This window comes from Pinus tabuliformis, chromosome 8, assembly GCF_031772625.1.
Source record: "Pinus tabuliformis cultivar Carrire ecotype Pingquan chromosome 8, CPIR1, whole genome shotgun sequence".
Classification (NCBI taxonomy): Eukaryota; Viridiplantae; Streptophyta; class Pinopsida; order Pinales; family Pinaceae; genus Pinus; species Pinus tabuliformis.
Genome location: NC_142294.1, coordinates 1,376,724,547 through 1,376,796,635, shown reverse-complemented (window position 1 = coordinate 1,376,796,635; position 72,089 = coordinate 1,376,724,547). Strand labels below are relative to the sequence as shown.

Here is a 72,089-nt window from a genome sequence, read left to right as displayed (position 1 = left end):
CACTTTCAGATAGTATCTTGGATTTGTCAAGAAGGCTAGAAGTGGTCGAGGATGATGATGATGATGATGAGGCATATGTGAGGCCGAATGTCCAGGAGGAGGATTGGGTCACTTATCTACAAAGGATGGAGATAGAAGATCCTGACAGATGGATTGAGTTGATTAGTGAGGGTGAGCCTTCAGGCTCTACTCCCTCCACATCTTCTTAGATGACAAGAAGATGGGGCTCATTGTTAGTTGCTCATTGCAATGAGTCCTTAAAGCAGGTTGAGCAGGTATGACAGATGGTGCAGGGATGGCTTGGCATCAAGCATCATGACATGTTGCAGATGGGATGGATTTTCCATGGACCTAAGCATGGGCGAGATTCTTGGTGAGTCCAAGATGTGGTAGAATCCGAGATAGACTGGTGAAGGCATAAGGATGTTCACTCTCATGGCTTGAGCATGACAGTTGGATTAGCTACCCAACTAGTTTAGACATGGGGTCCAGAAGTGCACAGAGAGATGTTGGCATTAGGTAGAAAAGGAGGACAATTCACAGGATGAGGACGACACATGGTGGAGATGGAGTTCTACATATGTTGCAGGGATGTTTGCAATATGTGGCGGAGTTGACATCATGGACCAAGGATGAGACAGACATTGATGATGATCTTGGTGGATGGTTACCAGGATGGTATGTTGTCGAGGACGACAACGACTTCAGGTGGAGGAGGATGTAACGACCTGCAGTTCCTGGGCGCGCGGGTGGACAGTGCGTGCGCACGGGTAGGCTTGAACGTGCGGTTCGGTTGAGCTGAACGACTACGGTTATGTGATGGGAGAGCTCTCTCTTGGATGTGCGATGTATTATATGCATGATAGAAGGGGAGGGTGAGCATATATATGCGTGGTGGCATGGTGACAAACGTTATGGAGGCCGACCAACAGTTGTGTGGAGCCGACGATGTGTTTGGGTGGCTTTGCGATGGCGTGTGGAGAGTTGGTCGAGTCGGTTGAGCAGCCAGACTTCGCCCCACGGTTGATATAAGTTGAAAATGCATGGATGGAATTTGGAACATCATCCATCGCTCAAACATCTTCGCTCTATGAGGTAAAGGCGTAGTTATAAGGAGGAGGTGCAGGTTTAGTAATCCGCCCATTCTTGGGTAGGGTTGCACGGTGATAGCGCGGTTGTGGGTGAAGGTGCGGGCAGGAGTGCCCAGTGGTTGGGTGAGGGCGTGCACGGGTGTGTGGCGCCCAACGGACAGTTTAGGCGTGCACGGGTGTGTGCGCCCGGTTTTGTGCGACGACTTGGCGTGGGCGTCTTGGTGACTCGGGTGAGTGCCTGCCCGGCGTGCAAGTGTGCACGGTGACTCGGTGAGATTGTGAACGGAGGTGTGTCTCGGGTAGAGGCGTCTGTGTGTGGCGACTTGGAGGTGCGCCCGAGTTGGGCAAACAACACGATCGTGCGACAAGGTGAACGAAGCGTTGGTGAGTCATGCAGCGACCGTGCAGAGGTGCTGACGAGCTAGGCAACTGAGTTTTGCCTTGGATTGTAAATTTGGCTAAGTATGAAACTTGGGGTTTCCAAGTATACTTGTAAAGCTTTGTAAACTGTTGTATAATATATTGATTCGGGCAGACTCATTGTTCAGGGAGTTGCCCCTCCCTTTATACTATGCAATTGTGTTCTTCATTTATAATTGTTGATGATAATGAATGTGTATGGGTGTTCATTGGTATAAAGGATAACATAGTAATACTTGGTTGCGAAAGACAAACTAAGTAGGAGTAAGTGGTTAGACGTAGTCCACGAACATAAGTATTGGTAAAAAGAAAGTGTTCGGTGGTGCCGCACTTCGCTAAGAGCGGTTGAAAGACTACCGCCGGCTTGGGGGCATGACACACCCTATTTCTTTGGCCTTGGCCTAAGTATCTATTATGCAAAGGTTGAAAATAGATTGGAACTACTCTAGCTTAAGGGTTGCATTGATTTAAGGCATAGCCCTCTGAAACTCAACATTTTTTATCACACAACTATGTTGCAAAGAAAGGAATCTAATGTAACAATGTCAATAATATGGAATCAAACCAGGGTGCGGAAGTGAATGAGTACATTACAAGTTGTTTTTCAACTTCAACCAATAAAAACCAAGCAAGACCAATACTAGGAACATTAGCTTATTGGATCCTTGAAAACTACATGGAACCTATACCACTAACCATGTAACCAAATCCAAACACTACCAAAGAGGACTCAATTGTAGATCATCTTAGCCTCTTTAGAGAAGGATAAAAAAAATATAATGACATAATTTCCCTCCTCAAATGGAATATTATGCTTTCTTGTGAGTAGTAAGCAATAGCAAAATTTGGGAGTGGTAATATCTTTAATTTTTTGCCACCTTACAAATCTTCAATGCATTTTCACTATCAATGCAGACCCTCTATACTCCTCCTAAGAGAAACCTCATGTGTCTACTGGAGGCAGATGGGAGCTATGATTGTTTGGACATGGATTAGATGGAAATTTCATCGCAATTCTTCATGGTGTAGTTCCATATCTAGATCCAATTATAGATAGAGATGAAAATCCATAGGTTAGAATAGAGGCCACAAATGTCAAGATGGTTTAAGGTATGGTTTTTTCCCATGCTTATGTTGTTTTCAAGTTGTATTTAATGAGAAACTCTAACAATGTATGTTTGAGTTATAATTATATGCAATTTTACTCAAAGGAGTACGATGACGTGATGGTAGAGAAAATTGCACATTGCATAGGTGGATTTATGCATGCATTGTGTAATTATGAAACATATTACCACACGAATTTTAGACCGCATAGGATTTCCATGGTTGTAGATCCTATGCTTAGTCTTGCTAATATAATTAAGATGTGTTATCGTCTTTAACTACAACTATGTTTCCCTCATTATTATTTAACATGAGGTGCACCATGCATGTTAATTATTTGATTAAATGGTAGTATATGTCTTATATGAACCTTACATATGTTCAATCTCCTTTGTGCATAGTTGATTGTGTGCTTGAAATTGGATTACATTATGAACTAATGGTTAGTACTTATTATAAGTGTTGACATGCTATACCTTAGGATTTATATTTTATGGGAAGGAAAGATTCATTGAACATGGATTTTGTATCTAAAGCTATAATATTATCTTTCAAGTGACCTTTAACCAAATCTTAATGGGAGAAGCAATGATCAGAAATTCAACATTCCCAATTACAATCATTTTACACCTTAATAGTGCAAGAGGAGAAAAATAATGATAGGTAAGTTATGCTACTCATATTTTGTATATCATTTAAATTTACTTGGTCCCCTTTAGTGTTGAATCTTTATGAAAAAATCTTTTGAATTTTTAAACAAATTTGTTTTTATTTGGAGTTCTAGCTAGGAAAATAAGGCTAATTTCAACAAACTAAGGTACAATATCAAGTAAGAAGGCTTCAATTGGTTGTTGAATAGCACAACAATGGTCATCATAATGTCATCATGCATGTCATACGTGTGGCTTTTGCTAAGGCCCCTAGTGTATTTATCAATGTAGGGTAATGCTAAGCTCTATGCATAACAGATGAAAGATGAGAGACAAATCAGATCATGTAAGATGGAAGATGAATGAAATATGAAAGATAGATCACATATCATAAGATAGAAGATATATAGGTAGTGTATTGGTTGAACTTTTAATTTTAGACTATGATTATGATTGATATACTAGTCTATCCATATAATTTTAACGGTTAATGAACGTTGATAGGCTTATGAAATTGATGCAAGCAAGAAAGAAATATATGGAAATAGGGTTCACAAGACTTCAATTTGTATTCACATTTATGTTGAGAGGGGGGAGTGAATCTATATAATGATAATTTTACTTCTGTAAACATTTGACCATCATAAAACATCAATATCATAAATTTAACAACATAAGATATACGTGGAAAATCTTATGGGAGAAAACCAAAAAAATCCTTTATATGAATGATATTGTAGGAACGAAACCACTATTACATCAATTTCTAAAAACTAGCCTACAAGAGACACTAGTATCCTCTGCTATTTTGTACTCACGAACCTACAAGAGACATCAATACTCTCTATTTATTTGTAGGCACCAACCTATAGGAGACACCAATCCCTTATGTTGATTTGCATGCCCCTGCATACATGATACACAAATCCCCTCTACTGTTTAGTAGGAACCAACCTGAATCCCCTCTCACTCAATTGTTATTTTAGAAGAACAATTTTGATTTATTTTTAATAAACAAATCTACAATGCAATTGGGACTACTTAAGAAGGGTTACATTTATAAAATTGAGAAAATAGACTGTAGTGGTTCTAAGAATTGTTCTTGAAAAAATGTTTGACAATTAAACTGGGTGTTTCTAAGATTTGTTATTCTGCAAATAAGATTAAAACATCAACTGGTTAACTAGATTATGTGTTGTTTTGAGTCAAATAAATTTGTAGTTCTAATAAATGGCTTTACATCAAGTGTTTTTAGGGAATCTAGAGAGCTCAGAAATGTATGTCCTTTGTCTCCTTTCTTGTTTAGTTTTGTGGCATAGGGTCTTAGCAAGTTAATAAAGGAATCTAGGTAAGTTGGATTCATCAAAGTCATCAAATTCATAAGAACCATAATGGTCACACATATGTCATTTGTTGATAATGTTTTACTTTTATGGAGAGGCAATTTCAGGGAGATGGCTTACCTTAAATATTTACTAGAATAGTTTTGCAAAGCTTTGAGAATGGAAATAATATTGCATACGTCATGCCTATTGGTTAATGGAATGACTGATCTGATGAAAATAGGACTTGAACAAGATTTTTGCATGCATATTGAACCCTTGGACAGGGAATTTAAGCATCTAGGTTTTTACTTAAAGCCTAGTGACTTTATATTTGTAGATTGGATGAGGCTTTCTAAAAAGGTTGAATATAGAATCACCTATTGGTGTCATAGATTATTGTCATGGGGAGGAAGGCTGGTGATGGTAAAAATCAGTTTTAGAAGGAATTCATGGATATTGGATTTCTATTACACAAATTTGAAAAGGTATTTTAGAGAATATTAGAATAAAATGTTTCAATTTTCTATGGTATATAAGAAGAGTGGACAAAGGGGTATCACTTTTAAAGTGGACCAATTTGCCATAGCTAAGTAACTTTGATGTTCGGTGCTAAATAATGTGTCTTTGTTTAGGCATGCTTTAGTAGGAAGGAGCCTTTAGGGCTATTGTTTAGTAAAGGTATGTGAGGGGAAGTGATGAAATCCAACTACCATGTGAAAACAATAAGAAGAATGAATTAGAGAAGAGAGAAATATTACTAAATTGGATTCAAATGCATGAAAAGGATTGGTAAAATTCTTTGACATATTAGAAAACTAGATGGCTTATAAGATAAGGACACATAATAATTTGGCAATTCGTAAGGACCCCTAGATTGCTTGTAATGGAAATCATAGGATTTCATAACCTCTTCTTCTATCACATCATGTGAAAGGATCATCCATATTAGAATATTCTTTTGCATAGGTGGTTTGTACAAATAGGATACAAGGATTAAGACCTATGTATGAGTATAAAATGGACCCAATACATTAATTTATTAAAACAAAATCGTATTTGATTATAAGACCATATTGATCAATTAAATTGGTCAAGGAAGAAAGCTATAGGGGTTCTTATTGCAAAGCTAGGTTATGCTTCTAAATTTAGTGAAGAGTGAGGTTAAGTGAGACTATAATGGTGGAAAGTAATTTTCCCTACAAAAACTAGAGTTTTTCTTTGGCTTGCACGAGAAAAGAAGGTGCTAACATGGGACAATAGTCATAAAAGGAATTAGGACCTAATGGTATTACCTATGAAAGAATGAAGTGAAATTTTGGACCAATTATATGTACATGTTGTCCATTTTCTAAGGTTATTTGGATGGAGGCACTTTAATGCTATAATTTGCAAGTTCAATGGGACAAATCTTATATGTTGTAATTTTTGTAATCATGGTTGTTAGATATAACTATTTCATATGTCAAAACTATAAGTTATTATATTTTGAGGGGAATTTCATGGGAATTTCACTCACTACAATCAAGTTAATATTAGAAGGAAAAAAAGCACGTGTAGAAGGTTATCACATCAAATAAGCCTTTAGTTCGAAAAAGAAAAGAAACCTCCCAAAAAACTATTCCAAGAATATAATTTACAAAACCCTAACATTGGTTACACCATGCCCCAAGGATTCTTAGATGGAGCTTTTCAAGGCATGCCAAGGGTTTGTGGGAAAGGGCTTTACTCATTTTGGATAGTGCTTGTAATTTCTCACTAAAGCATGTTATGAATTTTTTGGTAATAATATCAAAGAGCCCTGGATCCTACTCAAAGTAAAAAAATAAATAAATCAGTGAGAGGACTATGGCCTTAGGATACTCCAACTTTCTAGCCGAATAGGAAAATGGAAAAAAGAACAAATTCAAAGTTGGATTTTGGAGCGCCTTGTGGGAGAGATTGTGGATTAAATGTCCCTTTTGGGGATGAGATGCTTTTTGAGGATCACATTTTCTATTTTTGAATATATAAATGATAAGAAGATTTTTCTCAATGGAGATGTCAACATTGATTTGTCTGAGGCCTTGAGGCCTTTGTCTGATGAAGCATGAGATAAATGGACTAGAAAATGGGAAAAACAAATTCAAAACTTGATTTTGGAGCCAATTGTTGGTGGGATTGTGGATTAAATGTTCCTTTTTTAAAGTAAGATGTGTTTCGAGCATCATAATTTCTAATTTTGAATATATAAATGACAAGGCACTTTTTGTTAACAGAGTTAACAACATTGATAAAACATGAGATAAATGTCATGGATATTAGCAAATGCATATAAGTAGAGTAGTTGTAAAATCTTCACTTATTGATATAGTGTAGCTGTAGAATCCTCACTTATTGATATAGTGGGAGCAACGGAAAGTTTCACTTTTATTATTGGAGAAAAAGGCTTGTGAGCTTAAAGCATATAACACTTCAGTGACGTATTGAAAAATGGAACTTTGAAAAACATTTTATATGGGAAAACAGTTATGTTTTTTAAATAATTTTAAAACATATAAATATCAAAAAAATATGAAATATATATATATGAAATTAATTTAAATATATTAAATAAAAGTTATATTATATTTCCGCATATGTATAAATTAAATAATATTAAAGAGGACGAATAACTAATATTATTAAATTGGAAGAATAAATAATATTAGAGAGGAAGAATTTTTAAGAATTATATTATATTTTAACATACGTATAAAATAAATAATATTAAAGAGCAAGAATAAATAATATCAGAGAGAAGGAAGTTTTAAGAATAGTTTAAAATTTTGATAAATTTTATTGATGGTTTAGGGATATAAATTAAATAAAGGTTATATTATATTTTAACAATACGTATACCTAATGTTAAAGTGGAAGAATTTTTAAGATAATTTTTAAATTTTGATCAATTTAATGAATGGTGTAGGGATATTAATTTTGAAGTAATAAGATGGTGTGAAGATATTAATTTTTTAAGGTAAAATTATTAAAAAAAAATTTAGATATTTTATTAAATATTTTTATTTTTAAATTTAAAAAAGATTGTAATTGTGTTGATAGTTTAATATGGGGTAGATGTCAAGGGTTATGTTAATGCTGGTTTAGTATAGGGTTGTGAATTCACTATAGGGGTATAGGGGTAGATGTGTAGGTGTAAATGTTTAACATTTAACATAAGTATTTAACATTTATATATTCTCAATTAAAAATATATATATTAAAATTATTAAACAAAAAGTTAAAAGTAATATAAAGTAGTAATGTCTATAAACATTTAAATGTTGGCTCAATTAATAATAAAAATTTAAAGTTAAAGTCAACTGGTTATATTTTGATTTTGTTATTAACTTGTAAATAGACTTTGTTACAATACCATGGACCAACACTATCGCTTATCAATATCACATGCCCAAAAACCATAACTTATTTTACAATCAAAATATTTTATAACAATATGACATGATTCTTAACCATTGATATTCACCCCTACTTTACCGTGGATATTATTAACATGTAAATAGGCTTTGTTACTATCATGGGTCAATACCATGGCTCATCAATACCACATGCCCGAAAACATAAGTTATTTCACTATCAAAATATTTTATAAATATGTTATTTTAATTTTATTTCATAACATTTTTTTTAATCAAATCTAGAAAGAAGAAAGAACAAATGCAAAGTTGGATTTTGGAGCGCCTTGTGGGAGAGATTGTGGATTAAATGTCCCCTTTTGGGGATGAGATGCTTTTTGAGGATCACATTTTCTATTTTTGAATATATAAATGATAAGAAGACTTTTCTCAATGGAGATGTCAACATTGATTTGTTTGAGGCCTCGAGGCCTTTGTCTGATGAAGCATGAGATAAGTGAGCTAGAAAATGGGAAAAACAAATTTAAAACTTGATTTTGGAGCCAATTGTTGGTGGGATTGTGGATTAAATGTTCTTTTTTAGAATAAGATGTGTTTCAAAGATCATAATTTCTAATTTTGAATATATAAATTACAAGGCACTTTTTGTTAACAGAGTTAACAACATTGATGAAACATGAGATAAATGTCATAGATATTAACAAATGCATATAAGTAGAGTAGTTGTAGAATCCTCACTTATTGATATAGTGTAATTGTAGAATCTTCACTTATTAATATAGTGAGACCAATTGAAAGTTTCACTTTTATTATTGGAGAAGAAAGCTGGTGAGCTCAAAGCATATAACATTTCAGTGAATTATTGAAAAATGGAACTTTGAAAAACATTTTATATGGAAAACAGCTATGATTTTAAAACATATAAATATGAAAAATATGACATATATATGAGGGAAAAATTATTTTAAATATATTAAATAAAAGTTATATTATATTTGCGCATAGGTATAAAATAAATAATATTAAAGAGGACGAATAAATAATATTATTAAATTGAAATAATAAATAATATTAGAGAGGAAGAATTTTTAAGAATTATATTATATTTTAACATATTTATAAAATAAATAATATTAAAGAGCAAGAGTAAATAATATCAGAGAGAAGGACGTTTTAAGAATAGTTTAAGATTTTGATAAATTTTATTGATGGTTTAGGGATATAAATTATATAAAGGTTATATTATATTTTAACATACGTATACGTAATGTTAAAGAGGAAGAATTTTTAAGATAATTTTTAAATTTTGATAAATTTAATGAATGGTGTAGGGATATTAATTTTGAAGTAATAAGATGGTGTAAAGATATTAACTTTTTAAAGTAAAATTATTAAAATTTGTTTAGATATTTTATTAAATATTTTTATTTTTAAATTTAAAAAAAATTGTAATTGTTGATAGTTTAATATGGGGTAGATGTCAAGGGTAATGTTAATGCTCGTTTAGTATAGGGTTGTGAGTCTACTATAGAGGTAGATGTGTAGGTGTAAATGTTTAACATTTAACATAAGTATTTAACTTTTATATATTTCAATTACAAAATATTAAAATTAATAAACAAAAAGTTAAAAGTAATATAAAGCGTAATGTCTATAAACATTTAAATGTTGGCTCAATTAATAATAAAAATTTAAAGTTAAAGTCAATTGGTTATATTTTGATTTTGTTATTAACTTGTAAATAGACTTTGTTACAATACCATGGACCAACACTATCACTTATCAATATCACATGCCCAAAAACCGTAACTTATTTTACAATTAGAGTATTTTATAACAATATGACATGATTCTTAACCATTGATATTCACCCCTACTTTATGATAGATATTATTAACATGTAAATAGGCTTTGTTACTATCATAGGTCAATACGAGGGCTCATCAATACTACATGCCCGAAAACATAAGTTATTTCACTATCAAAATATTTTATAAATATGTTATTTTAATTTTATTTTATAACATTTTTTTAATCAAATCTAGCAGGAAAAAATTTATAATTACTTTTGAGACATATCTAAACCCTTTACCCTCACAACTTAAAAATATTCTCATAGAAATTAAATCAAGGTTATAATAAAATTAAAAAATGAGAATATTTTTATATATAAAGATGTGAAATTTATATAATAATGTAAAATTTACATAATATAAATAATATTATTAAGAACTAACAAGATCCATCTTAACTAAGGATCCAAGGGATGAAAGCAAGCAAATTGACTAACAATAATAAATGAAAGATAGTGCATGATTTTTTTAAGTTTTTCATTATTGTATTTTCTTTGACATGATTGATCCAAAATATCAATTTAATATTTTAGAACCAACTCGGTTTTTATAATTTAGATACTTTCTTAGATACAAAGAGAGAGAGAGAGAGAAAGAGAGAGAGAGTGATGGGGGGAGAGAAAGAGGGAGGTGGGAGAGAGAGGGAGAGAGAGGAAGGAAGAGAGAGAGGGGAGAGAGGGAAAGAGAGAGAAATTGAGTTGGAGGGGGAGAGAGAGGGAGGAAAGAAAAAAGACATAGAGAGATATAGGTGGAGAGAGAGGGAGTGACAAGGGAGAGATGGGGAGAGAGGAGAGGAGGCAAGAGAGAGAAGAGGAGAGGAGAGAGATGGGGAGAGAAGGGGAGATGAGAGAGAGACACACAGAGAGATGGAGGGGAGAGAGAAAATGAGAAAGGGGGGGAGATAGTGATAGAGTTAGAGGGAAGAGAGACGGCGTGATGGGGGGGAGAGACAGAGGGAGGTGGGAGAGAGGAAGGAAGAGAGAGAATACTCGAGAGAGAGAAGGAAAGAGGGAGAGAGAGAGAGATGGAGTTGGAGGGGAGAGAGGGAGGCAAGAAGAAAGACATAGAGGGAGAAAGGTGGAGAGAGAGAGGGAGTGACAAGGGAGAGATGGAGAGAGAGTGAGGGAGAGGGGAGAGTGGGAGGGGAGAAAGTGAGGAGAGAGAGGGAGGGGAGAGAAGGGCAAGAGAGAGAGAGGGAGAAGGGGAAGAGAGAGAGAGAGAGGACGATGGAGGGAGAGAGAGACATAGATATGGAGAAAGAGTATGCTTGTTTGCTGGGGTGAGATAGAGAGAAAGAATAAGAAAAAAAATGCATAGATACAAATATAGATATTATATAGTATTGTATAACCATTCTAGATCAATCTTAACCCTAGATCTATCAAGTGTTGAGAGGGATCAAATCCCTAGAGGTACAAATCTTTCTTACAGTTTTACACCCTAAAAAAAGATTTGTGCTTTAAGAGATTTGATCCCTCTTAGCCCTTGATAGGTAAGAGATTAAGATAAATCTAGACTAATATAATGAAATGCTTATTTATTTATGTAAAATAAAAATAATCTATACGCCTCTTATAAGTAAACCTTAAAAAAAAAAATTACCCCGGAAATTTGATTAATCTCACCTTTGGAAATAAAAAAGAATGTAATCTTATAACATATAAATGTACTTTAATTAAAATGCAAATTGGCAGACCCGTGTTCATGACGCTTCCTTAAAAAGAGTACACATTCATATATATTCATTTGTGAGAGCGCTTGTATACTGTTCAACGCAAACAAATCTTTTGTAGTTAGAAATAGGTCTGCGGCCTGTGCACAAACATCAGATCGAATTCAGTACTTTGTTGGACGCAAGAAATTTATTTTATTTTTATTAGCAATACATACTCAGGGAGACTTAGAAGAGAGTGAAAGGAAACCATGTCTGACACTTCACTAGTATCTCGAAAGAGGTCACATTGTTATGAAGAAGATGCAGAAGTTTCGACCTCCAAGAGGCTACGCCATTGTAATTCGACACTCCATTTTTCTCCCACAACGAGTCCCACTGATCCAAATCCAGATCCACATGCAGCAGCAGCCATTCCAGTTAATGGTTGTGAGTGGGTGGAGTTTCTTTTGCGAGAGATGCAGAGTTCATCAAACATGGATGATGCAAGATCACGTGTCTCAAAATCAATGGAGGCACTTGAAAAGGCCATAGTTAATAGCACAGAAAGAGATTTTATTCATGCTGAAAACCTGCAAAAGGAAAATGTGGTGCTGAAGCAGCAAGTAGAAAGCCTTTCTCGTGATAATGTTATTCTGAAGCGAGCAGTAGCCATACAACACCAACGTCACAAGGAGCATGAAGAAAGAGATCATGAATTGCAGTGTGTGAAACAACTTTTATCACAAAGTGAAGAGCAGCTAAGGACTTTACAGATAAATAATTATGCTCTCTCATTGCAACTTCGTCGGGCGGAGGAAGGTACCCCCATTCCTGGGCGCTTTCACCCAGATGTGTTCTGAAACCTCTGTCTACTTCGGTTCATGGTTATGGGAGTTACAGCGCATTTCAATAATCCAAAGCTGTCGTTGTCCTCACGTATGAAAAGCTGCCCCATAGAGTCTTAAAATTTGTCATAACAATAGCATGATATGTAGGTCAACTTTGATTAACCTAGGGCGAACCATAATTCATATGTAGGTCAACTTTGAGTAGTCAAACAAGGTAGGCTGATCACTCAGAATTACTATGTAAAAGTCGCTATCTATGTCCAGTAAAAGTCTCTATCTATATCCATATAATATACGGAAACAAATATTCGTCCTTTGAGCTAGTCCAACAAAACTGTAATCCGGTCACTGACAACATCACCCGGTTCGATATTCCTCTCTTAGAAAGTTGTTTATACCGCTAGTCTCCAAACTCCAGAAACAGAATTATAACCACGGAATACATTAGCATGAGATCCTTTCAAATGCTACCACTTTGATACAAAGTTTAATTTCTCCATTTTATTTCGTGGCACTCAAACAATTAGCAGCCTAGATAGAGTGCCTGACAAGGATGATTAACTTGGCATCACAAAGCTCTTTGAGGGGAAAGGATGTAGTAAGGGGTTCAACTACCTCTATTGCTTTATATATAAATAAAGCTTTTGTAGCAACATTAAGATGAATTGATGTTGAGATATGGGTGCTCATAACTCTTTAATACCCACTTCCTCTTTCTATTAACCACCAAATCACAAGTAATGATCTTACCATTAACGCTTAGTCAACAAAATTCCTGGGGCAATCTTACATTACTTAGTAGGCTCCTTAATTTAACAAGACATTACTTTCCATCAATACAATATCAAGTTTCAGAAACTTACTAGGCAAATCTTTCACAATTTCTTTTCTTTATATAGCTCAAAGAACTTTCTTGCCAATATGTCTCATTCTTTAATACCATGTCTTGATGTCATATGTCTGATCCTTTAATTCCATATCTTGGTGTCATATGTCCCATCCTTTAATGTCATATATTAGTGTCATCAACTAGATATTGTCTATATTACTACATCAACTTGTGTTGAATTTCTGTGATAGCCCCTAGAATGTCCCAATCCAAATATCTCTCACCAACACCTTTGCACAATGACCCATCTTATGTGAATCTTTCTCAAATATGATATGCATGTCTATATCACACATTTTGTTTATAGATCTAACATTTCTAGTCAAACCTAGAATGTGTGGCACATTTTTTAATGTTTTATTCCAATTTCCTATACCTCTATTAACCAATTGACCTCTCACCTAGAATTTGTTGCACACTTGTTAATATTTTACTCTACTTACCTTTACCTTTGTTAACCAATTGACCTATCACATATAACACATCCTCAATTGATCTTTCCATTTTAATTTTCCTCATCTTGTCTAACAATAGAGATGTCACCACATCATCAAACATCAATGTGATTGTATTACTCCCATTAAGTATAACAAGACTATTAGGTTTGTTTGGCAAAGTAATCTCATCTCCCCTAGACTAATGTTGTTGCACATCTTTATGCAATTAACATTCATCACGTTGAATTTGGAATATCTAAATGGATGTTGATCTAATTGAACTCTACATTACAAATTCTATTGGGTCATAATATCTCATCCTCCTTTCAATAGTTAACCAATTTGCAATTTCCTTATAATCAAACCAAGTATCAACAATTTTCTAATAAGATGTGTAACACCACAATTTCTTGTTTCATTCAGTTTCTTTCATCTATATTTATATACTTGTTTCTTTTTAATTACGTATTTCATCATAGCTTGTTGCACATTAGCAAAGGCAGGGACATACACTACACATCTTTGGCTAGTTTCAGTAAGAGTAGTTTAAGTTTTAAAACAACACACATATATGCTATTATGACCTACAATATTTAATATTCAGCGACGTGGAGAAGAAATATTTATTGATGCATATCGATATGCGCAACTGGGATTTGTACCATCATCTTTCAGAGGGAGTAAAGCTCTCATCTCATACTCAAGAATGTAATGTTTGTTTTGGTCCTAAAGAAAAATCTCATCTCTGTTGCAGTTTTGGAAGATCGTGGTTATGATGTGATCTTCAACGAAGGAAAATAATTCCTTAGACACATAGCCACTAGATAAGTGAAGCAAATTGGGGTTCATGTGAATAACATGTATAAGTTATAAGTGGAATATTGTGTTACATTAAGAAATAAGGTAGAGAATGTGTAGGGCCACGCTGTCGATGGAATTTGGCATGGAATACTTGGCCATTTGCATCATGGTGCCTTGAATATTATGCAGAAAATAACCATGCACATTCCGAAAGGAGGACTTGAGCAACAGGATGTTTTCAAAGGATGTACTTTAGGGAAGTACACAAAACTCACATTCCATGATCAGGTTAGCAAAGCACATGCAGTCCCGGAAATGATCCACTCTGATGTCTGTGGGCATTTCTCGATAGCCTCCACTGCCATGAACAAATATTTTGTTATATTTGTAGATGATTTCTCACAGAACTGTTGGACCTTCTTCATGAAGAAGAAATATTAGACATTATCCAAGACTGTAGAATTCAAGGCATTGGTTAAGAAAGAAACCAATAGTGCGCATTTCATGCTGGGCTAAGGCACAAGACTACGCAGTGTTCAGATTCAGTGGGACAGGATGCAGGGATGGGCACTGGGAGAGCTCACTATGCAATTCTAGGAGTCAAGGAAGGCTAGGATACTACGGAGTTATGCAGTTCAAGGAATCAGGGGATGAGCTTGAGGCTTGAGGTTGAGAAGTGCGCAGTTTAAGCAGTGTTGGGGACATGATTGTGCAATTCTAGAGGTGAAGGTCGGGGCTTGGGCACAAAAATTGCATACTGTAGTAGTCTTGTGAGGTAAGAATTGTGCATTATGCAATGCCAAGAAGCAAGGTCATAGCTAGAGGACCAATACTACGTAATGCGTAGCATAGGGGAGGCTCAGTGAAGCTAAGTTATTTGGTCGGGAAGTTTTTCCGAAAATGGATAAGTGTGGGATCGGTGAGATCAATGTGAATGTTGATGAACTTTGACTATGATCACACACATAATATTTTTGAAGACACAACAACATAAATCATGTGAACACATGAACAAATTATTTCCCTCCATGTGATAGCCTTATGACAAGTTATGATAATTGCGACACCAACGATGTACTTTGCAACAACTATGATGACAAAAAGCTAAATCAATAAATGTACTATTTATTTATAATATATGTGCAAATTGTTTTAAAAAACATACTAATTTTAATTTTCCTTAAAAGTGAATACTAAATCATTATTTATATTTTTAAGTTTACAAAATAAAAATATTTCATTAAAGAAAAATTAAATTGAAAATTTTTTTATCACAACACTAAAAAATAAAAATCAATTTTTCAAGATAATGAAAAAAGAAATTAATCAGTTTTAATGAAGAGTTTTGAAAATTTCACATTATATTTAATGACAAAAAAAACGAAAATTCATGGAAATAATCATCTACATATAAAAAGTTGACATTACAACTAATTTTTTAAAGCCAAATTTACATACCTGCTCTTTCTACACATCTATGTTTATGTATAAATATAAATACAAGGAAAAATAAATTGGTTTTTTAAAAACTATATTATTACAATTCAACCTTGTGATTCACAAGGACTCTCTTATACAAAGGTTTTGGTAATGGTTGGCCAACCCTGGGTAGTCAAAGGTTGGACTCTGTGTTCATTTGAAAACATTAAGGATGGAGACTAAACCCGACCCCGACTATTGGTGGACCCTGTAAGCATTCTCACAAATACTCGCATCTTAATTACTTATGATTTTCAAATACTATTCATTGTTATTAATGCTTCTTCTAAAATGTAATAGGAAAGTATGGAGGCTAGGCACATAAATGTGATTAATTATTTTTTTAATAATCATAAAATTGAAATTTATTTAAAATTTTAAATAATAAATAACATTTTTAGTTTTGATGATCATTACTATCTTTATTTTATCTTCAATTTTCACGACAAAAACAATTGATATGAAAATTATGAAGCTTTAAAATGATAGGATTAATATATATTTTTGATGGCATTTTTAGCTTTGATGATAATTTCCATCTTTATTTAATCAATTTTAATGAAAAGTTTTGAAAATTTCACATTATTATCACTGAGAACAAAACAAAAATTAAAGGACATTATCATCTGCATATAAAAAGTTGACATCACAACTAATTTTTATTAGAGCCAATTTCACACACCTGCCCTTTTTACGCATCTATATTTATGTATAAATATAAATACAAGGAAAAATAATTTGGTTTTTTCAAACTTATATTTTTACAATTCAACATTTTGATTCACAAGAACTCTTTTACACAAAGGTTTTGGTAATGGTCGGCCAACTCTGACTAGTCAGAGGTCAGACCCTACATTCATTTGACAACATTAAGAGTGAAGACTAAACTCGACCCCGACTGTTGGTGGATCCTGCAAGTATTCTCACGAATACTCTCATCTTAATTAACTATGATGTACATATACAACTCGCCGTTATTAATGCTTCTTCTAACGGAATTTGAAATCATTGATTACGACGAAATGTAACGTTGTTTGGGAATCGACACATGTGGACATACCTAAATAAAATATATTCAATAATAAAATCAAATCGATAGGCACCTAAACATGGATAGATAATGTACTTTGGTGATTCTAGAATATTTTATAAATATGGTGATAAGTGGAAAGTGAATATTTAGGAAATTTGACAATCTCAGTGAAAGGGTTAAACTTAAAATTTATCCGACATCTTTATAAAATGTTCTCAAATCTGCCATCAAAATAAAAATGGCCACGTACTTTCATGTTATAATTTGTTACACAACTTTGGAACGACTAGACAATTCTATACACAGGGTCGTAAATCGTTAACCTAGCGGAGACAAATTTAATCCACCAATGTTATTAACCAAACCCAAAATTCCATTTGTAGTGAGTGGAGATAGTCACTATATGGTAGAAAAAACCATTTGGAATGAGGAGACAATAAAATAAACTAAATCATATATGTTATGAAATGGTAGATTTCAGGATAAAAATTAGTACTAACTAGGCATGCCTATTCCTAACCAAATAAAAGAAGCTTCTTCGACTCGAGTCTGTTGCATACTTTATAATATATACAAATTTTCCAACTATATTTGAAACCTAATTTGAATTTATGCCTTAAAATTTATACATATTTATAATTCATATTTCATTGACATAAATTTATTTTAAGTTAACATTTAAAATTTAAATCTAATTACAAATAATATTATTTTTTATTCATTTAAAAATTAAATTTAAGTATAAATAATATTATTTTTTATTTAATAATTCTTTTATTAATTCATCTATTTTGAAATTTAAATATATTTATAAACAGTTTACTACACTAAATTAGAGTCACGTCAGCTTGCCGACTTTGTCTTTTTCCTAGGCCCACACTAGGTCGAAATTTAGAACTAGTTGGGGTCGGCTCTCTTTTAGCGCACATGTTTAACCATAATCCTGAAGGCCCAACTCCCGACTTGCACACTTGACTTGCATTTAATATTGTTAGTAGGGAAATCTAGTGTTGATGCAAACCTATGTCATTGATGTATGTGTCACAAAATCCTAAACCAATGCCGATCACCTATGCAAGTTGTAACTCGTTGCAAATTTTAAGAAATGTGCTCCCCTGATCTATTGAACTATAGTTTATTCTTTGACTAGATCTAGGGAGTGTTATATTTTCAACAGGTTCGACACAACTGATTGGAAATGAATTTGTTACAACTAAGAAAAAAATGCTCCTAAACCTTAATTAGCCTTCCTGCAGTTCTTGCGGATTTGTCCGCTAGGACTAGTGAAAGGAGAAATATTCCCCATCTTCACCATGGCGGATACAAAGTTTGTAAAGAAGGTGTTTTGATTAGAGTTGTAGGTATCGAATTGAGAATTTGTAGACCCTCTAAAAAATTGTTGATCGGAGTGAAGAAGTCCCTTTTGGCTTCTCTTTCACTAACCCTGACTAGTCGAAGGTCGGACCCTACGTTCATAACAACATTAAGAGTGGAGACTAAACCCGACCTCGACTATTGGTGGACCCTACAAGCGCTCTCATGCATACTCTCATTTTAAGTAATTAGCATTAACGAGATATATACCATTGGCATCATTGTACATTATTTTCAATTGATGATCCATTAAGTATTAACTGGTGAAAGAAATGGTATGCAATCGAAGAATTAAACCATGGTCCCATCTATTCATTAATTTGCATCCAGCATCAAATATGTCTAGCATGTATATCAATCTACAGTACACTGAAGCCATAGATTATGGTATCGAATCAAATCTGTATTAAATATAGCATTTACCAAGGGATGATGTCTAACCTCGAAACATGTAGCTGGGGATGTGGCAGTGGGATGACGTCACACAAGAACTTAAAGTAAAAACATAATGTTAACTATATAAAATAACAAAATTTTCTATAGTATCGATGGAATAATACAACTTGACCAATCATAGATGTCATTGCACAAGCAGTGACATAATAAAAGTGAAGTTAAAGTGAGCATATTATAGGGAAAGAAAAATAAAAGGGATTTCTATAAGACGACATAGCATGCCTTTAATTTAAAATAGAAGAAATACAAATTACATAGGGGTTTTTCTTAACCTATATAGTTCAAAATAATCATTATGGAAATTCATAAACCATACAATCATTAAGGAAATTTACAAACCATGATTAAAATCCAAGTTACTAACAATATGACCAAAGTAATTAAAAACATAATTAAATTTTCGTGATAAATCGTAGTGTTGTTTTTAAAAAAAATGACATTGCAGTAAGAGGGATGTTACACTTCAATTCTCTAGCTTACTTAACCATTACAATCAACACTCATCCATGACACCCCTAGTTTATTGTTGTACCTCCTCCTAACAAGTGTTGAGGGAAATGCTTTTCTAAGGGAGGTCAAATGTTGGGACACTCCTTAAGCTTGTAATGGGGGCACAAACGGCCCATGGTAGAGTATTCAACATAAGGTGTTTCACGTCCATTATGCTTGATATTATTAAATAAGACCCAATATATAAGTTGGTATTAAATTAGTGTAATGGGGCTTCATTAAAGAAGCTCCATTGGGTAGTTTGGAGGTTATAATGATTTAGGTCTCTTGATTATTAATAAACAAGGATGAATTCCTCCTTATGCGATTTGTGAAAGGTATTGTATTTGGAGCTTAGATCATAAGGAGATAACCCCCCACAAAGAGACAGTGAATAAAAGTTTTATTTTTTCCATAAAAGGATCAATTGTAAAGTGATTCCCTACCTTCAGGGTATTTTGTTATAATAAGTTAAAGGAGAATATCTAGATTATTGTTGGATATCTTGTGTGTTGTATGATCTAGGTGGATATTGGTGGCCACCTACCTATTCCACTTGGACACCCACAATTGTTTCTTTCAATTTTTTAGTTTGCTTAATTGTAGCACAATTTATTATTTTTGGCAATTTTTGGGTCCTGAACTTCCGAAGCCGTTTTGAGGACATAAATAATGTTTTTTGGGAAAATCACCAGTGGTGAATATGGGTTTTCAATTCAATATTCACTATTGGTATTTGTAGTCCTCAGATAGATCTTTCTAACGAGGTATCATATGCGTCAAACAGAGATCGTATGCTATAGTTACAACCCCAGGAAGTTGATGTACTAATTTACCCCAACAGGGCCCATAGTTTGACGTTTGATCTCCTAGGGTTAGGTTTTTGGATGTTTGGGGTTTCCATTGCTTCTCATTAATAAATATTCCCTCGAACCTCATTGTAACACAGTTCAGAATCATGTAGCCACCACATCTCTTCTCAGAAATAATCTACCATCCCCCGAGCTAGTCTTATTTCCATTCTATTTGTAAGCATATTTAAGTATTTAATATTAATGAAATGAAGTGTTATTTTTGTTACATATTTGTATTTATGGTTATATTTGTAATTCGTTATGTTCCTATTTAAATTCAAATCAGTTGTATCAGAGAGGTCTTCTCTTTTTCTGTTTTTCTTTGCATGTCCCTAACGAGATCGGGATATAAGGAGTTAGGGCTTGAACTGGTCGAACCTTTGCAAGACCAGCCTCACAAATCCCGACGACATCCGATGGGGAAAGAACAGAAAGATGAGAGAGTATGAGATCCTATCAAAATATTTCTCAATGATCCACGTGGATCTGTAAAAAGTACCAATGTCATGGTAAAAAGGCTCAAAACTAAAAGTGGAATAAACTCGATAAACTTACCATCAGATTGATGTGCTCTTCATATTGATTCCAACGATCTGAATGACACTTGAATTTGAGCTCATACGAAGAAGTTAGAGCAATTCAAAGTTCAGGTTTGACTTCGATAGGAGGCAGGAGAAGATGATGTGGCAAAACTCTCAGTGAATGGTTAAGCACCAAGTGGCAGGCCGCCATTAGCCCCGCATTTCATTATCGCAAAAAAGGAAGAGGTTTGCGGTTATGGAATCGGCCCCGACAGGATCAGGTTGAGATTGTGATATCGTAAATCACAGATCGGAAGCAAGTCAGTGGTTTTACAATTCGACCCCAAGCAAGGAAGGGTGCGATGCAATGATCGCAGTCGCACATCGCAAAGGGAAGTGCTTTACATAATCAACCCCGATAGTTAGGGTTGCAATTGCAATATCGCAATCGCATATCGCACAGTGCAGTGTTCACAAATAGTAATACCTATTGGTTCCACTGATTGTGATTTATCGATACTCCCGGATGCGATAATAATATAGAGCATGGTTTGTAAAACCTATCAGGTCCGCCGGTTCGCACATCGTATATCGCACCATGCAGTGTTTGTTATGGAGGATTACCCTGGTTTTGACTGATTGCAATTTTCAATCGGTATCGGTTTCGATAGACTATGACCGCCAATGGTAAAGCCGTCAGGTTCAGGAATACGCTGATTTATCCATTGTTTAAAGTTTAATGTGAAAATGGTATGTGGATTTTGTCGAGGGTGGGTTTTCCATGTTTAATGGATCCTATTCCAAGTCTGAAATTCTCTGTGTAAAACCACCCGCCTACTAAACTTGTCATCTGTTTGGAACTGCACAGGATTGAGGTGTCGACCGATCAAAGGTATATATTGGACTGTTTGCACTAGGAAAAGGGAGAGATTGGCATAAAAGTTCAGAAACTATTGTGTACAATAGTAACCCAACCTGGCAGGAGGCCGGAACCTTGCCTTGAGCAATAGGGAGGTTCCGAGAGTGTGTAGAAGCTTCATTTCTCTGAATTGGGTGTTCGTATAGACGATTCTACACGGTTTTTCACTAGGATTTCAATGGTACTGTCTATTTCTGAAGCTAGGCTCTCCATTCTTCATCCATCTTCCATCTTGGAGGTATAAGGATTGTAAATGAATGTTTCTTGTAATTTTATCTCTTTTTAGGCCACTTAATGAATGAAGGCCTCCCCATTATTGAGCAGGGCCCGAGACGTAGTCCAAATTGGATGAACTCCATAATAAAATCTTTGTGTCATGGTTTCATGCTTATCTTGTTATTTTTGCATTGTTTTATGTGCTTTTAAGTTCCATGGTTAATAAGCTCTATTACATGTAATTCTGATGCATTTATAAGTAAAAGATCTTGGATCCAGTTTGATATCAAAGAAGGTCTTTGTCAATGCGAATTACATGATTATATGCTAACCCGAAACAAGTTGTGAAAAGGCGAAGGAAAGCTTAATTCCTTTGATCCCGAAGCAGGACATGCACAATGAAGAAGAAACATGGCAGATGAAGAAGCTCATTGGGAAGAAGAGAGTAATTACCACAAATTATTCTACAATATGGCAGAGAAAGTGGACAAGTTGTTTTCAGAGTATGCGAAGGCAATTATGCATGAGAAGAAATATGTCAATGACAATATATCTGTAAATCTTGAAGGTGGTGGAGAATAGCATCCTCCCTCTCCTTCTTCAATTGTTAGTTGTCATCACTATAATCGATATTCCAAACATACATCTAAGAAATCATTCTTTAAGCTAGATGTAAAGTTTGATCTACCCATGTATACTGGAGAGTGTAGTGCAGAAAAACTTAATAATTAGATAAGACAGATAGAGGTTTACTGCTGGATTCAGTAGATTGAAGAAGATGAGGCAAAGGTCCAGTTAGCATCTCTTCGGCTGAGTGGCACCACTCTCGTTTGGTGGGAGAGAAAGTTGCAGAAGGGCAGCAAAAAGTTGGGTAACCTTCTTTCCTCTTGGTCCAATTTTATTTCTACATTGAAAGACCAATTTTACCCTTTGGGTTATAAACAAAAGGCACTAATGGAATGGAAATATCTAAGGAAAGGGAAAGGCAAAAATGTGCAAAGCTTCACTGAAGAATTTCAGAAACAAGCATTAAATTTGGGTATCTCATTAGATTCGCCTAAGACTGTAACTAAGTATGTTGGTGTGTTACATAGTTACATAATACACTCACTCTTATTGCTCAAGCCTACTACAATTGATGCGACCAGCGTAAAGGCCATTCATCTTGAAAGTCGAGGAAAGAATGACAGAGATGATCAAGCCAAGAAAACATTGTTCAAACCTCAGCATGGAAAATTCCAGAGGAAAGGCAGGGGGAAGGATAAGAAGACTGTCACAGCCAAGAAAGGGGACGGAGAAATTCCATATTGCACGCATTGCAAGAGTGAAGGTCATGATGAGGACCACCTTTGGAAGATACATCCAGAGATGAGACCAAAGAGATTTAGCGGAAAAGGCAAGATAGTGGCAACAATGCAGTAGGACCTTGGATCTGATTCCCGTGATGACACATTGATCATAGCCGTGGGCGCAAGACGTACTCTTTCTATTGATAATACTTATGATTCGATTGCAAGTGCTAGTTCTTTGAATGAGCCTATAAGTAATGAACAAAAGAGAATCGAATTATTCCACATCATGGTTATTATAAAACACACAAAGGTGGAAACTCTATTTGATTCAGGTTCTCAGGAAAATTTAATCTCAGTGTCCTTAGTTAAAAATTTAGGCCTCGAAACTAAGCCTCATCCAAGTCCATACTCGCTTGGTTGGGTAAGCAATAAAGAAAAATTACAAGTAACCAAGCAGTGTAGGGACAGGTTTTTTATTGCTTCCAAATTAGTTGATGAGGTAGAGTTAGATGTAGTACCTTTGGATATATGTGGAATCATCTTGGGAAGTTCATATCTATATGACAGAAAAGCAGTTTTCTTTCAACATGAAAATAAATACCACCTCACGAAGGATGGGGTAGAATATATAGTCAGAGCTCATCATACAAAAGTCAGTGCTAGCCTTGTAAGTGTAGGACAGATTAAACGATTGGTTAATTCCAGCAAAGGGTGAATGCTCATGGTGGTGAGAGAAAAAGAGGACAAGACGACTTATGCTTTCAAAGGTTGTGATCTTGATCATAAGAAAGAATAGTTAGAAATTATTTCTGACTATGATGGATGTTTTCAGGAACCGAGAGGATTCCCCCAAAATGGGAAATCCAACATGAGATTCCCTTTATTGTGATACTCTTATTGCAAGTCGCCATGATTTCCATCTTAGAGAATCTATCGATGACCACGAAAATGTAGTCGTTTTCATGCTTAGTAGAAGGAAGGCATGACATGTAATCCATGGAGATAGATTCCCAAGGTCGACTAGGAGTAGGAAGAGTAGTATATAGGCCTTTCTTCTTTATGGTTTGTTTGGAAATTACATAGATGGTGTATGATCTAATGTACTTCCCAACATCCTAATGAAGTTTTGGCAAATAAAAATACTTCTGCAATACTGCCACTATTTTCTCTACTCTGAAATGTCTAGCAACCCAATTGTAGAGCACCTCCCAAATCATCTTGGCACACTCTCTTAAAGGAACACAGATGTGTCCCCAGGTAGCATAACAATTCATTCTGAAGGTGAAATTTTGGAACTTGCTTCCCTTCCAAGAGTTTCTGGTAAGTGTTTTCGAATTATGGATCGCTCTGGTAAAGATGCAGCCACCCCGAAGTCTCGTGTCCACAAGAGTTGGGCACACTGATCAGCACCATGACTGGTGGTCGGCTGAGGCATTCTACATCATTAATGGTGTTTCCCTTCTTATAATTAATGCTCAAATGGAACTCTTGAAGGTAAGTGGACCATTTCTGATGGCAATCATTCTGCAACTTCCCTTGTGTTTGTATGAAATGTAAGGGTCAGTGGTCTGTGTGGATGATCATTTCATTCCCCATAATGTAATGCTTCCATTGACGACAAACCTACACAATGGAATACATTTCTTTTTCGCAAGTGGGATACTTTCAGATTGTATCTGAAAGTGTCTCACTATGGTAAGCCATTGGATTCTCCTATTGATTAAGAACTCCACCAATAGGATAGTTAGAGGCATCAATCTCAATCTCAAATGGTTGTTGCATGTCTGAGTAATGTGAGCACTGGTGTTGAGCAGAGGTGATGCTTCAGCTAATAAAATGCCTTATGTTTGGTTTCAGACCAAAAATAAATAAAAAATTCTCTGCCCTTGGTCACTTGACTTAAAGGATAAGTGATATGAGAGAACGCCAACACAAACATGTAGTAGAAATAAGCAAGACCCAGAAATTTGTGAGCTTTGTTAGAGTGGTTGGGGTTGGCCAATCCTGAATGACTTGTATCTTGAATGGGTCCACATCCACACCCTTCTCATCAATGATGTACCCCAAATATTGAACCTGGGTCATGCCAAAAGTGCATTGCTCCAAATTTTCACACATCTTGTGTTGTCACAAGGTTTGAAGGACCTGTCAAATATGGTGGAGGTGCTCTTCTCTGGCTGAATATCAAGATGTCATCTAAATACACCACCATGAGTGCATTGGTGAAGGGTCACAAGATGTCATCCATCAATCTTATGAAGGTTGCTGGGGAATTCATCAACCTGAAAGGCATGACCAACCATTCAAAAAGTCCCTCCTTGGATTTGAAGGTAGTATTCCACACATCAGAGGGTTCGATAGGCACCTGGTGATAACCAGAAATCAAGTCAATCTTGCAAAAATAGTTGGCTCCCTTGAGTTGGTCCAGAAGGTCATCAATCTATTGGATTGGATACCTATTCCAAACAATGATCTTGTTCAGTGATTGATAGTCAATACAAAGTCTCTAGGTCTGGTCCTTCTTCTGTACCAATACGATCAGGCTTGTACAGGGTGATGAGCTTGGCTTTATGTGCCCTTTCTATAGAAACTCCGAAATCTGCCTCTTGATCTCATCGGTCTCCAGAACAAAGCATCTATAGATCAGCCCATTAGGAATTGGCACACCCAGGGCCATAGCAATGGAGTTCTTAACCTGACAGTTCAAAGGTACCCCTATAGGTAAGACAAAAATTCCCCTTTACTCCTCCACAACCTTTCCCATCTGTTGATGTTGTGTGGAGGATCCCTCTCTGAAAGTCGTGGCCATAACCTTCTTCTTTCCTTAAGGGCGAATCATAAGGACAACAAATTTCCTAGTCCGGGAAATGATCTTACTACATTTCTTTGTAGTGATCAAAGAGATGGTAGTAGGTGGGGATACCACCGGTATCCTATACAACTTATTTCCCAAAGAAATAATCAAAGAGCAAGGTCTAGAATCATGTACAACATGTCTCCTCCACAAGTATGGTTGTCCTAATAATACATCACGAACTTCAAGAGGAGAAACATCACATAGTACCTCATCCGTGAAAGGATTGACGTTGTAGGGAAGGGGACACTGCTAGCTACCATGGAGATCTCACCCTTGATGAAGCCACCCGATGGTGTACAGGTGTGGATGTGTTGTCATCGGTAGGCCCAGCCACTTCATGACCTATGCTGAAATGAGGTTATTTTGTCCCCTGCTACCGAAAATGAACTATAATGGAGAAACCTTCACCCACATATGTGAGTGGAAGAGGTGTTCACCCTCCTCTGGATCTTTAGGCTTATTCTTTTGGATCTTGGTGGTGGCCATGGTGCTAGTGGGCTCTGTGTCAATGATCTGCATCCCTTTGTCTTTCCCCTTTTTGGGTTCTGACTCAGAGTTAGAACATGCATCTGAATTGGAAGCCTTCAACTCGGCCACCAGTGACTACTTGGCCCGACACTCACTTGTGTTGTGAGTGGAGCTCTTATGGAACTCACACCATTTTCCGTGTTCTTCTTTATCTTCATGGTGTTTCTCTTTTCTTGTGGCTTCATCAGGTTGTCTTGGGTTGGCCCACCTTGGCTTTGGCCTTTGCTCTATGGTTTGGGGATGCCTTTTCCTTTCTTCAGATTCACATATCCAAAGTATTGCTTCTTCAGTTTAAACTTTTGCTCAACCTTAACACCGTATTGGTATGTTGTGCTGAGTAAGGAGATGTCCAGGAACTCCATAATGTCCTGGATGTACTTGTCTTGACATGATCCAAACTTAAACATGAACACAAAAAATCACAGATATAACCATAAATATAAAGATACAATAGAAATAACATGTCATTTGATTAATATCAAATATTGAAATATGCTTAGAAACATAAATGGAAGTAGACTAGCTTGGGAGATGATAGCTTATCTCTGAGAGAGAATGTGGAAGATACATGCCTCTCAACTATGTTACAATGAGGCTCGATGGCCTATTTATTATTGAACAACAAGGGAAAGCCCTAAGCAACCAGAAACGTAACCCCAAGAGATGGAACGCCAAGAGTTTGTGGGCCCCGTTGGGGTTAGTTGCGCAGCCAACTTCCTGGGGTCGTAACTTGGTCATATTATCTCTGTTTTGTGAGTACGATACCTTGCTGGAAATATCTCTCTCAGTAATATAGGATTTATGGAAATCCCCTACCTATGGCCACAAGCATGTTGTAGACCTCAAAAAAACTCCGCTTAGGGGTTCAAAATTGCTCTCGAATTTCAGGACTCGAAAAACTACTAAAAATAGTAAATGTTGCAATAAACAAGGAAATGGATGAAACCAACTAGAGTTCTAGGTGGAATAGGTGCATAGCCACTAATATCCACCTGGATCATTCCTCCCATTTTAGAAATAAATTATCCCCATTGCATGTAGAGCCTCCATGAGGTGAGGAAATTTTTGTTGAACCTGGTCCCTGGTGAACCACTTGCCTTGGTGAAGGAGTTGACCTGCTTTGACAACTTGATATAGCTGAACCCTCTATTGGTGAGTTTTCTTGATCTATTATCCATGATCTGATCAGTTTTGGCCTGTTCCAGGTAGTCTGAGTTGAGCTTTGTTGGTGTGAGTTGTTCTGCAATGTTGGATGTGTCCAGAAAGGGTGGAAAGTATGGCTAAAGGTGGTCAACATTGAACATTGGGTGCAGACCGAGGAATGGTTGAATGATGACCTCAAAGGAATTGTCCACTACAACCTTCATGATGGTGTATGACCCATATCAGAGTGGATGAAGCTTGTGGTGGGATCCAATGAAGCGCTCCTTTTGCAAATGCAACCAAACTTTTTCACCCACAGAGAACTTGTGCGAAACCCGATCTTGACCATGGCGCTACTTGTACTTGGAATTTGACTTCTCCAAGATGTCGTGAACCTACTGGAAGATGTGTTGAATGCACTCAATGAAGTTGTAGCCCTGTCGGCTTTAGACTGGACATGAGCTGAATCTACTTGAGTAGTTGGAAATGGTATGGCTGCATCAATGGGGCATAATGGCTTAAATCCCAACCCTACCTAAAAGGGGTTATGGCCCTTTGAGCTATGGAGAGATTTGTTGTGGTTGTGCTGGACATAGGGTAGGATTTCATCCCATGTGTGTGGATGCTTCGAGTCGTACATCCGCAGAATCTGTACAATCAACCTCTTTTTGGACATCAATTTGGGGATGCAAACTCGTGGAATTAGTAATTTTTGTTTCTAGCATCGATCGAAGACTTGACCAAAATGCACTTAGGAATCTATTGTCCCGATCTAAGACAATGGACTATGGGGTCCCAAAGTGTATCCATACTCGCTCAAAGAAGATCTTAGCAGTGGCCTTTATTGTAATACTCTTCTTGGAGGCCTCCATAATTCCCATCTTAGAGAAACTATCGATGACCACAAAAACGAAGTCATTATCGTGCTTGGAAGAAGGAAGGCCCGATGTGTAGTCCATGGAGATGGATTCCCAAGGTTGACTAGGAGTAGGAAGAGGAGTATATAGGCCTTACTTCTTGATGGTTGGTTTGGAAATGTCACAAGAAGTGTAGGATTTAATGTACCTCCATATGGTTCAGCCAATAAAAATACTTTTGCAATAATGTCGGTGTTTTCTCTACACTGAAATGTCAAGTGACCCAACTGTAGTGCGCCTCCCAAATCATCTTGGCATGCTCACTTGAAGGAACACAAATGTTTCCCAAATGGCATAACAGTGCATCCTGGAGGTGAAATTTTGGAACTTTCTTACCTTCCAGGAGTGTCTAGTATGTGTTTTCAAATTCTAGATCGCTTTGGTAAAGATGCAACCACCCCGAAGTCTCATGCCCACAGGAGTCAAGCACAGTGATCAATGCCATGACTGGTGGTCGGCTGAGGCAGTATCCAAAATTATTGGTGCTACCTTTCTTATACTTAATGTTCAAATGTAATTCTTGCATTTATGTGGACCATTTATGATGGTGATCATTCTGCAACTTACCTTGTGTCCGTATGAACTACAGGGGTCAGTGGTCTGTGTGGATGACCATTTCTTTCCACATAATGTAATGCTTCCATTGACGGAAGGCCTGCACAATGGAATGCATTTATTTCTCATAGGTGGGATACTTTTGGAATTTATTTGAAAGTATCTCACTATCATAAGCTACTGGATGCCCCTGTTGATTAAGAACTGCACCAATAGCATAGTCGGAGGCATCTATCTCGATCTCAAATGGTTGTTGTAGGTATGGTAATGTGATCACTAGTGTAGATTAGAGGTGCTGCTTCAACTTAGAAAATTCCTTTTTTTGGGCCTCGGACCAAGAGAACTTTGCTTTCACTCCACCCTTGGTGACTTGACTTAAATGCTAAGTGATATGAGAAAACTCCAACACGATCCTGTGATACAAATTAGCAAGGCCCAGAAAGTTGCAGAGCTCTATTAGAGTGTTTATGGATGGCCAACCTCGAATGACTTGTATCTTGGATGCGTCCACATGCACACCCTTCTCGTCAATGACGTACTCCAGATATTGAACCTGGGTCATGCCAAAAGTACATTTCTCCAAATGTGCCCACAATTTGTGTTGTCATAGGGTTTGGAGGACCTGTAGAATACGGTGGAGGTGTTCTTCCCAAATTTGGCTAAATATCATTATGTCATCTAAATACACCACCACGAATGCATTGGAAAAGGGTTTCAATATGTCGTCCATCAACCTCATGAAGGTTGCGGGGGCATTCGTCAACTCGAAAGCCATGACCAACCATTTGAAAAGACCCTCCTTGGACTTGAAGGTGGTCTTCCACACATCAGAGGATTCCATAAGAACCTGGTGATAAACAGACTTCAAGTTTATCTTTTTGAAATATTTGGCCCCCTTGAACTAGTCCAGAAGGTCATAAATCCATGGGATTGGGTACCTATTCCAAGCCATGATCTTTTTTAATAGCCAAAATTCAATACAGAGTCTCTAGGTCCCATCCTTCTTCTATACCAATACAATAGGGCTTCCACAGGGTGATGATATTTTCCTAATGTTCCCTTTTTGCAACAGATTTTGAATCTTCATCTTGATCTCATCGCACTCCATAATATAGTGTCGATAGATCTATTTGTTGGGGAGTGGTGCACTCGAGGTCATATCGATAGATTTCTTGACCTGACAGTGCAGAGGTACCCTCGTAGGTGAGGCAAAAATGTCCCTGTACTCCTCCACAACCTTATCCATATGCTCCTATTGTGTGGAGGAACCCTGATTAGAAGTTGTGGCCACAATATTCTTCTTTCCCTGAGGGTGAATCATAAGGAAAACAAATTTCTTGGTCTGTGAAATGATCTTACTGCATTGCTTTGCAGAGATCAGAGATATGGTGATAGGTGGGCCTACCTCTAGTATCATGTGCAACTTTTTTCCTAAAGTAATAATCACAGAGCAAGGTCTAGACTCATATAAGGCATGTCACTTCCATAAGTATGGTTCTCCTAATAATACATCACAAGCTTCAAGAGGTGAAATGTCAAACAATACCTCATCCTTGAAGGGTTTGATGCAATAGGGAAGGCATCATTACTGGCTGATGCGAAGATCTCGTCCTTGGTGAAGCCACCTGATGTTGTACAGCTGTGGATGTGTTGTAGTTGTTAGACCCATCACTTCAAGACCTCTGCTGAAATGAGGATATTTTGGCTCCCGTTGTTGACAATGAACTAAAACAGAGAACCCTTCACCCACATTTGTGAGTTGGAAGAGGCATTCCCCCTCCTCTAGATATTCAGGCTCGTTCTTTTGGATCTTGGTGGTGGCTACGGTGGTATTAGGCTCTGCCTCAGTGATCTACTTCCCTTTTTCATTCCCCTTATCGAGTTCTAGCTCAGAGTCAGAACATGCATCTGATTATAAAGCCTTCAGCTCGACCACCACTGACTGCTTGTCTAGACACTCACTTGTGTTGTGAGTGGAGCTCTTATGGAACTCACACCATTTTCTTTGTCCTTCCTTGTCTTTGGGGTGTTGTTCTTTTCTTGTGGGTTCGGCAGGTTGTCTTGGGTCGCCCCACCTTGGCTTTGTCCTTTTCTCTATGGTTTGGGTGTGTCTTTCCCTTGCCTCGGATTCACAGATCCAAAGTATCGTTTCTTCTATTTAAACTTTTACTCAATCTTGATAGCATATCAGTACGTTTGTCCGAGCGAGGAGATGTCCAGGAACTCCATCTCATCCTGAATGTATCTATGTAGATAGTCATAGTACTTGAGTACCAAATGTTGCTCAAAATCCTTAATACCCAACTTCATGTGAAGGGTATGAAATACATTGGTAAACTCCGACATGTCTTGGTCCCTTCCCTGCCGCAACATGGTACACTTTATGTACTTATCCTCATAGCTCCCGATAGGGTAGTACTAATCCTTGATGGAATCTCAAAATGAATCCCAAGTGGGTGTGGCAGAAAATAGTGAAGGTGTACTTTTGTCCTTCTACTCACCATAGGTTTCCCACCAGTGCTTGATGGGGGGGACGCCTTTGAGAAGTGAAAAAGTAATATTTTCACAGATGGAAAAATCATGAACAAAAAAAATATCCTTCGAACAGATTTAACAATTTATCTACAGCGTTTACATCTATATGACCTTCAAATATGGGGATGTCGAAGTTAACTTGTACCTTAAAGGATGTGGCACTTATAGAGTGGTTTCTGGAAGAAGATGTGTTTCCTTTGGGTAGTCGTTGAAGGATCTGTGCAAAGTTTTCCATCATCACATTCCTTTGTCACTTGAGGGCTTCTTTGAGAAATATTTTGAATGGATCTCATGCCTCCTCGTCTTTATTCTCTTCCTCCATGGGAGGCCGTTAGGATTTGCGAGGTAGGTCTTGCAAAGGTTTGACCAATTCGAGACCTAAGTCCTTATATCTTGACCTTGTTGGGGACATGTAGAGAAAAATAGAGAAAGAGCACACCACTCTAATACCACTAATATGAACTTAAATAGGAATGCAAAAAATCATAGATATAACCATAAATATAGAGATGCAGTAGAAATAACACTTCATATCATTAATATCAAATATTGAAATATCCTTACAAATAGAAATGGAAATAGACTAACTCGAGCAATTGTAGCTTATCTCGTAGAAGAGATGTGGTGGCTACATGCCTTTGAATTGTGTTACAATTAGGATCAAGGGCCTATCTATTATTGAACAACATGGGAAACCCCTAAACAACCAAAACCCTAAACCCAGGAGATGGAACGCCAATAGTTTGTGGTCCCCATTGGGGTTAGTTGGGTATCCAACTTCCTAGGGTTGTAACTTGGTCATATTATCTATGTTTGGTGCATACAATACCTTGTTGGAAAGATCTCTATGAGTACTACAGGATTTGCAGCAGGACCCTGCCGACATATATGGGTGTGTTGCATACCTAAAAAAAGTTTTTTAGGGGTGCCTAATTGCTCTGGAAGTTTAGGACTTGAAAAAATACTAAAAATAGTAAATGATGCAATAGAAAAGGAACTATATGAAACGAACTAGAGGTTTAGGTGGAATAGGTGAGTGGCCACCAATATCCACTTGGATTAAGACAGACATGGTACTTGAGTACCAAATTCCGCTCAAAATCCTTGATACCCAAATTTGTGTGGAGGGTATGGAAAACATTTGTGAACTTCAACACATCTTGGTCCCTTCCCTGCATGCAAGGAAGTAGAAATATTTCATGTCAATAGAGGTCATGGTTCCATGAACAAAGAACCATGTTGGTTTTTCGATGGGATGCGAGTCTATGAGGTTGACAATTGTAAATTGTGGGTGGCCCCGCTTGGAAGGCCCCAAGAATTTTCTACTTAGTGATGGTGAAGAGGCCAAGTGACCTCTTTAATGAAACCATGATTGGAGCTTCTCGGTCTCTAGAATGGTGGGATCTAGCATGAGACTGGTGGTCGAGATAGTCCCAATAGTTCTTCCATTAAATTCGACTATGAAACCCCCTTTGATTGCTAGCATGGTCCAAGCACCAAAAGTGGCGAGTTCAACGAGTTGCTTTCCCAAGGTGTGACAATGCTCCCCCCCATAGGGTGATCTTGATACTATAGCCAAAGATGTCCTCCAAGTTGAGATTTTTCCTAGGTGTTTCATAGCCATCTCTTCGACGAATGGTGGAAGTTGGAAAAGTAGACCTGACAATGCCAATGATGTCGACAATTGATCTGAGGTTTGCAAATCTGATTTCACCTATAGATTTAAAATGGAAACAATGGAAAGGAATTGTCAGAACATCATCTAAGGAACGTTCAACAGTGGAAGTTACCGAGAGGGAGACTTCCCATTCGCAATCCAGATGGTTGTAATTTGTGTTTGTTGGTTTCACAATGCCATTTGAAACCATGTAAAGCTTCCCAATTTGGACAAGGCCATGCAAGGAATTTGCAAGATCACCGAAGGAAGAGAGATGGATTATATCATTGGCATAACCAATGAGTTAAAATCCAAAAACCTTTCCAGAGCCTCAAGCATTGTTGTAGGAACGAACAGATGTTTTTCCAAGCACCCTACCTTAGCTCGACCATTGTTTATGATAGGGGCTTAGGGCCATGAATGGAATGGAAACGTGGAGAGTAGAGGACAATTGAGTTGATGATGACACAAAATCCTGTTTCAAAGAAGCAGTAGATGAGGCGGGGGTGTGTGACATCGAAGAGCTCGGTTGGTATGGATGGTTGTACAATTTGAAGAAGGTTTGGCTCCCCAATCAAAGTTGCATGATGTTGGACAACTTCGAGTTCAATAATTTGTAGATTCCTAAAAAGAAATAAAGAAACAAAAAAGCAATGTGACATTAGTCAGAGTGAGAGTGGCACAGAGAGGAAAGGAACAGAAAAACATGACGAATATGGTGAAGAGTGAACATACGCATATTTTTGCAAAAAAAGTGCAAGTGACTAATTTTAGAATGATGATTGAGCCCAAATGGAGGGCACCAGAGATGAAATTTACATTGTAAGTAGATGGAAGCAAAGTTCTATGATGAGAGGTACCATCGGAGAGGGAAATGCAGTAGCATTAGAACAATGTCTTTGTGGAAGAAAGAAGGTAAACTTCAACGATTTCGAGCGATGGTTGGATCGCTCTAGAGCCAGAAAGCAACAAAGTAATGGCATTCATTGTCAAGGAATGTTTCATGATGATGAGGAAAGGATATTTCCTTGAAAGGTGAAAGCCCGTAAAAAGTTGTCAACATTGGAAGAGAAGTGGAAATAAAACAGCGAGCGCAATCTTTCATAGGATTGACTTATTTGGAGCCAAGTGAAAGAAGAATGATATGCAGTTTAAATTTTTGGCAATAGTCAAAGGTAAGGGGAAAGGAAAATTGGAATGTTTAAGCATATAAAGTTTCATGTCTATGTATTGCATTTCAAAAACTCTATACGTGGGTGTCTTATACATCGTGACAATGCACATAATATTCTAAGTTATATACGTATTATTAAACCATTGATATGTTCCATTTGATTGTAGATGACGATATGGTTAGTAGGTTCTCGATTCTCACATGTTTTCTATTGAAATTCCGGGGAAATTATCCAGTTGAAGGAAGCAGCACAACGTGCAGTAGTGAGAGCAAGAACAACAACAAGAGACCAGTTATAGCACAACAACAAGAACAAAAAATACAACTCGAAAAATGAGCTGAATAGTGTGATGTGTAGAGGCTAAATAGAGCACATGCCCATACCAACTAAGCAGAGGGAGAAATAAGTCAGAGTCAGGACACGTGGGAGAGATCGCAGGGTTACCAATGATAGAGATGCTCGTCCGAGTGAGAGTAAATTTAGAATAAATGAACATAGGCAGGCCATTAATTAGATAATTGAATAGAACAGTACTTGATGGCAAGATGTGTAGATAAGTTTGAAACCTTAATTAAAGGAAAATGTGACATATTGATTAAGTATACATGGGAGTTTCCACATTTTGAAACTTTGACATGAGAAGAATCATTTTTGAAAATAAACGCACATGATCGATCCATTAATTAGATTAATTGAATAGAGTATCCGCTGAGACCAAGATCCATATAGAGGTTTTAAGTTGCAATCATTAAAAAAATGTGGCATATTGATTAAAGATATATCAAAGTTTTCGAGCATTGAAACCTTGGCACCAGAAGAAATATTTTGGAAATCTCCAAAAATAAATAAATAAATAAATAATGCTTCATCATGTTAATTTGCCTCTATAAAATGGCATAAAACATAGGATCTTCATACGACAAAGAATAAAACAGTAGTAAATGCACATAGTTGACTAAGAAACGATAATTAATGAATAAAATAGATAGCGAGAGAAAGATACGTGCATCAACAATTGATCTTATCGGAGGGTGTATTCCAAAAGCTATGATAAGGGGCAGATGCAATTTCACATTTAAGGTTGGTATGATAAAATAATCGGGGTTGCATATTAGTGATTGGAGTTCCATAGTACAGTTTGCAGGTTGGGAATTTAGATATTTGTTTATTACTATACAAGACCAATGCTTCAAGAATCGTAAATTTTGAAAAGAATTTTGGCGATGTTATAAATCTGATATAACTCTATTATAAATAGATTCGTCTGACCAATAGACCAACAGGAATGTCCTGCATGTTTGAGGATTCATTGCCTTATTTGTTTTAGATAACTAGCGATCCTTCTCGGCGTCCAAATATCCTGCGTTTTCAAGTTCCGACTTCTGACATCTAATGTTTCTATTCGCTTCGATATCCAAACCCGAAATAATTATAATATGTTATCCAATCTAAGGCCACCTCTGTTTACTAGATATAACTCTATTATAATGAGGTTCATCTGACAAATAGACCAACATGGATGTCTCACAGGTTCGAGGTGTCACTACCTTATTTGTTTTAGATATCTAGCAATCCTTCTTGGTGTCCAAATATCCTTCTTTTTCAAGTTCCGACTTCCAACTTTCGAGATTTCTATTTTATTTGATATCCGAACCCGAAATAATTATAAGATGTGATTCAATCTAAGGTTTCCTCTGTTTACCAAAAATTTCATAGTGACATATACTTAAAATCACAGAGCCAGTAATTGGCTGTGACAAGTGACACATGGAGGCTATGATATCATTAAGTGATGAGACAGTTGACATGTGGCACGTGAATTCGGATATTCCAATGCTCACACCAAGCTAAAAAAGCATGACAGGATACATTTCTCACAAGGCAACACGTGGCATATATGTGCTAGCCATGGCATCACATATGGGAGATAAGTGATTGGAGGTTGAGGCGTATTGTACATCAAAGTGAAACCTTTGATTGATAACCTCTAATTGAAGAGCTATGATACAAGGGCTAAACTGTGGTCATGTGAAGAGCCATAGGACCAAGCACCAAATGCAAAAGGTGATCAGCGATTGACAATCAGAAAATTTACTTGTTGTGCACTAAGGTTACACCTCCAATTGGAAATCGTTGATAGAGAGGGCTCTGCTATGGGAGTTAGACTACGTTCACATGAAGAGCCACAGGACCAAGGGGAAAACACAGAAGGTAATCAGTGATCAGAAATCGACGAATTGACATGTCATGCACCAAGGTTACACTTCCGATTGGAAATTGTCGATAGAGAGAGCTCTAATATGCCATATAGACTGTGGTGACATGAAGATCCATAGGACAAAGGGCCAAACACAGTAGGTGATTGGCAATCAACAATCAACGAATTGAACACATATTTCATTAAATTTGGAATTAAATAACGGATCTAGAATTTCAAAATAACCAAAAACCTCAATTCTAGTGATTTCCTTGTAATAAAATTTTTCCAATTTTAATGAAATATGTGTTATTGACATGTTGTGCATGAAGGTTACACCTCTGACTGGAAATCACCAATAGAGAGGGCTCTGATTTGGGAGCTAGCACCACTGTCAGAAATAGCTCAAATGAATCAAGGGCTATTTGCGCATCGGATAAAGGTTTTAATGTAAATTTGGGCAAATTTCCTCTCCATGTAGATAAGGGCACATTAGTCATCGAAGATCACAAGTATTAGGACTGCAACCAAATTCTACATTATGAAATCACCGATATCATAAAGGTTGAGGTGTGTGTGATGTGTTTCCATGCATTATACATTGGAACCATTTGTAGAATAGTATTTTAAAGAATCCCCCCCTATTCCAAACTAAAGGTCTTAGCCCCAGCTTTATAGTGTAACGTACTTTCCATAGTCATGATTCCATATCTCCGCCTTGTGGCTACCGCATGCTTATTAAGAGTTAAAGAATCTCGGGCAAAGAAAATTAGATATGGGACGCCCATAATCAGTCGCACCATCGAAAGGGTATATTCTTTGAAGGCTAAGGAATCTACTATAATGTCGCGAGGAGGAACCTCACCATAAAAAGCCTATCAGCTTAATGAATCTTACTAAATTAAATTAAGCCAATAAAACATCAAAAAATGCAAATCATGTTGGTTCTCATTACTGTTTATGAAAATATTATGTATTATATTTATGGCTTCCATCTCACAACCATTAAAACACCAAGAGTTCTCAACACTAGAGGTTCCAAGTTTTGATAGACTCTACAAAATATTTTTTCTTGGGACAAGGGCGTTATTTATATACTATATGAAAAGAAGATACCTACTGATATTTTTCAAAAAATCTCTTTTTTCCATTAGTTACCTCTAAAGTGCAATTTAAATAGGGAGACACATATGGTCAATCCATGCAATAGAATTTTCCAAAATGAATGTGTGCCTATGCTTTTAGTAGGTAATGGAAATGAGAGAGCTTAACATTGGAAAGTAGACCAATGGTATACCACTTGTCATTGAGTTTGCCACAATTTTTATATTCTTAATCCTGCTTGTTACACATTATTTTCTCGACCCTTTCTGCACCATCCACCTTATTTCCTTGCCCTTGGCCTCATTCATTCTTTTATATATTATGGAAAGGTTGAAAATATATTGGAACTACTCTAGCTTAAGGGTTGCATTGATTTAAGGCACAGGCCTCTGAAACTCAACATTTTTTATCACACAACTATTTTGTAAAGAAAGGGATCTATTGTAACAATGTCAATAATATGGAATCCAACTAGGGTGCAGAAGTGAATGAATACATTACAAGTTTTTTTTCAACTTCAACAAATAAAATCCAGACAGAACCAATATTATGAACAATCGCTTGTTGGATCCTTGAAAATTACATGGAACCTAGACCACTAACCATGTAACCAAATCTAAACACCACCAAAGACGACTCAATTGTAGGCCAGCTTAGTGTCTTTAGAGAACGATAAAAAAGTATAATGACATAATTTCCCTCTTCATATGGAATAGTATGCCTTCTTGTGAGTAGTAAGAAAGAGTGAAATTTGGGAGTGGTAATATCTTTAAGTTTTTTCCACCTTACAAATCTTTAGTTAATTTTCACTATCAATGCAGGCCCTCTATATTCCTCCTATAATCAACCTCATGTGTCTAGGGGAGGTAGATGTGATCTATGTTTGTTTGGACATAGAATAGATGGAAATTTCATCACAATTCTTCATGGTGTAGCTTCATATCTAGATCCTATTCTAGATAGAGAGGAAAATCCATAGGTTAGAATAGAGGCCACAAAGGTCAAGATGGTTTAAGGTATGATTGTTTTTCCATGCCTATGTTGTTTTCAAGTTGTTTTTAATGAGAAACTCTAGCAATGTATGTTATAGTTATATTTATATGCAATTTTACTCAAAGGAGTATGATGGCATGGTGGTAGAGGAAATTGCACATTGCATAGGTGGATTTATGCATGTATTGTGTAATTATGAAACATGTTACCACTCAACTTTTAGACTGCATAGGATTTTCATGGTTGTAGATCCTATGCTTAGTCCTACTAATGGCATTAAGATGTGTTAGTGTATTTAACCACAACTATGTTTCCTTCATTATTCTTTGACATGAGCTGCACCATACATGTGAATTATTTGATGAAATGGTAGTATATGTGTTATAGGAACCTTACATATGTTCATACTCCTTTGTGCATAGTTGATTTTGTGCTTAAAATTAGATTACCTTATGAAATAATGGTTAGTACTTATTATAAGTGTTGACATGCTATATTTTAGGATTTATATTTTACGGGAAGGAAAGATGCATTGAACAAGGATTCCGTATCTGAAGCTATAATATTATCTTTCAAGTGACCTATCACCAAGTCTTAATGGGAGAAGCAATGATTAGAAATCCAACATTCCCAATTCTAATCATGTTACACCCTTAACAATGCAGGAGGAGAAAAACAAATGATAGGTAAGTTATTCCACTCATATTTTGTATATCATTTAAATTTACTTGGCCCCCTTTCGTGTTGAATATTTATGAAAAAGTATTTTGAATATTTTACCAAATTTATTTTTATTTCGAGTTGAAGCTAGGAAAATAAGGTAATTTCAAAAAACTAAGGTACGAGGTCAAGTAAGAAGGCTTCAATTGATTGTTGAATAACACAACAATGGTAAGCACAATGTCATTATGCATGTCATATGTATGGATTTTGCTAAGGCCCATAGTGTATTTGTTAAGGTAGGATAATGCAAATATCTATGCACAACAGATGAAAGATGAGAGACAAATCAGATCATGTAAGATAGAAGATCAATGAAATATGAAAGATATATCACATCTCATAATATAGAAGACAAATATGTAGTGTATTGGATGAATTTCTAATTTTATACTATGATTATGACCGCTAGACTAATCGAACCATATAAATTTAATTGTTCATGGGTGTTGATAGGCTTATGACATTGATGCAAGAAAGAAAGAAATCTATGGAAATAGGGTTCACAAGACTTCAATGTTGGATTCAATTTTATGTTGAGAGGGGGCAGGGGGGTCTATGTTTAGTAGGAACCAACTTGAATCCCCTCTCACTCAATTGTTATTATAGAGGAACAATTTTGATTTATTTTCAATAAATAAATCCACAATTCAATTGGGACAACTTAAGAAGGGTTACATTTATAAAATTGAGAAAATATACTATAGTGGTTCTAAAAAGTGTTCTTACAAAAGTGTCTAACAATTAAATTGGGTGTTTCTAATATTTGATATTTTGCAAATGAGATTAAAACATCAACTCGTTAACTAGATTATTTGTTGTTTTGAGACAACTAAATTTTTAGTTCTAATAAATGGCCCTACATTAAGTGTTTGTGGGAATCTAGAGATCTTAGTAATAGATGTCCTTTATCTCCTTTCTGGTTTAGTTTTGCGACATAGGGTCTTAGAAAGTTGTTAAAGAACGCTAGGTGAGTGAAATTCATCAAAGGCATCAAATTCATAAGAACCATAATGGTCACACATGTCATTTGTTGATAATGTTTTACTTTTATGGAGAGGCAATTTGAGGGAGATGACTTACCTTAAATACTTACTAGAATAGTTTTACAAAGCTTTGAGAATGGAAATAATCTTGCATAAGTCACGTCTATTGGTTAATGGAATGAGTGATCTGGTGAAAATAGGACTTGAACAAGCTTTTTTTATGAGGATTGAACCCTTGGACAAGGCACCTAAGCATCTAGGTTTTTACTTAAACACTAATGACTTTATATTTGCAGACTGGATGAGGCTTCCTAAAAAGGTTGAAAATAGAATCACCTATTGGTGTCATAGATTATTGTCTTGGGGAGGAAGGATGGTGATGATAAAAATCCGTTTTAGAAGGAGTTCATGGATATTGGATTTCTATTACACACATTTGAAAAGGCAATTTAGAGAATATTAGAATAAAATGTTTCAATTTTCTTTGGTATATAAGAAGAGTGGACAAAGGTGTATCATTTCTAAAGTGGACCAATTAACCATGGCTAAGTAACTTTGATGTTCGATGCTAAATTATGTGTATTTTTTTAGTCATGCTTTAGTAGGAAGGAGCCTTTAGGGACTCTTTTTTAGTAAAGGTATGTGAGGGGAAGTGATGAAATCCAACTATTGTGTGAAAAGAATCAGAAGAATGGATTAGCGAAGAGAGAAATATTCTTAAATGGGCTGCACATGCATGAAAATTATTGGTAAAATCCTTTGACATATTAGAAAACTAGATGGCTTAGAAGATCAAGACACATAATAATTTGGCAATCGTAAGCACCCCTAGATTTCTTGTAATGGAAATGATAGGATTTCATAACCTCATCTTCTATCACTTCATGTGAAAGGATTATCCATATTATAATGTCATTTGGCATATGTGATTTGTAGGAATGGGATACAAGGATTGAGACCTATGTATGAGTATTAAATGGACCCGATACATTGATTTATTAAAACAAAATCGTATTTAATTATAGGACCATATTGATCAATTAAATTAGTCAAGGAAGCAAGCTATAGCCAGGTGCTTATTGCAGAGCTAAGTTATGCTTCTAAATTCAGTGAAGAGTGAGGTTCAATGAGTCTATAATGGTGGAAAGTAGTTTTCCCTAAAAAACTAGAGTTTTTCTTTGGCTTTCACCAGAAAATAAGGTATTAACATGGGACAATAGTCAGAAAAGGAATTAGGACCTAATGGTATTACCTATGTAAAGAATCAAGTGAAATTGTGGACCACTTATGTGTACATGTTGTCCATTTTCCAAGGTTATTTGGATGGAGGCACTTCAATGTTATAATTTGCAAGTTCAATGGGATAAAGCTTATATGTTGTAAGTTTTGTAATCATGGTTGTTAGATAGAACTATTTCATATGTAAAAACTATACCTTGTTATATTTTGTGGGGAGTTTCCACAGAATTTCACTCACTACGATCAAGTTATTATTAGAAGGAAAAGAAGCACTTGTAGAAGGTTATCTATAAGACTTTAGTTCGGAAAAGGAAATAAATGTCCCAAAAAACTATTCCAAGAATATTACAAAACCCTAAGATTGGTTACAGCATACCCCATGGATTCTTAGATGGAGCTTCTTAAGGTATCCCAAGGGTTTGTGGAGAAAGGGCTTTACTTGTTTTGGATAGTGCTCATCGTTTCTCATTAAAGCATGCTATGATTTTTTTGGTAATAATAGCAAGAAGCCTTAGATCCTACTCAAAGTAAAATATAGATAAATCAGTGAGAGAACTATGGTCTTAAGATACTCAAACTTTCTAGTGGAATAGGAAAATGGGAAAAAACAAATTCAAAGCTTGATTTTGGAGCCAATTGTTGATAGGATTGTGAACTAAATGTCCCTTTTTGAGGATGAGATGTATTTCGAGGATCATAATTTCTAATTTTGAGTATATAAATAACAGACACTTTTTGTTAATATGGTTTCCAACATTAATGAAACATGAGATAAATATCATACATATTAACAGATGCATATAAGTAGAGTAGTTATAGAATCTTCACCCATTGATATAGTGGGAGAAATTGAAAGTTTTACCTTTATTATTGAAGAGAAAGCTTATGAGCATAAAATATATAACACTTCACTCACTCATTGAAAAATGGAACTTTGAAAATAATTTTTATGCTTTTAAAATAATCTTAAAACATATAAATATCAAAGAATATGAAATAAATTTTAATATATATATATATATATATATATATATATATATATATAACATAAATTAATTTAAATAAAAGTTATATTATACGTAAAATAAATAATATTAAAGAGGGAGAATAAATAATATGAGGAATTTCTAAGAATATTTTTAAATTTTGATAAATTTAATGAAGGGTGTAGGGATATTAATTTTGAATTAATAGGATGGTTTAATGATATTATTTTTTTTAGTTAAATTATTAAAATATTGGATATTTTTATTAAATATTATTAATCTTAAAATTAAAAGAAAATTTGATTGTTTTGACAGGTTTTTTATAGTTTAGTATGGGGTAGATGTTAAGGGTAAATGTTTAACATTTAATAAATTTATTTTAATGTTAATGTTGGCTCAATATAGTGTTGGGAATCACGATTGTTGTTAGACCAAAACCAAAATTTACAGATGTTAGTTAACGATCACATTGCTAGAGATAAGGATCCACGATAGGTTGTTAGTCCATGTCACGAAACAAACAGGAGCATTGGTTTATCCAATGCCCAACAATCTCCCCCCAACACGAGTTGCGTGTGTATCGAACTTGTGCCCTGCGTTCTGAGACCAATTGTTGGGAATCACGATTGGTGTTAGTTAACGATCGCATCGCCAGAGATAAGGATCCATAAGAGGTGGTTAGTCCATGTCAAGTGTGTTTCGTAGGTGTTAGTTAACGATCACATCGCCAGAGATAAGGATCCACAAGAGGCGCTTAGTCCATGTCACGAAACACACAGGAGCGTTGGTTTATCCAATGTCCAACATATAGGAGTAGATGTGGAGGCGTAAATGTTTAACATTTAACATAAATATTTATATATTTATATATTTGTTTAATTAAAAGTAAAATATTAAAAGTTATAAACTAAAAGTTAAAAGTAATATAAAGCCCTATGCATGTAAACATTTAAATGTTGGCTCAATTAATAATAAAAAGTTCAAGTTCAAGTCAATTTGTTATATTTTGATTTTGTTATTAACTTGTGAATATACTTTGTTACAAGATCATGGGTCAATACCATGGCTTATCAATACCACATGCCAAAACCCATAACTTATTTTACAATCCAAATATTTTATAACGATATGACATGATTCTTAACTATTGATATTCACCCCTAGTTTACCATGGATATCATTAACATGTAAATAGGATTTGTTACTATCATGGACTAATACCATGGCTTATTAATACTACATGGCCAAAGAACATAATTTATTTCACTATCAAAATATTTTATAAATAAGTTATTTTAATTAAATCTAAAAGGAAAAATGTTATAATTACTTTTGAGATATAGCTAAACCTTTTATCATTAGGGCTACTAAAAAGTTCCCATAGAAATTAAATCAAATTTATAATAAAATTAAAAATGGGGACACTTTTATATATAGAGATGTGAAATTTATATAATATAAATAATATTATTAAGAACCAGCATAGATACATCTTAACTAAGGATGGAAGCCATGAGAGCAAACAAATTGACTAATGATAATAAAGGAAAGATAGTGCATGGTTTATTTAAATTTTCATTATTGTATTTTCTTTGACATGATTGATCCAAGATATAGGTTTAATATTTTACAACTAATTGAGTTTTTCTAATTTAGATACTTTCTTAGACACAATATTGAGGAATCAAATTTAAGAGAGAGAGAGGAGGGGGGAGGGAGGGAGATAATGGCAAAACTAGAGGGAAGAGAAAGAGAGAGAAAGTGACGGGGGGAGAGAAAGAGAGGGAGGTGGGAGAGAGTGGGAGAGAGAGGAAGGAAGAGAGAGGAGGGGAGAGAGAGAGGGGAAGAGAGAGAGATGGAGTTGGAGGGGGGGAGAGAGGGAGGAAAGAACAAAGACATAGAGAGATAGAGGTAGAGAGAGGGAGCGTGTGACAAGGGAGAGATGGGGAGAGAGGAGAGGAGAGAGATAGGGAGATAAGGTGGGATAGAATCATAGAGAGAGGATGGAAGAGAGAGAGGGAGAGAGAGATGGAGTTGGAGGGGGAGAGGGAGGAAGGGAAGAAGAAAGACATAGAGGGAGAAAGGTGGAGAAAGAGAGGAAGTGACAAGGGAGAGATGGAGAGAGAGTGAGGGAGGGGGGTGCGAGAGGGTAGAAAGAGAGGAGTGGAGGTGGGGGGGGGGGGGGAAAGAGGGAGGGAGAAGAAGATGGAAGGAGACACAAAAAGATAGATAGATGGTGGGGGGGAGAAGGGGAAGAGAGAGAGGGAGGGAGAAGAAGATGGAAGGAGACATTGAAAGATAAATAGATATAGAGAGAGAGTATTCCATCATGGTACTGGTGGATAAGCTTAAAAAAATTATCTATTTTATCCTAGTAATTCTAATTCACAGCATGCTTACTATTTACATAAAAGAAATTGCAACACTATATAGTGAGATTACCACAATAATATTAAATAAAAATATAAAACTACTCCAAATTTATGAAAATGATTATTTACAAGAAATTTTGAAGCATATTTAAATTTAGTACAATATATCACTCAAAAAAATATAAAAGAAAATAGAGATTAACCGACTCGTTAAATAAATGCCAAAGATGTATATAGAAAAAAATTAACTCCACTAAGAAAAATATTAACCTTTGATTAAATTTGCATACAATGATTTGTATCAAGCCTTTCCCTCAATGTTCATTAATCTCCATCATGTAGATAAGGGATCATTTCCCTCTAAGAAGTGTCTTAGTTGTTTATCCATCTCTCCAATAGAGGCAATTCTACATGTTCTTTCAATTTTTTTCAGTAAGAAAAAAAGTTGTATTATATTCATAAATATTTCTGAATGTACATCATATGGTAGATAGTAGGAGGAATCCCAAATATCTCATGAAGAAAGATCTTGAGAAAAAACTAAAAGATCCCAAAAGCATACATGATAGAGGGATGATATAGATCCTTATCAGATCAGAATATGACAAATACCGTCTCTGGACATATCGAAATATTATAATGATCTGCTATATAATAAACATCAGAATAGATGATGATGATAGAAAAATGATGAAGCATAGAGGAAATATATAATATAACAGGTTCAAGCTACATACCATATATGAGGATTCAAAATTTTTGAAGTAGTAGGTGCATTCAACATACCAGATATGAGAAGATAATTATATATGCTATATACCGGGGAGACGGAAATCCTAAATATTATGCTGAGTTTCTCCAACAGTGATAGAAACCTGCCAAGATTCGTTTTGAGAGGAAATGCCTTCTTTGGACAACGTATCTGCCTCCATGTTGAATGACCTTCCAATGTGATGAATAGAATAATCCTTGTGATACTTCCATAAAGATGAAATTCTTTCCAACCACCCCAAGAGGTTGATATTCTGAATGAGATGAGCAGATCTCACGTGATCAATGATCACCTTGGAACCACCAAAAATGTGCAAACCTTGGATGCCAAGGAAGTCACCAAAACTCATGAGACCAGCCAAGGCGATTGCCTCCGCTTTGTTGTTCGATCCCTTGCCACCATTCCATGAGATTTTAATACATTGGTCCACATGAGGAATAATGTAAACTCCACAAGCACAGATTCCATTCGAGTCTGCCCCGTCAAATAATGCGCGAGGAAGAACAGAAAGGTCCATTGAGGATCCTATTTGTTTCTTGGAAATTTGTTGATTTTGAGGAGTCTTGCTAGAGGGAAGGAGAGATAAGATAGAATCTATAACAAGAGCAAAAAATATATTTCTTTCATGAAACAATGCCTTATTTCTCCATTTCCAAATGGACCAAATAATGATCAAGGGAATAGGCCTCTAGTCCGGTCTCATTTTGCTCCACCAATGAAAAGCCTCTCTAATTGATGTGAAAGAAATCCTATTCAGCCCAAATTTATCAGCCAATGACTTCCATATCATAATAGCAAGGGGACAGACTAGAAAAATATGATAGTTAGATTCTTCATTTGCTTTGCAAATGGGACAAATAGCTGGCCCATGCCAATTTCCTTTTTCTAAATTGTCCCACGTCAGATTCTTGTTGTTAAAGACCAACCATGCAAATAAATCGTCTTGGTAGGGCAGTTTTCTTTCCAGAAAACACTGGGGAAAATGTTGTTTGGGAAGTAGGGTACTCCATCTGAAGCATGAGATAGATGTCTTTTACATAAACAGTTGATCGCCCCTTAGGTCCATTCCATATAGGATAATCTTCCTCTGATGATTTGAAGATACCCCTACCATGCATATAAGATATGATCTTGTCCCATTGAGAACATTGTGTACCATATAGTCCAATCATTTCAGCAGACTTCCAAATAGGAATAGAGCCCACCCATTTATCTATAACCTGATCCCAATAAAAAAATCGCATATGCTAAAGATAGTGAAGCAGTTGTTGAGGAATATTAAAATCCGAAGCCTCGCCCGCCAATGGATCCAGGCCAATTAGGATCTTTTTGCCCAATTGGAAATTCCATGCGAGGTTCTTTAGAAAATAACCCTCTATTTTATGAAAACTACGCCAAATGGCAGAACCTTTAGGAGCACCAAAAGAACCCTGTCTAAACCAAAATGAAATATCTCTGTTATTCAAATATTTAGCCTTGATTATGATGCTCCAAGTACTGATCTCAAAAATTTATTTCCATAAAGATTTGCAAAGAAGAGCAATATTGAATAAGCTTAATTCCATAATACCCCACCCCCTAAGGGCTTTAGGCCGAGATAGGTTCGCAAGCTTTGACAAATGGAATTTTCTATGATGCGTGTTTGCTCCCCAAATGAAATTAGCCATGCTCCGATTCAATTTATGGATAATCTTAACATGGATATAAAATAGGTGAGCCCAATAGACCAATAACTGAACCGGGACCGATTGAGTTAAAATAAATCTACCTACCAGAGAGAGACTTTTGAATTCCCAGCCCTCGGTTATCTTAATGAATCTATCATGAATCCAAGACCAATCTGTAGAGGTGTAACCGACTGGCTTGAGATGGAAGCGAGGTATTTTAGGCCCTCATGGAGGGGAGACACCTGGATATGAAAGAGATTGGAGAGATACATAGCCATCTCAGAATTGATATCCTTCATATAAAAATATGATTTGTCCTCATTAATACAAAGCCCTGTGGCTTTCTGAAATTTCCCCAAGATTGAGTGCAGACAGTCCCATGAAACACGGCACAACATAGTTGCCAACAAGATGTCACCTATGAATAGATTATGAGAGAAAGAAATATTTATGTAGATAACCATCGGATTACATACCTTATCACTAATGGCCCTCTTATTGTGGAGACTGAGTGAATCCATTACTAAAATAAAAAGGAGGGGGGACAAAGAACATCCTTGTCGTAGACCCCTAGCTGCCAGGAAAAAGGATGAAGGAATACCATTAACAAGAACAACATAGTTCACATCAATTACGCAAGCCATAATCCAATTCAAACAGTTAATATTAATGCCAATTTTGATGAGAAGGCATCTGAGGAAACCCCAATCTATGCAATCATATGCTTTTTTGAGATCAATTTTTAAAAAGGCAGCCTCCACCTTCCTAATGTGCATAGAATGGAGACCCTCCTACGTAATGGCAACAGCCTTTAAGATATTTCTATCCTTTAGGAGGCCATGTTGATCAGGAGTAATGTGCATAGAGAGCATATTTCTCATCCTAATTGCAATAATTTTAGAAATTATCTTATCAATAGTATTACAGAGAGAGATGGGCCTGAAATCCCTAAATGAAAGGGATAGCTTCTTTTTAGGAATTAAGGAAATATACATTGATGTAATAGAATGAGGAACTATACCCTTTTTCCTAGATGCCTCCACCATATTCAAAAGATCTAATTTCAGAATATCAAAGAAGTGGATAAAAAAATAAATGGTCCATTTATCAAGACTCGGGCTCTTGTCTTTTTGAAATGATTTCATGATGGCCAAGAGTTCTGACTCAGTAACCGGGGCAAAGAGGAGATCATTTTGCTCCTCATCAAACATAATGGGATATGGTTCAATGCCCCAAATGATATCAGGAAATTCACATCCCCCCTTGCTGCTATATGCCTGTTGAAAATATTTAACAGCCTCTCTAGATATGTCTGCCTGAGAAAACACCGAGGCTCCCAACTCATCTTGAATCTCCCAAATGGAATTTATTTCTCTCCTCTTATTCGCAAATCGATGAAAAAATTTTGTATTCTTATCCCCTTCTTTGAGCCAAATGGCTCTGCTCTTGAGCCTCCAAGAAGCCTCCTCAATAGCCAACAAGTTCTGCTTTTTTCTCTCCAGGTCCCTGATCTTAGCCCTCGTATCAGAAGAAACATTATTTGAAATAAGTTTCTCTGATAATACTCCCAATTATTCGCTAATATTCTTTAGTTCTTTTCTGTTGGAAATCACCCTACCCCGTTGCCAACGTTTAACACAAGATCTTAAGCCCTTTAAATGATCCAAAAAAGATTCTGACTTCTAGTATGAATTAGAAAGTGAGTGAGATGACCAGTATTCCTTAATGATCAAGTTAAATTGCTCATTCTCCAGCCAGACCCTATTAAATTTAAATTGATAACCCCACCTATGACCTACCAGATTCCATTTAATTGAGATAAGACGATGATCAGATATGAAACTGGGAATATTTATAATAGATGGGGATCACAAACAGTCAATCAAACTATCATGAATGAGAAAACGATCCAATCTCTTAGCGAGGAACGCTTCATTCGATCTCCCATTTGTAGAAATTTTGAATAATATGACACATATTCACAGAGATTATCCTGATTATACACTTATAAGCAGAACATGCATAATACATAACCTCCTCTACGTTGATCATCAATTTACAGAAGCAGAAACATTCACAGGCGCACATAGAAGCATCAATCACACATATCAACACAGTATTTTCCCGGGGAAAGCATCTCACTAAAAACCCCAAATATCTGTATATTATAGTGATTGAATCATGTAACAATACATAGTACAATACTCCTCACAAGTACTCAGTACTATCTCCACATGCTACACAGAATACAGCTCAGATCTAATCTCCAAATCTCCCCCGCTGCTTGCCTACCTCCACAGCTCAATACCTGCTCAAGAATGAATGAAAATGGTTTAACAAACTCATATTTAACCTCTAAAGAACCACTCACACTGGGAAAGACGTGAGCAGAGGCTATAATACTTTGTATTGGCCAATTCATTGGCATACTCAATCCCTTTGATTGTGCAAATCCTCATGCACAACTATAGTCACAACTGATAGCAATCTGATCCTCTAACACCTATCCCTATTGAACTGAACATGCACTGACATGCAACTGAGTTGACTGATGTATTCTATAGTTGTATTATGAGTTAATAAAGTTTAACAACTCATCATTAGTCTATTTGCAGTTAGACTAATTACAACTAGTTTAACCAAGTCAAACTGAACACAACTCCATCAACTCTGCAATCAACTCCACCAAACTCAATTGATTGAGTTCTAACTGAAGTCATGCATGCAACAACTCAACTGACCCACAAAGAAAGCATACTTCCTTCTGACAGCTGCATGTGCCACCTCTGTAGCTCAAACTGAAGTGCTCCAAGAGAATAAGATCAAGTTTATAGTCCAAATATTATTATGAGACAATAATATTTGACTTTTCTATTTTTGATAGCCAGTCTAAAAATAGACTGTGATCACTCCTACTGTGATCACTCCTGCTGTGATCACTCCTTCTATGGTCACTCCTGCTGTGATCATCCCTGATGTGGTCACTCCTGCTGTGATCCAAAAATAGAACTTGCGCCATAATTTTCCTGCGGGCCCACTTAGTGAAGGCAACTCTTTTCACTAAGCTCCATCATCTTGTTGCATTGTCAACAAGCATTTCTTGTTGCACACTTTTCAACACTCCCTCTCAACAAGAAAGGCTTCCTCTCAAACCCAATCTTGTAACTCTAGAATGTTCTCCATGCAACACATCTGGTCGGTCCACTTGCTCTATCATCAAAGTATCTGACTGTTATTTCCTCTATCGACTAAAAACTCTGCATCTCTGTGCTCTTCAATATCTGACTACTCTAGCCTCTGTCACTTTGATCTCTGACTACATCTGCGCTGCTGCTAGTTCTATCTCCCAGCATTGCATCCACACTGCACCTCCCAACTGACCTCCCTATTGGGCTAGAAACACCCTCTGATGCTGAAGCTCTACTTGCTGCTGACAAGTGCTCCCTCTCTGACATCTGCGCTACTGCAAAATCTCCATGCATCTCGCACCATTTCACACCTCTCTGTGCCACCTAGCACTGTGCAAAACACTTGTGCCTCTCGCATTGCTGCAGCCTGCTAGCTATGCGTTGTCCTGGGATTCCCTGCACTGTCACTCTCTCTGCCACTCCATCCACATCTGTCTCTACCCAATCAGTCAGTTCCTGCTACTACACATTGGGGCTCCCGTAGCAAGGTCTCATCCAAGAGGTTGGGTACCTCAAGGATCCTTCCCCTCCTCCTTGGGATGATCATTCTATATCGCCCCACCTCCTACCTGGAGGTGTGGCTGCATGTGATCCCTCAGCCCACCTGGCTCGAATTTTCCCCCCACTAGAGGTCTCTGCATGAGTAGATGTCTCTACTCGATCTCCTCTTAGCTTCCCTTTTTTTGGCTCCTCCACAACCTCCTAAAGTTGCTGCACCAATTGTGGCTCCCCCACAATCGTCTGAGACTTCTTCTGGCTCTGCATGTTGAGAGGTAATATGCGCTCCCTCTCAACCACCAAGTCTTCATCAGTTGCCTCACTGCTCAAGGCTTTGCATGCATCTTGAACCTCAAGAGCATACAGGTTCTTGACCCGTGAACCAATCTGCTTCACTTGTCTAGTGATGATGTGTCTAAGGAAAACCTTTCCCTTTCTGAAGACCACATCATAGCCTTTGTCTTCCAGCATCGCGATCGACACCAAGTTTCTCTTCAATCCTGGTACATACTTGACATCAGTCAAGGTAAGGCAAGCTCCATGCTCCCTCTGAAAAATAACCATGCCTACACCTAAGACACTATACTTCTCATCATTACCCATCCCTATGAGTATCTGGAGATCTTTCTCCTCCAAAGTACTGAACAAACTTTTGTCACCGGTCATGTGGAAAGAAGCTCCACTGTCAAGAAACCAACCACTTCCCACCATGGATGAAACCATGCATGCGAAGAGTGTGAAATCCAACTCAAACTGTGAAGCAAGTGCCTCACCTTCAGATCCTTCCCTAGATCCCTTCTTGGACTTCTTCTTTGGGCAATTAGTAGCATAATGACCCAACTCATGACAACGAAAGCATCGCACCTTCGACTTGTCAACCTTCTTCCCATCATTGGAAGAACTAGATTCAGAAAGAGAAACCTTCCCCTTCCCCTTCTTCGCCTTACTCGCTAAGGCACAGTTCTCCTCATCATGCATAGATGAAGAACTGTCTCTGGTGCACCGTCTAATCTCCTCTTGCACAAGATCTAACCAAAGTCTCTCCCATCCTGGCAATTTCTCCCTTCCATTCACCGAGTCCTAGTAGCTATGCCAACTCTTAGGAAGGTCAAGGAGTGCTAGACTCACCATCCTCATCCTCAACAGTTACCCCCACACTTCCCAGCTCATCCCGGCATTGGGTGAACTTCGTGAGATACCTGGGCATACTGTCTCCATTCTCACACTTAATGTTTCTGAGTTTCGCCCTTGCTTTGGAATTAAATTCAAATTCCACCAGCTCAAAACTCAACCGCTTCCGATCTAGAATTCGTGAGAACAAAGTATTTCTTGTACAGAGATCAACTGTATGGGCATTCACCGGATATCTCACCCTCCAAAAGAAGGATGAATCCAGAGGCTACCTGGCCCGATCACAGACTTTTCCTGAAGAAATAAAATGTAAACACTTTCTGAATAATAGATCCGATGATCAATCCTCGCTTGATATCCTGTAAACATATCTTCTACAAATCAAGCAGCTCTGATACCATGTGGAAATTTTGAATAATATGACACATATTCACAGAGACTATCCTGATTATACACTTATAAGCGGAACATGCATAATACATAACCTCCTCTATGGTGATCCAAATGGCTCTACTCTTGAGCCTCCAAGAAACCTCCTCAGTAGCCAACAAGTTTTGCTTTTTTCTCTCCAGGCCCTGATCTTAGCCCTCGTATCAAATGAAACATTATTTGAAATAAGCTTCTCTGATAATACTCCCAATTCTTCGCTAATATTATTTAGATCTTTTGTGTTGGAAATCACCCTACCCCATTGCCAATGTTTAACACAATATCTTAAGCCCTTTAAACGATCCAGAAAAGATTCTGACTTCTAGTATGAATCAGAAAGTGAGTGAGATGACCAGTATTCCTTAATGATCAAGTTAAATTGCTCATTCTCCATCCAGACCCTATTAAATTTAAATGGATAACCCCGCCTATGACCCACCAGATTCCGTTTAATTGAGATAATACGATGATCAGATATGAAACTGGGAATATTTATAATAGATGGGGATCACAGACAGTCAATCAAACTATCATGAATGAGAAAACGATCCAATCTCTTAGCTAGGAACGCTTCATTCGATCTCCCATTTGTAGAAATTTTGAATAATATGACACACATTCACAGAGATTATCCTGATTATACACTTATAAGGGGAACATGCATAATACATAACCTCCTCTACGTTGATCATCAATTTACAGAAGCAGAAACATTCACAGGCGCACATAGAAGCATCAATCACACATATCAACACAGTGTTTTCCCAGGGAAAGCATCTCGCTAAAAACCCCGACTATCTATATAGTATAGTGATTGAATCATGTAACAATACATAGTACAATACTCCTCACAAGTACTCAATACTATCTCCACATGCTACACACAATACAGCTCAGATCTGATCTCCAAATCTCCCCCGCTGATTGCCTGCCTCCACAACGCAATACCTGCTCAAGAATGAATGAGAATGGTTTACCAAACTCGTATTTAACCTCCAAAGAATCACTCACACTGGGAAAGACGTGAGCAGAGGCTATAATACTTGGTATTGGCCAATTCATTGGCATACTCAATCCCTTTGATTGTGCAAATCTTCATGCACAACTATAGTCACAACTGATAGCAATATGATCCTCTAACACCTGTCCCTGCTGAATTGAACATGCACTGACATGCAACTGAGTTAACTGATGTATTCTATAGTTGCATTATGAGTTAATAATTAGTTTAACAACTCATCATTAGTCTATTTGCAGTTAGACTAATTATAACTAGTTTAACCAAGTCAAACTGAACACAACTCCATCAACTCTACAATCAACTCCACCAAACTCAACTGATTGAGTTCTAACTGAAGTCATGCATGCAACAACTCAACTGACCCACAAAGAAAGCGTACTTCCTTCTAACAGCTGCATGTGCCACCTCTGGAGCTCAAACTGAAGTGCTCCAAGAGAATAAGATCAAGTTTATAGTCCAAATATTATTATGAGACAATAATATTTGACTTTTCTATTTTTGACAGCCAGTCTAAAAATAGACTTTGACCACTCCTGTTGTGATCACTCCTACTGTGATCACTCCTGTTGTGGTCACTCCTGTTGTGATCATCCCTGCTGTGATCCAAAAATAGAACTTGCGCCATAATTTGCCTGCGGGCCCACTTAGTGAAGGCGACTCTTTTCACTAAGCTCCATCATCTTGTTGCATTCTCAACAAACATTTCTTGTTGCACACTTTTCAACACCATTGTCCCATGTAGGCTTGCTTCTGGAAGGGAGAACATCAACAAAGTTATGAATCAGAATGGCTTCTCTAAGCCTGAATCCCACATGGTCCATTTTCCTACCTTTACCCCAGACCTCATCGATGCTCAGAGTACAATTGAAATCCCCCCCAATGATCAAAGAGTCAATGTCAAAAAACTCAGAAGATAGAAATCGGTCCCAGAAAGGAAAGCGGTCTTTATACGGAGCATATATATTAAGAATGTGAAAAGGACCATTATATCCTCTAAATTTTGCCAGAAGAAGAATACCTGCAAAGCAACTGAAAGCCAATGCTGAGATCCAGAGCGGATCCCATAAAACTGCCAACCCACCAGAGAGACCAGATGAATCTGTGGCAGCTATATGCCAGGAGGGAAACATGCGCCTAAAATATGATATAGAATCCTGGCATCCATGCATGGTTTCTTGAATAAGAATAATCTTAGAGTTTGAAGATCTGAAAAGTTCCTTAAGTGCCAAAAATTTCAGGCCCACACCAAGACCCCTTATATTCATAGATATTATGCTTATCATTTGGAACATTCACCAGGAATACTTGCTCTAAGCAGCTCGTTACCAGCGAGGTCCACTATGGGGACATCAATCAAAGAAAGATCCCTAATATGCAAATCCACTCTACCTTTTCTACCCCTAAAGTGTCTGCTACCCCTATTCTGAGTCTTTCTGACTGTAATATTAGCTACCGAATTTGGACTAATGGAAGGAGAAATAGGATTATGAGGCTTAGATGTTGACAACGGACGCAGGTTAAGGGAGTCGTGTTTCAGCAGGATATCAAGACCATCATCAAATGAATTGTTCGGGGAGGAGCCAGGTGTGTTATGAGGGGTATAGGTCAATGTCGGAGCCTTGGCTTTGATGTCAATCTTCGAAGTAGGAGCAGCGGAGGAGGGTTCTAAGTGATGAGGGGATACCAACCTATTATGCACACCTGGGCGATGACCGGGAGAATGAGGAGAAGATGATATGTAAGTAACATTGGGAGCTATAAGGAAATTAGTAGGAGGATGAGGCACAGGGATAGGAGAGGGAATGGCTCGATCAGTGTCGAGCTCAGGAGGAGAGGGAACAACAGAGAAGTGTGACCTCCTTTCTGTGGAAGAGACATATAAGGAATGTGGAAACGATGTTTTGTGAGGAGAAATATAATTGATCTCCTCAAGGGAACAATGATCTTGCCTGATGTTTTCTAAAGATTTAGACTTCCTGATAGGACTGCAAGATGATTTCTCTTGAGTGATATCTCGAGAGATCGAAGGACGGATGTTCACCAAATTGGGGATTTTATCTATATCCAAATAACCAATATGTTCTGAATTATGCAAAACAGATTTGGAGCCAAAGGATAATCTGTTATGTTCCTTGCCTCTTTTCCTGCCAACCGGATGGCGAGGACAGGAAGCCTTTAGATGTCAAGTTCTGTGGCATATCGTGCACCTAAAATGGACCCCCCAGTAGTCCAGACGCTGATGAATGGCAAGACTATCCCAATATAATTCGATGTGTTCGGGAAAACCCCCCCATATTCTATTTCAATTAAGATCCAAGCAACACATTTATCTTTAGCTCCAAGACATTTCGGATCAACATAGATAAACTTACCAATGGCATTTCCAATCATAGCAAGGGTTTCTTTGGACCACAATTCAATGGGAAGGCCCAGAAGCTTAACCCAAATATAGTTATTTTAAGGAGTGGATCTTAAAGGATTAAAACCAATGTACCATTTATGCAAGGCAAGAAAGCTTTTATCCCGAACCCAGGGAAGAGAGAAAATCTTCTCAAGATCACATTCTTTTAAGAAATGGAAACTGTACCAGTTGTTCATTAATCTGACGATTGTAGGAATATAACCCAATAAGGCGTTCCATTTATTTCCAATCCAAATCCTGAACTGACCATCCTCCATTGGTGGAAAGTGCCAACGACCAACCAATGCTCTCTTTTAAAGGTTACAATCCTGTCCGATAAAAAAGAACTATCCAAATGCACGGCCAAGGGAGGGGATGTCTGGCACTTTACTAGTATCTCGAAAGAGGTCACATTGTTATGAAGAAGATGCACAAGTTTCGACCTCCAAGAGGCTACGCCCTTCTAATTCGACACTCCATTTTTCTCCCACAACGAGTCCCACTAATCCAAATCCAGATCCACATGCAGGAGCAGCCATTCCAGTTAATGGTTGTGAGTGGGTGGAGTTTCTTTTACGAGAGATGCAGAGTTCATCAAACATAGATGATGCAAGATCACGTGTCTCAAAATCAATGGAAGCACTTGAAAAGGCCATAGTTAATCGCACAGAAAGAGATTTTATTCATGCTGAAAGCCTGCAAAAGGAAAATGTGGTGCTGAAGCAGCAAGTAGAAAGCCTTTCTGGTGATAATGCTATTCTGAAGCGAGCAGTAGCCATACAACACCAACGTCACAAGGAGCATGAAGAAAGAGGTCATGAATTGCAACGTGTGAAACAACTTTTATCACAAAGTGAAGAGCAGCTAAGGACTTTACAGATAAATAATTATGCTCTCTCGTTGCAACTTCGTCAGGCAGACGAAGGTACCCCCATTCCTGGGCGCTTTCACCCAGATGTATTCTGAAACCTCTGTCTACTTCGGTTCATGGTTCACAATCTATTCCCCAGTGATGTGAGTTATGCTCACATATGGAAAGCTATGATATGTAGGTCAACTTTGATTAACCTAGTGCGAATCATCCTACATCGGTCATTAGCCAGTTACCATGAGCAGTAAAAGTCTCTATCTATGTCCATATATTTACTCAGAATTACTGAAGCATGTAGATTGAATGATGCCCAGTATAAGCCTCTATCTATGTCCATATAATATACGGAAACAAATATTCGGCCTTCGAGCTAGTCCAACAAAACAGAAATCCGGGCACTGATAAAATAACCGGGTTCGATATTCCTCATCTCTTAGAAACAGAATTATAACCACGGAATACATTTAGCATGGGATCCTTTCAAATGCTACCACTTTGATACAAAGTTTAATTTCTCCATTTTATTTCGTGGTACTCAATCAATTAGCAGCCTAGATAGAGTGCACAAGAATGATTAACTTGGCATCACAAAGCTCTTTGAGGCAAAAGGATATAGTAAGGGGTTCAACTACCTCTATTGCTTTATATATAAATAAAGCTTTTGTAGCAACATTAAGATGAATTGATGTTGAGATATGGGTGGTCATAACTCTTTAATACTAACTTCCTCTTTTTATTGAGCACCGAATTGCAAGTAATGATCTTACCATTAACGGTTAGTTAACAAAATTCCTGGGGTCAATCTTGCATTACTCTAGGCTTTTTAATTTAACATTACACTACTTCCCATCAATACAATGTTTAGAGATATTAAGTTTCATAAACTTACTAGGAAATCTTTCACAATTTCTTTTTTTATATAGCTCAAACAACTTTTTGGCCAATATGTCTCATTCTTTAATACCATGTCTTAGTGTCATATGTCTCATCCTTTAATGTCATATGTCCCATCCTTTAATGTCATATCTTAGTGTCATCAACTAGATACTGACTATATTGCTACATCAACTTGTGTTGCCTTTTCGTGATAGCCCCTACAATGTCCCAATCCAAATAGCTCTCACCAACACCTTTGCACAATGACCCATCTTATGTGAATCTTTCTCAAATATGATATGCATGTCTATATCACACCTTCTATTTATAGATCTCACATTTCTAGCCAAATCTAGAATCTATGGCACATTTGTTCATGTTTTATGCCAATTTCCTTTACCTCTATTAACCAATTGACCTCTCACCTAGAATGTGTGGCACACTTGTCAATATTTTACTCCACTTAACTTTACTTTTGTTAACCAATTGACCTATCACCTATAACACATCCTCAATTGATCTTCCATTTTAATTTTCCTCATCTTGTCTAACAATAGAGATGTCACCACATCATCAAACATCAATGTGCTTGTATTACCCCCAATAACTATAACAGGACTATTAGGTTTGTCTGGCAAAGTAATCTCATCTCCCCTAGACTAATGTTGTTGCACATCCTTTATGCAACTAACGTTCATCATGTTGAATTATAATACCTAAATGGATGTTCATCCAATTGAACTCTACATTACAAATTCTATTGGGTCATAATATCCCATCCTCCTTTCAATAGTTAACCAATTTGCAATTTCCTTATAATCAAACCAAGTGTCAACAATTTGCTAATAAGATGTGTGACACCACAAGATGTGTGACACTCTATTAAGTTTTATTTCCTTTAAAAGGATCTAATTACAAGGCAATTATGGTTAATGAAATATTGAAAGTAGAGTAATCTTCTATAACTTCTCTTTTCTATTATGTGAGTTGTCGAATATTCCATCATTCATGTGCATTAAGAAAATCCTCAATGGCATACAAACTAACTACCTATTCATAGTAAGTTAAGGAAATATTTAAATTTATCACATCTTTGACGTGTTCTTTTTGTTATTTAAAAACAATGGTAGGAAAAGGGAATTCTCCTTGTGAAATTAGAATAGTAGTGCTCTTGGAAATCTGAAAAAATCACACTCTTTTTTGGCATAAGTAATCATATCTTTGCATTTAAACTATTTCTTACCTTTTGTGGAATGTCTTGTAATGTAGGTAATGAAGAATTAATAAAATGATATACACAGGACCCAAGTGTTAGCAATATCCCCCTCAAATGAATGTGCAAATTCCATTGCAACATTGATTTGAAAACTCTAAAAAGTTTCAAGATAAAAATTCCACCACACATCTTCTATAATTCACATGACTTCTTCATTCCTATGCAAAATTTCAATGTCAATGGTTTCATAATCGGCATGCCTTCCCTTAGTTCTCCAAGCCTCTTATTTCCTTGTGCAGTTTCTCCTAGGTCCTCTGGCTGCCACCTGTGTGAATTGACCTCTCACACAACTCACCAAAATCAGAAGTAATTGTGCAATCTCCAAGGAATGAATTCCTTCTGCATGCAAGAGATATCCTCAATGGAATATTGCTACAACTGATAGTACACTGTCCCATCATCTGATCTCAACTGGGTCTCTGACTAAACTAATATTCATGAGTTATTTATGAGAGAATATTCAGTTATTTGAAGTGTAGCAGTTACATGCTTGCCCGCTCCGGCACCATGGCTCCAATGGTCGAGGCTATACGTCAACCTTTGTCCTAATGACCCTCCTCTCTTGTTAACTATTTTTGGTATAGGTGGACCATACCATAATTGTTATGATTGGTAGCAATATTAAAATCCTTGAGATTTGATTAGGATATGGTTCGGCACATTTCAACCGTAGGATGTTTTCGCGCTATATGTCAAGGAAATAGTTTTTTGTTGATTTACAATTGTGAAATTCAGTCTTGATTGTGTGTGATTTAATGGCTTTGATATTGGTGAAAAGGGTAAGAGATAATGCATTGTTAACTATCGCTGGTGTAGGTGTTATGACGGGTGGCAATATTAAAAACCTCGAGATTTAATTAGGATATGGTTTGACACATTTCAAATGAATGATAGAGTAGTAGGCATAAGTGATCTGGTAACACATTTATTATGTAATAAATTTTAACGCAATGGCATATTTTTTGTGCATTGTTTTCGAATAAATGGTACGCGTTGCATCTTATCGATTGCTTTGTGGCGACAAAAAATATTTCTCGGAGCTTCGGAGCATTCTCGACATTCAATTCACATCCAATTGACTCTATGGAAAACTTCTCTTTGTTATGAGATCTCATTTAATTGCCTAGAGTTTTCAATTGTCTTTGCATTCGTTGAGCCCTCGTCATTGCTGGTATAGGGGCTTGGTGTTTGAGCATTATCAAGTTGATTGGAATGTGCGTGTTGTTGTTAAATAGGGATTCAGGTGAGCAGTGTCTGGTGTAGTTAGAGGTTAAAATTTCTCTGTTTCTTTTGTTAGTTTTGAAAAGCAGTTTAGGTGTGCATTGCTTTGGAGAAAGCCAGGGTATTCTCAGGAGAGGCAACAACGCTTTGCAAGGTGTTTTAACTATTCTATTTTTCTAAACTATTCTATTTTTCTATTGTTTTGAGTTTCTTGGGTTGCTGTTTTGAAATTTTTGTTCCTTGATTTTTAACTGGATTATGTTGGAAGTCATTGGTCATGGTTGGAACATGTAGTCAATGTTTTGTTAGGCAGTCGAGGTGTGGTAATGATAGTGGTTTTTCAGTCGAAAAGGATAGTTGTTCTAATTTCTTATTTTGTCTAATGCCTTGTTTTCCATAAATTATTGTTTGAATGGATTGTTTTCTTTTTTGGTTACAATTTCTTGTTGCATTCAGTTTCTTTCATCTATATTTATATACTTGTTTCTTTTTAATTACGTATTTCATCGTAGCTTGTTGCACATTAGCAAAGGCAGGGACATACACTACACATCTTTGGCTAGTTTCAGTAAGAGTAGTTTAAGTTTCAAAACAACACACATATATGCTATTATGACCTACAATATTTAATATTCAGTAACGTGGAGGAGAAATATTTATCGATGCATATCGATATGTGCAACTGGGATTTTTACCATCATCTTTCAGAGGGAGAAAGGCTCTCATCTCATACTCAAGAATGTAATGTTTGTTTTGGTCCTAAAGAAAAATCTCATCTCTGTTGCAGTTTTGGAAGACCGTGGTTATGATGTGATCTTCAGCGAAGGAAAATAATTCCTTAGACACATAGCCACTAGATAGGTGAAGCAAATTGGGGTTCATGTGAATAACATGTATAAGTTATAAGTGGAATATTGTGTTACATTAAGAAATAAGGTAGAGAACATGTAGGGCCACGATGTCGGTGGAATTTGGCATGGAATACTTGGCCATTTGCATCATGGTGCCTTGAATATTATGCAGAAAAAAACCATGCACATTCCGAAAGGAGGACTTGAGCAACAGGATGTTTTCAAAGGATGTACTTTAGGGAAGTACACAAAACCCACATTCCATGATCAGGTTAGCAAAGCACATGCAGTCCCGGAAAGGATCCACTCTGATGTCTGTGGGCATTTCTTAATAGCCTCCACTGCCATGAACAAATATTTTGTTATATTTGTAGATGATTTCTCACAGAACTGTTGTACCTTCTTCATGAAGAAGAAATATTAGGCATTATCCAAGACTGTAGAATTCAAGGCATTGGTTAAGAAAGAAACCAATAGTGCGCATTTCATGTTGGGCTAAGGCACAAGACTACGCAATGTTCAGATTCAGTGGGACAGGATGCAGGGATGGGCACTGGGAGACCTCACTATGCAATTCTAGGAGTCAAGGAAGTCTAGGATAAAATGGAGTTGTGCAGTTCAAGGACTCAGGGGATGAGCTTGAGGCTTGAGGTTGCGAAGTGCGCAGTTTAAGCAGTGTTGGGGACATGATTGTGCAATTCTAGAGGTGAAGGTCGGGGCTTGGGCACAAAAATTGCATAGTGTAGCAGTCTTGTGAGGTAAGAATTGTGCATTATGCAGTGCCAAGAAGCAAGGTCATAGCTAGAGGACCAATACTACGTAATGCGTAGCATAGGGGAGGCTCAATGAAGTTAAGCTATTTGGTCGGGAAGTTTTTCCGAAAATGGATAAGTGTGGGATCGGTGAGATCAATGTGAACGTTGATGAACTTTGACTATGATCACACACATAATATTTTTGAAGACACAACAACATAAATCATGTGAACACATGAACAAATTATTTCCCTCCATGTGATAGCCTTATGACAAGTTACGATAATTGCGACACCAATGATGTACTTTGCAACAACTATGATGACAAAAAGTTGAATCAATAAATGTACTATTTATTTATAATATATGTGCAAATTGTTTTTAAAAACATACTAATTTTAATTTTCCTTAAAAGTGAATATTAAATCATTATTTATATTTTTAAGTTTACAAAATAAAAATATTTCATTAAAGAAAAATTAAATTGAAAAAGTTTTTATCACAACACTAAAAAATAAAAATCAATTTTTCAAGATATGAAAAAAAAAATTAATCAGTTTTAATGAAGAGTTTTGAAAATTTCAAATTATATTTAATGACAACAAAATGAAAATTCAGGGAAATAATCATCTACATATAAAAAGTTGACATTACAACTAATTTTTATTAAAGCCAAATTTACATACCTGCTCTTTCTACACATCTATGTTTATGTATAAATATAAATACAAGGAAAAATAAATTGGTTTTTTAAAACCTATATTATTACAATTCAACCTTGTGATTCACAAGGACTCTCTTATACAAAGGTTTTGGTAATGGTTGGCCAACCCTGAGTAGTCAAAGGTTGGACTCTGTGTTCATTTGACAACATTAAGGATGGAGACTAAACCCGACCCCGACTATTGGTGGACCCTGTAAGAATTCTCACGAATACTCGCATCTTAATTACTTATGATGTTCAAATACTATTCATTGTTATTAATGCTTCTTCTAAAATGTAATAGGAAAGTATGGAGGCTAGGCACATAAATGTGATTAATTATTTTTTTAATAATCATAAAAATTGAAATTTATTTAAGATTTTTAATAATAAATAACATTTTTAGTGTTGATGATCATTAATATCTTTATTTTATCTTCAATTTTCACAACAAAAACAATTGATATGAAAATTATGAAGCTTTAAAATGATAGGATTAATATATTTTTTGATGGCATTTTTAGCTTTGATGATAATTTCCATCTTTATTTAATCAATTTTAATGAAAAGTTTGAAAATTTCACATTATTATCACTGAGAACAAAACAAAATTTAAGGACATTATCATCTGCATATAAAAAGTTGACATCACAACTAATTTTTATTAGAGCCAATTTCACACACGTACCCTTTCTACGCATCTATATTTATTTATAAATATAAATACAAGGAAAAATAATTTGGTTTTTTCAAACTTATATTTTTACAATTCAACATTTTGATTCACAAGAACTCTTTTACACAAAAGGTTTTGGTAATGGTCGGCCAACCCTGACTAGTCAGAGGTCAGACCCTGCGTTCATTTGACAACATTAAGAATGGATACTAAACTCGACCCTGATTGTTGGTGAAGCCTGCAAGTATTCTCACAAATACTCTCATCTTAATTAACTATGATGTACATATACAACTCGCCGTTATTAATGCTTCTTCTAACGGAATTTGAAATCATTGATTACGACGAAATGTAACGTTGTTTGGGAATCGACACATGTGGACATACCTAAATAAAATATATTCAATAATAAAATCAAATCGATAGGCATCTAAACATGGATAGATAATGTACTTTGGTGATTCTAGAATATTTTATAAATATGGTGATAAGTGGAAAGTGAATATTTAGGAAATTTGACAATCTCAGTGAAAGGGTTAAACTTAAATTTTATCCGACATCTTTATAAAATGTTCTCAAATCTGCCATCAAAATAAAAATGACCACATACTTTTATGTTAAAATTTGTTACACAACTTTGGAACGACTAGACAATTCTATACACAAGGTCTTAAATCGTTAACCTAGCGGAGACAAATTTAATCCACCAATGTTATTAACCAAACCCAAAATTCCATTTGTAGTGAGTGGAGATAGTCACTATATGGTAGAAAAAACCATTTGGAATGAGGAGACAATAAAATAAACCAAATCATATATGTTATGAAATGGTAGATTTCAGGATAAAAAATAGTACTAACTAGGAATGCCTGTTCCTAACCAGATAAAAGAAGCTTCTTCGACTCAAGTCTGTTGCATACTTTATAGTATATACAAATTTTCCAACTATATTTGAAACCTAATTTGAATTTATGCCTTAAAATTTATACATATTTATAATTCATATTTCATTGACATAAATTTATTTTAAGTTAACATTTAAAAATTAAATCTAATTACAAATAATATTATTTTTTATTCATTTAAAAATTAAATTTAAGTATAAATAATATTATTTTTTATTTAATAATTATTTTATTAATTCATCTTCTTTGAAATTTAAATATATTTATAAACAGTTTACTACACTAAATTAGAGTCATGTCATCTTGCCGACTTTGTCTTTTTCCTGGGCCCACATTAGGTCGAAATTTAGAACTAGTTGGGGTCGGCTCTCTTTTGGCGCACATGTTTAACCATAATCCTGAAGGCCCAACTCCTGACTTGCACACTTGACTTGCATTTAATATTGTTAGTAGGGAAATCTAGTGTTGATGCAAACCTATGTCATTGATATATGTGTCACAAAATCCTAAACCAATAGTGATCACCTATGCAAGTTGTAACTCGTTGCAAATTTTAAGAAATGTGCTCCCATGATCTATTGAACTGTAGTTTATTGTTTGACTAGATCCAGGGAGTGTTATATTTTCAACAGGTTCGGCACAACTGATTGGAAATGAATTTGTTACAACTAAGAAAAAAATTCTCCTAAACCTTAATTGGCCTTCCTGCAGTTCTTGCGGATTTGTCTGCTAGGACTAGTGAAAGGAGAAATATTCCCCATCTTCACCATGGCGGATACAAAGTTTGTAAAGAAGGTGTTTTGATTAGAGTTGTAGGTATCGAATTGAGAATTTGTAGACCCTCTAAAAAATTGTTGATCGGAGTGAAGAAGTCCCTTTTGGCTTCTCTTTCGCTGACCCTGACTAGTCGAAGGTCGAACCCTACATTCATAACAACATTAAGAGTGGAGACTAAACCCGACCTTGACTATTGGTGGACCCTACAAGCGCTCTCATGCATACTCTCATCTTAAGTAATTAGCATTAACGAGATATATACCATTGGCATCACTGTACATTATCTGCAATTGATGATCCATTAAGTATTAACTAGTGAAAGAAATGGTATGCAATGGAAGAATTAAACCATGGTCCCATCTATTCATAAATTTGCATCCGGCATCAAATATGTCTAGCATGTATATCAATCTACAATACACTGAAGCCATAGATTATGGTATCGAATCTAATCTGTATTAAATGTAGCATTTACCAAGGGATGATGTCTAGCCTCGAAACCTGTAGCTGGGGATGTGGCAGCGGGATGATATCACACAAAAACTTAAAGTAAAAACATAATGTTAACTATATAAAATAACAAAATTTTCTATAGTATCGATGGAATAATACAACTTGACCAATCATAGATGTCATTGTGCAAGCAGTGACATAATAAAAGTGAAGTTAAAGTGAGCATATTATAGGGAAAGAAATATAAAAGGGATTTCTATAAGACGACATAGCATGCATTTAATTTAAAATAGAAGAAATACAAATTACATAGGGGTTTTACTTAACCTATATAGTTCAAAATAATCATTATGGAAATTCATAAACCATACAATCATTAAGGACATTTATAAACCATGATTAAAATCCAAGTTACTAACAATATGACCAAAGTAATTAAAAACATAATTAAATTTTCGTGATAAATCGTAGTGTTGTTATTAAAAAAAATGACATTACAGTAGGAGGGATGTTACACTTCAATTCTCTAGCTTACTTAACAATTACAATCAACACTCATCCATGACACCCCTAGTTTATTGTTGTACCTCCTCATAACAAGTGTTGAGGGAAATGCTTTTCTAAGGGAGGTCAAATGTTGGGACACTCCTTAAGCTTGTAATGGGGGCACAAAAGGCCCATGGTAGAGTATTCAACGTAAGGTGGTTCACTTCCATTATGCTTGTTATTATTAAATAAGACCCAATATATAAGTTGGTATTAAATAAGTGTAATGGGGCTTCATTAAAGAAGCTCCATTGGGTAGTTCGGAGGTTATAATGATTTAGGTCTCTTGATTATTAATAAACAAGGATGAAGTCCTCCTTATGAGATTTGTGAAAGGTATTGTATTTGGAGCTTAGATCATAAGGAGATAACCCCCCACAAAGAGACGGTGAATATAAGTTTGATTTTTTCCATAAAAGGATCAATTGTAAAGTGTTTCCCTACCTTCAGGGTATTTTGTTATAATAAGTTAAAGGAGAATATCTAGATTATTGTTGGATATCTTGTGTGTTGTATGATCTAGGTGGATATTGGTGGCCACCTACCTATTCCACTTGGACACCCACAATTGTTTCTTTCAGTTTTTTAGTTTGCTTTATTGTAGCACAATTTACTATTTTTGGAAATTTTTGGGTCCTGAACTTCCGGAGCCGTTTTGAGGCCCTAAATAATGTTTTTTTGGGAAAAACACCAGTGGTGAATATGGGTTTTCAATTCAATATTCACTATTGGTATTTGTAGTCCTCAGGTAGATCTTTCTAACGAGGTATCATATGCGTCAAACAAAGATCGTATGCTAAAGTTACGACCCCAGGAAGTTGATGTATTAATTTACCCCAACAGGGCCCATAGTTTGATGTTTGATCTCCTAGGGTTAGGTTTTTGGATGTTTGGGGTTTCCATTGCTTCTCATTAATAAATATGCCCTCGAACCTCATTGTAACACGGTTCAGAATCATGTAGCCACCACATCTCTTCTCAGAAATAATCTACCATCGCCCGAGCTAGTCTTATTTCCATTCTATTTGTAAGCATATTTCAGTATTTAATATTAATGCAATGAAGTGTTATTTTTGTTGCATATTTGTATTTATGGTTATATTTGTAATTTGTTGTGTTCCTATTTAAATTCAAATTAGTTGTATCAGAGAGGTCTTCTCTTTTTCTGTTTTTCTTTTCATGTCCCTAACGAGGTCGGGATATACGGAATTAGGGCTTAAACTGGTCGAACCTTTGCAAGACCAGCCTCACAAATCCCGACGACCTCCCATGGGGAAAGAACAGAAAGACGAGAGAGTAGGAGATCCTATCAAAATATTTCTCGATGATCCAAGTGGATCTGTAAAAAGTACCAGTGTCATGGTAAAATGGCTCAAAACTAAAAGTGGAATAAACTCGATAAACTTACCATCAGATTGATATGCTCTTCATGTTGATTCCAACGATCTGAATGACACTTGAATTTGAGCTCATACGAAGAAGTTAGAGAAATTCAAAGTTCAGGTTTGACTTCGATAGGAGGCAGGAGAAGATGATGTGGCAAAACTTTCAGCGAATGGTTAAGCACCAAGTGGCAGGCCACCATTAGCCCCGCATTTCGTTATTGCAAAAAAGGAAGAGGTTTGCGGTTATGGAATCAGCCCCGACAGGATTAGGTTGACATTGTGATATCGTAAATCACAGATCGGAAGCAAGTCGGTGGTTTTACAATTCGACCCCAAGCAAGGAAGGGTGCGATGCAGTGATCACAGTCGCACATCACAAAGGGAAGTGCTCTAAATAATTAGCCTCGGTAGTCAGGGTTGCAATTGCAATATCGCAATCGCATATCACACAGTGTTGCGTTCACAAACAGTAATACCTGTTGGTTCCACCGATTGCGATTTATTGATACTCCCGGATGCGATAATAATATAGAGCATGGTTTGTAAAACCTATCGGGTCCACCGGTTCGCACATCGTATATCGCACCATGCAGTGTTTGTTATGGAGGATTACCCTGGCTCTGACTGATTGCAATTTTCAATCGGTATCGGTGTCGATAGACTATGACTGCCAATGGTAAAGCCGTCGGGTTCAGGAATATGCTGATTTATCCGTTGTTTAAAGTTTAATGTAAACGGTATGTGGATTTTGTCGAGGGTGGGTTTTCCATGTTTAATGGCTCCTATTCCAAGTCTGAAATTCTCTGTGTGAAACCACCCACCTACTAAACTTGTCATCTGTTTGGAACTGCACAGGATTGAGGTGTCGGCCAATCAAAGGTATATATTGGACTGTTTGCACTAGGAAAAGGGAGAGATTGGCATAAAAGTTCAGAAACTATTGTGTACAATAGTAACCCAACCTGGCAGTAGGGCGAAACCTTACCTTCAGCAATAGGGAGGTTCCGAGAGTGTGTAGAAGCTTCATTTCTCTGAATTGGGTGTTCGGATAGACGATTCTACATGGTTTTTCACTAGGATTTCAATGGTACTATCTATTTCTGAAGTTAGGCTCTCCATTCTTCATCCATCTTCCAGCTTGGAGGTATAAGGATTCTAAATGAATGTTTCTTGTAATTTTATCTCTTTTTAGGCCACTTAATGAATGAAGGCCTCCCATTATTGAGCAGGGCCCGAGACGTAGTCCAAATTGGATGAACTCCGTAATCAAATCTTTGTGTCATGGTTTCATGCTTATCTTGTTATTTTTGCATTGTTTTATGTGCTTTTAAGTTCCATGGTTAATAAGCTCTATTACATGTAATTCTGATGCATCTATAAGTAAAAGATCTTGGATCCAGTTTGATATCAAAGAAGGTCTTTGTCAATGCGAATTGCATGATTATATGCTAACCCGAAACAAGTTGTGAAAAGGCGAAGGAAAGCTTAATTCCTTTGATCCCGAAGCAGGACATGCACAACGAAGAAGAAACATGTCAGATGAAGAAGCTCATTGGGAAGAAGAGAGGAATTACCACAAATTATTCTACAATATGGCAGAGAAAGTGGACAAGTTGTTTTCAGAGTATGCGAAGGCAATTATGCATGAGAAGAAAGATGTAAATGACAATATATCTGTAAATCATGAAGGTGGTGGAGAACATCCTCCTCCCTCTCCTTCTTCAATTGTTAGTTCTCATCACTATAATCGATATTCCAAACATACATCTAAGAAATCATTCTTTAAGATAGATGTAAAGTTTGATCTACCCATGTATACTGGAGAGTGTAGTGCAGAAAAACTTAATAATTAGATAAGATAGATAGAGGTTTACTGCTGGATTCAGAAGATCGAAGAAGATGAGACAAAGGTCGAGTTAGCATCTCTTCGGCTGAGTGGCACCACTCTCGTTTGGTAGGAGAGAAAGTTGCAGAAGGGCAGCAAAAAGTTGGGTAACCTTCTTTCCTCTTGGTCCAATTTTATTTCTTCATTGAAAGACCAATTTTACCCTTTGGGTTATAAACAAAAGGCACTAATGGAATAGAAATATCTAAGGCAAGGGAAAGGCAAAAATGTGCAAAGCTTCACTGAAGAATTTCATAAACAAGCATTAAATTTGGGCATCTCATTAGATTTTCCTGAGACTGTAACTAAGTATGTTGGTGTGTTACATAGTTACATAATACACTCACTCTTATTGCTCAAGTCTACTACAATCGATGTGACCAACGTAAAGGCCATTCATCTTGAAATTCGAGGAAAGAATGACAGAGATGATCAAGCCAAGAAAACATTGTTCAAACCTCAGCATGGAAAATTCCAGAGGAAAGGCAGGGGGAAGGATAAGAAGACTATCACAACCAAGAAAGGGGACGGAGAAATTCCATATTGCACGGATTGCAAGAGTGAAGGTCATGATGAGAACCACCTTTGGAAGATACATCCAGAGATGAGACCAAATGGATTTAGCGGAAAAGGCAAGACAGTGGCAACAATGCAGTAGGACCTTGGATCTGATTCCCATGATGACACATTGATCATAGCCGTGGGTGCAACATGTACTCTTTCTATTGATAATACTTATGATTCGATTGAAAGTGCTAGTTCTTTGAATGAGCCTATAAATAATGAACAAAAGAGAATCGAATTATTCCACATTATGGTTATCATAAAACACACAAAGGTGGAAACTCTATTTGATTTTGGTTCTCAGGAAAATTTAATCTCAGTGTCCTTAGTTACAAATTTAGGCCTCGAAACTAAGCCTCATCCAAGTCCATACTCGCTTGGTTGGGTAAGCGATAAAGAAAAATTACAAGTAACCAAGCAGTGTAGGGACAGATTTTTTGTTTCTTCCAAATTAGTTGATGAGGTAGAGTTAGATGTAGTACCTTTGGATATATGTGGAATCATCTTGGGAAGTTCATATCTATATGACAGAAAAGCAGTTTTCTTTCAACATGAAAATAAATACCACCTCACGAAGGATGGGGTAGAATATATAGTCAGAGCTCATCATACGAAAGTCAGTGCTAGCCTTGTAAGTGCAGGACAGATTAAACGATTGGTTAATTCCAGAAAAGGGTTCATGCTCATGGTGGTGAGAGAAAAACAAGACAAGATGACTTGTGCTTTCAAAGGTTGTGATCTTGATCATAAGAAAGAATAGTTAGAAATTATTTCTGACTATGATGGATGTTTTCAGGAACCGAGAGGATTCCCCCAAAATGGGAAATCCAACATGAGATTCCCTTTATTGTGATACTCTTATTGCAAGTCGCCATGATTTCCATCTTAGAGAATCTATCGATGACCACGAAAATGTAGTCATTTTCATGCTTAGTAGAAGGAAGGCATGACATGTAATCCATGGAGATAGATTCCCAAGGTCGACTAGGAGTAGGAAGAGTAGTATATAGGCCTTTCTTCTTTATGTTTTGTTTGGAAATGACATAGATGGTGTATGATCTAATGTACTTCCCAACATCCTAATGAAGTTTTAGCAAATAAAAATACTTTTGCAATACTGCCATTGTTTTCTCTACTCTGAAATGTCTAGCAACCCAATTGTAGAGCACCTCCCAAATCATCTTGGCACACTCTCTTAAAGGAACACAGATGTGTCCCCAGGTAGCATAAAAATTCATTCTGAAGGTGAAATTTTGGAACTTGCTTCCCTTCCAGGATTTTTTGGTAAGTGTTGTCGAATTATGGATCGCTCTGGTAAAGATGCAGCCACCCCGAAGTCTCGTGTCCACAAGAGTTGGGCACACTGGTCAGCACCATGACTGGTGGTCGGCCGAGGCATTCTACATCATTATTGGTGTTTCCCTTCTTATAATTAATGCTCAAATGGAACTCTTGAAGGTAGGTGGACCATTTCTGATGGCAATCATTCTGCAACTTCCATTGTGTTTGTATGAAATGTAAGGGTCAGTGGTCTGTGTGGATGATCTTTTCATTCCCCATAATGTAATGCTTCCATTGACGACAAACTGGCACAATGGAATACATTTCTTTTTCGTAAGTGGGATACTTTCAAATTGTATCTGAAAGTGTCTCACTATGGTAAGCCATTGGATTCTCCTATTGATTAAGAACTCCACCAATAGGATAGTCAGAGGCGTCAGTCTCAATCTCAAATGGTTGTTGCATGTCTGGTAATGTGATCACTTGTGTAGAGCAGAGGTGATGCTTCAGCTAAGAAAATGCCTTATGTTGGGTTTCAGACCAAAAATAAATAAAAAATTCTCTGCCCTTGGTGACTTGACTTAAAGGATAAGTGATATGAGAGAACGCCAACACAAACATGTAGTAGAAATAAGCAAGACCCAGAAATTTGCGGAGCTTTGTTAGAGTGGTTGGGGCTGGCCAATCCCAAATGATTTGTATCTTTAATGGGTCCACATCCACACCCTTCTCATCAATGATGTACCCCAGATATTGAACCTGGGTCATGCCAAAAGTGCATTGCTCCAAATTTTCACACATCGTGTGTTGTCACAAGGTTTGAAGGACCTGTCAAATATGGTGGAGGTGCTCTTCTCTGGCTGAATATCAAGATGTCATCTAAATACACCGCC

At 36.6% G+C, this 72,089-nt stretch overlaps 3 protein-coding genes across 3 annotated transcripts; 2 read left to right on the top strand and 1 right to left on the bottom strand.

Annotated features, from left to right (window-relative positions):
- The first annotated feature begins 11,761 nt into the window (after positions 1–11,761).
- On the top strand, positions 11,762–12,352 carry LOC149240636 (uncharacterized). The gene has a single exon (XM_089370250.1). It carries the CDS (start codon positions 11,762–11,764, stop codon positions 12,350–12,352), a length of 591 nt encoding a protein of 196 aa, XP_089226376.1.
- Positions 12,353–45,900: 33,548 nt separating this feature from the next.
- LOC149240635 (uncharacterized) lies at positions 45,901–46,353 on the bottom strand. Its single transcript, XM_089370248.1, has one exon. It carries the CDS (start codon positions 46,351–46,353, stop codon positions 45,901–45,903), a length of 453 nt encoding a protein of 150 aa, XP_089226374.1.
- A 10,193-nt stretch (positions 46,354–56,546) lies between these two features.
- Positions 56,547–57,137, top strand: LOC149240634 (uncharacterized). The gene has a single exon (XM_089370247.1). The coding sequence runs from the start codon at positions 56,547–56,549 to the stop codon at positions 57,135–57,137; it is 591 nt and encodes a 196-aa protein (XP_089226373.1).
- The last annotated feature ends 14,952 nt before the right edge of the window (positions 57,138–72,089 follow it).

Coding starts and splice junctions, on each gene's coding strand:
- LOC149240636 (XM_089370250.1), top strand. CDS start 11,762: ATGTCTGACACTTCACTAGTATCTCGAAAGAGGTCACATTGTTATGAA.
- LOC149240635 (XM_089370248.1), bottom strand. CDS start 46,353: ATGGACCTTTCTGTTCTTCCTCGCGCATTATTTGACGGGGCAGACTCG.
- LOC149240634 (XM_089370247.1), top strand. CDS start 56,547: ATGTCTGGCACTTTACTAGTATCTCGAAAGAGGTCACATTGTTATGAA.